The sequence below is a fragment of the Larus michahellis genome, chromosome 1 (assembly GCF_964199755.1).
Source record: "Larus michahellis chromosome 1, bLarMic1.1, whole genome shotgun sequence".
NCBI classification, from domain to species: Eukaryota; Metazoa; Chordata; class Aves; order Charadriiformes; family Laridae; genus Larus; species Larus michahellis.
Window position 1 is genome coordinate 35,194,826 of NC_133896.1, and position 72,089 is coordinate 35,266,914.

A 72,089-nucleotide genomic window follows, 5' to 3' on the forward strand; every position below is an offset into this window, starting at 1 on the left:
TATTCTGTAAATTTTAAAGTCTAATAATCCTTGCCAGTTGATGATCCTGTTGCATATTAGTGGGTAGACTGTATTTGAAATAAATTTAAGATGTGAAAATACAATATACATACATTATCGTATTTAAGAAATTGCTTGTTTCCAAGCATCTAAAGACAGATAGTGTGTGAAGACACTGATAAGGCCAAATACTCATTTCTACCTTTAGCAATACCTGATTTTAAAATCTGTAACCTTGAAAATAAACATTCTTTTAATGCTAGTTTTGTGTGCAACTCAAAGTTAGTCATATATCTGTGGACTATAAATATTATTGTGCACCGCAACTTGGTATTGTGTTCTAAACCTTGTTTCTCTAGTGATGATTGAAATAATAGCTAAGAAAGAGGTTCGTAGGTTGATATTATTTTTTGGTTGCTTAGCAGTAATAATTCCTAGCACTGATTGTAATAAGAGGCGATATTTACAAAACCAGTGCTCCCAGAGCCCAGCTTTCTTTTCAGGTAGTTCAGCAGAACCAGATCATCAAATTCTCTCTAAGATACCTCCAAATGTTTTGCCCTCGGCTATCATGTAACAGCTCCTGAGTAGTCCTACGCTCATGGATTCAAAGGGAACCGCCAGAAACTATTTATTTTGTTGGGAAGGTTGTTCTAACTCCTTGCCAGGCTCAGCTTGTGTCCAGGTGAAGGCCAGTTCCCGCAGGCAAGGCAGAAGGATCGGCATGGCCAGGCAGGCTGGATGGGGGCCACCTCATCAGCACGGACCATTCAATCGGATTAGCTGTACTGCTAAACATGTCCCTACCCTTAAGTGGCCTAAGGACGAAAGGAAAAATGAAATATCCAAACGTCTTGTCTCTTGGAACTGGTCACACAAAGAAACAGGAAAGCAAATGACGTTGGGACAAGGCACATTCCTGTCCTTGCCCAGCACTGCAAACCACCAGCGTAGTGCTCCAGCTCACTGCTGATTTCTCCTGAAGACGGGGGGCAGCTCAGCTCAGCCCTCTGAGAAGCAGAAGCTCATGGTGGGTAACAGAAATGGCTCTTTCATCACTATCTGAAGGGCTGCTGTGGATTGGCATGGCTCGCCAGGGCCAGCTCATACCCACAGCAGCAACAGCCTCCTTGCTTCAATTTGTGTGTGCACTTTCTCTCTCTAAAACTTTGTTAGCAAGATTATTTTGACTTTAAAGAAGGGATTTATTTTTTTAATTTGCTTCAAGTAATTAATTAAATCATGGAAGCGGTGAACCACCTAGGGAACTCTAGGAAGAATGAGTACATGCAACCTCGACTCCCCACCCTCTACATACACACGTGCACGCACGCACACACACACACTTTATTTATGACTTTTTTTCCACCTGCGCTGACATGGCTGGGAATTTACAACAGTATTGAAAAAGTTACAAGCAATACCTCAGAAATTCCACATTTTACTGAGCTGCGTTATTAAGGCACATTTGTCAGGCAGCCAAATGCTATGTCAGCCTCATAATTGATTTACAGCAACATCTGTAAGAGTATTTGAGGAAGGGGAGGAAACCAACGTCCACTTTTGAATACAGTGTTTCAAAGAAACCAACGGTGGTGGGAGATTCACAAACAGAAAACACTAGAAATAAACAACATGTTTAAAGGCATATATGCTAATTGTTACAAAAAACAGGGGGGGAGAAAGTCCATTACTTTTCAGACAGGAGAATAACCACAGCCTTTCCAGGCATGTTTTAACTTCACTATATAAAACACCTGGCCCTAAAAAAGCAGAGGTTTTTCTTTTTCTTTTTTTTTTTTTCCTGAGGAAAATATGAAGCTTAAACAGGAAGCCCACATAGGCTCAAAACTCCTTTGTGAAAGACCTCATTAAAAACAAAAAAAAAAAAAGAAAAATCCCATCAAATTTATATAATGTTTACTTTGTAATTGCTACAAACTATATGAACAAATCCCTACTTTTCCATTTAAGAATGTTTTGTGAGAAGAAAAGAGGTCCAATCGTATCAAAGAGGTGGAAAGGTTTGGGTGAAGGAAAGAGGTAGGAATGCCTTTCCCAGATCCCTCTCCTCAGCCTCCGCACCTGCAATAACTTGCTTATCGAACATTTTCTCTGCAAGACAGTAAGGTGTTGAAGAAAGCGAGGAAGGCAGCTGATGGTATTTGGGAAAGCTGAACATGATTTCCATCATCCTGCAACATGGTGCTGTTTAAGGTTTGGCTTATTTTAAAAGGAAATCAGGTTGATCAAACATTATAAACTTTAAGAAGTTTCCTCAGCTGTCTTGTTTGAGGGGTGACTGTGTGATGCAGCCGTTTATTTCAGTTTAACAGGAGGGATGATTTGGGTGGTGCTGACCCAGCTTCTGAATCTGGGGTGCTGTTGGAGATCTGCTGGAGCGAGACATGCCCTGGGGTGGGGGTCATCCCTGTCATTGTGGCTTCCCTGTCCTCAGCACACATGGCAGCACCTCTGGAAAGTCCACTTGGTGCTTGTTCAGATGGAAAACCACCTTGGGCTTATGCGGAAAGTCCCTGGGGGGACCAGCTTCCTACAATTCTCTAAGTGTAGAGACCGGCGTGACTCTTTGCGACTATAGAAACTTGTTAAGTCAGAACTGCTAAGAAGAAGTCGTGAACAGAAACATGCTCTGATGGCAATGATAGTCAATCCGCAGGGACCTGCCAAATGCAGATCAAACGGATTTGGGAAGAAGGTTGTGCGGTGGGGAGAGAACAAGCAACAGCTCTGACCACAGCAGTCTCTGCACCTGGTCTGTGTTGCCCTCATAACCCAAAGGGCTCTGCGCTCTGTATTCCAGTTCTGGATGGAAAAGTGAGAATTTAAAAATAAAAACAAAACCAATTTTGCATCAACAAGCAGTTTCAAAGTGAAAAATCAAAGCTTTTCCATTTTTTCAGAATTTTTTTCATGTTCTAAGTAATTTAGTAAAACTAGTTCAGTGTCTCAGTGTCACAGAGCTTTTTTTGGTTTTCGTCATCTTTTTTTCTTTTAAAACTACTTTGAGTGAAAATGCCTTTTCAGATGAAACTGCTAGAGTGTGCTGGTAGGTGAAATAACACAGTTGTTACAAGCTACAGAGCAATAAACAAACACATTTTTAAAATGAGGCACTTAAGAACCTCAGTTTGTACTAAAGCATAACTTTATTCATTAAGTTAATACAGCTTTCTGATTAGTCATATTTTCCATCATCACCATCATTTTACTACTTTGCCTACTGTGTGGTCACAGTTACGTGAAATTTAATTCATTCTAAGTACTATTTTACACATAGGTTTTTGTCCCCTCGCCAAAATCTGAGAGCAGATTAGCTTTTCCCTGCTTACAGCAAACGCCTCCAAGGCTGCTGCGAGCGCCCCTGACACTTTCCATTCTTTAGCCTACATGGAAGGCTGTGTAAGCTAATTACGATGGGGGCCATGTTTTCCCCTTTCCTGAGGGAAGGTTAATAGAGAAAGAAGTTTACGCTAATAAAGAATACGATCAGCGTGTGGCAGAAGCCAGGCTCTGGGCAGTTGCCTGCTGTAGCACTGATGCTTTTTTAATGCTGTTGGCATACAGGCCTGCAGCAGGTAGCAGTGCAAGTACACTTTATTTCAAGTCAAGAGTAGCTAGTTTCAGTTATAAGAGCTGGCTTATTTATATATATCGTGTACCACTTACTCAAATAGTAGCTTCTTGGTTGCTGTGCTGCTGAGCCACAGCTGTTAAAAACCTATTGAGCAAAAGGCCCATTTGTTACCATTATTACGTGGTACCAGAGGATCAAATATTTTTTTGTGTGAGCTCTCTGGTTTTCAGCTATGTCAGTCAATAAAGTTCTTGTTAGCCCGCTCCTCTGCCTTCCTGCAGAGTTGCTCTCCCTTCCGAAGCGTCCGCTTCCCCACTCAGTTTGGTGTCATCAGCAAACTTCATCAGGGTACACTCGGATCTCGTCATCCAGATCACTTCTGAAGATACTAACCAGTGTTGGGCCCAGTATCATCCCTGGGGGACCCCACTTGTGACAGGAACTCCAGCCTTCCTCCCCTTACGGTAGCTCTGACTACTTCCCTTACATGCGGTGCGCTAGCAGCAGGACAGAATTAGATATAGAATCATAGAATCTTAGAATTGTTGAGGTTGGAAGGGACCTTTAAGATCATCGAGTCCAACCTTTAGCCTACCCTGACAAGAACCACTTCTAAACCATGTCCCTAAGTGCCCCATCTACCCTTTTTTTAAACACCTCCAGGGATGGTGAATCCACCACCTCCCTGGGCAGCCTATTCCAATGTTTAATAACCCTTTCAGTGAAGAAATGTTTCCTAATATCCAATCTAAACCTCCTCTGATGTAACTTGAACCCGTTTCCCCTCGTCCTATCACTTGTCACCAGGGAGAAGAGGTCAGCCCCCATCTCTCTACAACCTCCTTTCAGGTAGTTGTAGAGGGTGATAAGGTCTCCCCTCAGCCTCCTCTTCTCCAGGCTAAACAACCCCAGCTCCCTCAGTCGTTCTTCATAAGGTTTGTCCTCCAGACCCCTCACCAGCTTTGTAGCCCTTCTCTGGACACGCTCCAACACCTCAATGTCCCTCTTGTAGCGAGGGGCCCAAAACTGAACGCAGTACTCGAGGTGGGGCCTCACCAGTGCCGAGTACAGGGGGATGATCACTTCCCTAGTCCGTCTCACCACACTATTCCTGATACAGGCTAGGATGCTGTTGGCCTTCTTGGCCACCTGGGCACACTGCTGGCTCATATTCAGCCGGCTGTCAACCAGCACTCCCAAGTCCTTTTCTGTCGGGCTGCTTTCGAGCCACTCTGCCCCAATCCTGTAGCGCAACCATATAGTTGTTAAGTGCTGGCACATCTAAGAAAATCAGCATGAAACCCCACCATTTGTTGATGAACGGAAGCCAGAGCCCCAAATTTTCCATGTTATAGCAACGCAAAATGGAAGACAGAGGCAGAAACAAAACCTAAGGACATCAGTGTCAATTTCTCCATTACAGTCTTTTTCAGTAGATTTCTAGAATAAGTAGACTGGACACCAGGATTAGTGCCAAATGCAGTTTCTTTAGCTGGATAGGAACCGGTGTGGTTTTGCATCATTTTACCACAAAAGAAGCTGAAGCCTCACCATTCAAGAAGATGTCATTTCAAATGGCTGTATAATCAATACCTGAATTTCGATTGTCCAGCAGTGGGCCCAAATCATAAGTCACAGCTTCTCCATGCACATTTACAAAGGAAGTGCTGAAAATAAGTAGGATGCAGGGTGCTACGGCAAATGAGGGTGTCTTTAGACCATGCTGCATACAAGTCTTTCAAAGTAAAGGCCTACAACATCTCAAAGCCTTGTCTTATATTCAAGGGATCTTATTACCTCTGTCAAGTAAGATGGATCTTAATTTCCATGATATTGGAAATTCAGAGAGTTTAAAATTAGACACCATTCATTTCAGAACATAGCATATACAAATGCTCAGATTGCAGACTCCTGCATTGCACTTGCTGGCGCACAGCCCATGGTCAACAGTCAAGCTGAATGAGATGACAAGAAAGCACTTGTTGATGGCTGAGGAGAAGTGACCGTGCTGAAGTGCTACCAGCAGTCCATAATCTAGAGTAATTTATGATTCTGCTCTCTCTTGTATGGGAAATAAAATCCTGGGCTCAAGTCACAAAGCCCAAATTTGTTTTACAAGCACTGAGCTTAAATTACTACCAACCTCACTCTCAGGTCCTGTTGTCCCATGGCATTCTTGAGTCCCACTGATCACAGACATTCTGACACAGTGGACTCCATGGGCCACATGACTCTGGGAAACTATGTATTTCACCAGCAGTATTTAGTCTTGAACACAAACACAGAATAACAAGTGGATCTTGGTTTTTTTGTCTACCAGAAAAGGAGATTTTAGATGCAGTAAGACATAACCCTCCAGATGACATGCTCTTCGGTGCATAGCTGCTTTTGGCATTTTAGAGCACAGAGGGTAAGTGGAATACACACCAAAAATATTGTGAAGAGCATGGGAATGCACGTATGGTATCATAAATATTTTGTATGTCTCCTCTATTATACATTTACTGCATATTCATACCAAGAGCTTCCTAAAACTGTGGCCAGCCTGTCACCCCATGCTTCCCCTCGTCTCCTCCAGCACCCAACCACTACTGACTTACTACTTTCAACTACGCTGTGCTCTGTAAACTGGATACAGCTGTCCTAGCCTGTAACCACAGTGACAGGGCAAATAAAGAAACTGCAAACGGAATACTGCAGGTTGCCAAAGAGGGTCCCCAAAGGACATGGGAGCAGTATTGAGCTACGAAAGAAAAAGGAGCGTGGGAAATGTGAGAGGGCTCCTGTGCCTTTCGGTAAGTGATAGGATGTGCAGATACGTTGTTTGAGTGGAACTACTGAACCCTAATACTTAGGCACAACAACCATGAGAAGCACTTTTCACCACATGTAAGTGAGCAAAGACACTATGGCTTTTATTCCCTGCTGTAACACTTCCCTAAAATATAATAATTGAAGATTATCTGGTAAGCTCTTCACCTAACACCGTATGTGTAAGAACTGCACCTTGTTATACATTGGTTTCCCCCATCCACTAAACAGGCTGAGGCTCTGCCCCCCACCCCTTGTTTTCTTAATAAAATTTCACTGCTAAACATCCAACTGGTCAGACACATTCTCTGTGACAAAGCAATACACAAAGTTAGAAAAAAAGGGAGAAGACTTCGGCAAGAACACATAATTCTCTGAGATGTGTCACATCTGCGACAAGAAGCCTTACAAGTAGTAAGTAAAATTTCTGCTTACATTTGTACTTGAAAAGAAACACAATCCCCAATTATGGTCCTGGCTTGTAAAGTTGGCAGAACACAAATGTCTGCAGTATAAATCTTTGTGAATGTTTAATGGATCTTGAATCTTAAGTCTTCACTTTGAGCTTCTTTGAAGCAGTTCAAGGAATAAGACCCAAGCGTTCAAGAGATCCCCAAGACAGAAGTAAGAAATGTTTCATGACACTAATGAGTCTTCAGTTGGAAAAGTGGCAATATTCTTCATCAGAAAGTTTGGGCCTAACTCTTTGCCATCATGGCACTGTCAAGATCCATTTCCAGTTAAGTAACGAGTTATAAATTAAAGCATTTGGTCCTGAAATAGTGTAGTGTTCCTTAAGGTTTTATGTGTTTGAAATAATAAGACTTCAATTGAGAAACTACACAGGTATCCCCCAGTGCCATCTCAGACACACCATTTAGGTTATTCAGTTAGGAAATGTTTGCTCCAGAGAGATTCTGGTAAAAAAGTTACTCCATTTCCCTGTCTAGAATTATTAAAATTACTATTCGGGGCTTGCAGAAATTATACCTCAGCAATTGTTTGTATGAGTTCATTGGGTAAAACATTTTGTTGTATAAAGCATTAAGAGGATACTGCCTATAAAGAACATTTTACAAATTTTAAGTGAGCCTATGACAAGATTCCAGTTGCTGCTGGACATAAAACTGCAAAATGTCTGTTTTGTCATTCCGCAACTCTTGTTTCTCGTTCTAAGACTCTGAGAAGCAGTGTAAGCTTTACTCAGGGTTGGCCGCAATTTATTCCCCCATCACATTAACTTACGATTTAGCTTTCAGCTGTGTGAGTATCAAACTACCAGCTCCCATACGACTGGATCGTCAGAGGGGGAAAGGAGGGAAGAAAAAAAAAAAAAAATGAAGGAAACACTTGCAAGCCTTTAAAACAGATGTTTGGTTACATCAGCGGTCTTGAAAAGAACTATTATGATACTGCAAGTATTTTGCAATTCACAGATTGCCACTGTATTTAAGCACAATCAACTTACTAAACATGAAAACTCACACTGGCAGAAAGATGCCTTAAATACCCAGAAATGGAAATTTTAGTCATTTGTATTTTTAGGATGCTAAGTGAAACTTGATGGGAAGCATTTAAAATTCAGTCGCTGACCCTGAACATTTATTTGGGTACAGAGATCCATGTCCTTGGAAGATTAGGATCTTTATATTCTCCAACAGCAAGTCAAAAAGTAGTATTTAAGGGAAAGATGAAAAAGGAATGACAGTGACGCTGTTCCCAAGCTTCCCCCACTAGAGAAAATAAATTTAAAGCTTGTTGTTCATGATGGACCTTTAACATGGAGTCTTAAGCATAAACAACAATTCTGAAATGAAAGATGTACTTACTGTTTTTAACTTTCTTTGGTCTTTTAGGTATGTCAAAAAGCAACGTCTGGTTACAAACACAAGCTATTACGGTCCCCACCTCTCCTCCCCCTAAAAAAGCTAAGGTCACTGCGGGGGGAAGGAAAAGGAGAGTTATCAAGTGAATCGAATTTAAGATATCATGCCTTATTGACTTATAGCTTTGTGCTTAACTCAGGAAAAATTAATCTCTTTCAAAATGCACTTAATTATAATCGAATACCCATATCAATGTCTGTCACCACATCAGCACATCTGGCAGCAATGAAGACAAATTAACAATAGGAGTCAGAAAATCTGGCAATATGATCAACTAAAGCACGCAAAATCCATTTCTACACTTAGACCACCAGTGACTAAGGATGGATTAACTTCCTGTCTCTAATACTGGCGCCTAAATTAAAGGGAAATTGCATTGCAATCTGGGTACCAGGTTTCTGGCTACAAACAACAAAAAGCCCTTAGCTCAGCTACACCAGGCAGCAGAACCTTTGCTCTAGCTTTAGCCATGATGTCTGTGATGGCCTACTCTAGCAGCTGCTTTTAATTTAGTTTAAAAGAAGCAATTTGGCAACCATGTAAGTTTGCACCTTCAAAGTAGACAGATGTAAAAAGCCGATGTCCTGCAATATTAACCATTTTGGAGTCTCGCTGTTTTAATGTGGTGATGACAACAGGATTCACAGCTTTTTAAAATAGTAGGTATCTGTACATAGAAAAACAAATTAAGAGTGTTTTTGCTTAGTTTTAATTATCATTTTAGTGTGAACAATCCTGTTTCTCTGACTTCGTATAGTTAAAGGCATTGGGTTCATTACCTCAAATTTAAGCCAGCAAGAATTTACAATTGCTCAACTTGACTAAGCAACGGAATAAAGCACAGATCTCATCTATAACAAGAAAAGGGCGGCTGAATAAGGAACAGAAGCGTAAGTTAAACCAAAGAAAACATTATCTTGTACTTGGATTACCTTCTCTAGTTGGGTGTGGAAGTGGTTGCAGAAGAAAAAAAAGAGGGAGAAAGGGTATGGGAAAGCAAAGACTCAGGCATGCACTGCATATTTGGCAAACGCTTAACACTAGACACAGAAAAAAGTGATGCTAACAGACAGACACCCAGTGGCTATTTCCTTCCTTAACAAAATAGCTTGAAACGGATTTGGGCACCCACTGTGCATCCCCTCCACCAGACGCCTGCGCACTATTTGCAAGCAGGCCTGGGCAGACTGTTGGTACTACAGCCTTGTGCACATGAAAACTGAGAACGTGTGCACGCACATCTGACAGTGGGAATCCACAACGTGGAAGATATGCATACTTATTTTGGCACAAATAGTTTCAACCCACCTTACCAGCCACCAGTAGTTGTGGCAGGTCCACACCCGCTCTTAGAAGCTGAACATATTTAACGCAGTAAATCCAGAGATACAAGTTTTAGTCAAATAAAGCTGCAGACATGCAACAGAAGGCACCTACATATGCAACATTCCATCTACAAACATAATTCACACTTTCCATTCTTCATACACTAATGTGGGTCAGAGACCACACGGCAGCATATTTTATTAAAAGTAATGTGCAAATTAAGATGCATGATACCTGCAAACAGCATGGAGTTTCCATTTGTAAAAAGGTACAAGTAACAGTACAAAATTAGAATGATTACTACTCATTTCAATAAAATGAAGTCTGACATAGAAATACATATGCTGTACTATTTACACCATTAATTTACAAAAGATATTATTTGCATAAAACAAAGCTATAAAATAATTAGAAATATAGTATTTTTTATAAGGAATGTTTTCCCTGTATAAAAATGTAGAGCATTTTTGGCAATTATGCTTTATTTGAATAAAAATGCATTTATTTGTTGTGAATTCATAGCATCACGTGGTTTCTTTCTTCCCTTCTTCCTTTCCTTCTTCCCTTTTTAAATAAAATTCCACACTGAGGTAGTAGTATGTCAAAATATTTCTTTGGTTCCAGAAATCAATGGTAGGTCCAAAAGGAGCTATGTATCCAAATCACAGGATTGGAAAGCTGAAGTCCTACAGTTTTCTAAGGACTGCTTGTAAGTATAAACGCTATTTTCTCCCCTAGGAACTGTCCTTTCCTTTCCATCTTCATCTGCCTCTGCATCGAAGTCCAGTGAGGCATGAGGATTATTATGGGAGGTTTTTGGTTGGCAATTTGCTGGCTGTCTACAACTTGAAAGAGAGTCCAGCTGAGGCCTCCATAAAGGCTTTCCAAATGTTCCTGAAAGACATCAAGTGAGTGAGTGAGTAAGTACAGACATACTGATGCTAACAGCTTTGTGTTTCACTAAGGGCTGCACGTTAGAATGCAAGCCAAGGATCGACACAAGCAAAAGCTCACCAAAGTTAGATTTTACTTAACTGTTATTTTACCCCTTAAAAGAAAACATCCGTGTGATCACAAGCCTAAGGCAAGATTCTGCCACCCGAGACATTAAAAACATTTCCAAAGTAAATGTATAGCCACACACAACTTCATTACTTTTGTTTTTATGACTACTCCCATGCCCATTTTTCTTTGGGGAGGGTGGTGAGGGGGGAGACGGACACACAGGCCAAATTGCAAACATATCACAAGACACTTTCTAATATGAAAGTCAGAACAGGGTCCCTGTTTTGTTCTTCGGTGAATGAATGGCACATAAAATCTGCCATACCGTTCAGCAAAAATAAATAAATGAAAAACCCCAACAGGTACAGGGTTATACAACATCTTCCCACTGTGCAATCTGAATGCTAAAATAATCTTCTTCTGGCTAGCATCTACCATTAATAATAAAGGTCCTGCCAGCCAAATTCTCCATTCACACCTGTTCGTCTCTTTGCCCACAACTGGCTAGAACAGATGTAGCCCAAAGAGAATGTGGCATTTCAGTTGAATCTTTATTAATAGTTACGTGGATTCACTAGCCAGAAAATAATTAGTGTGCCTGTCACTCTTCACCGTTGGGAAGGTGTTAGTGTCAACCTCTCTGCAAGAAGGGCCTTCTCTTTTTTCACTGAAGAAAGATATGGCCATCACAAGTCACCGTGTCTGTAAGTGACACTCAAAAGACTTATTTTCAGAAGACAATGTGCCATAGGCTGATTTTGAAGAAGTCTGGATTTATTAGTAACTTAAGACTACAATCATTCATAAATTTTACACCCAAAACCCATACTTCTAGTTTTGCTGAGTTGCTAGAAGCAAAGGTTTCAAGTAAAACTGTAATCTGAGATGTTACTAAAAATGGATTTGGACAAGGTCCATATTTGCATCAGTGATTTGCAGAGCAGTTTTGCTCCTAACACAATATGAAAGGATGAGCCTCACAGCACCAAAGTTACAAATGAATCCTGTCTTAAAAAAAAAATCCAAGCTGTGAATTTTCTAGCTCATGCATTAACAGTGATGTTAATGCCAGCTGTTTTCCTCATTGTGATAGTAGAGGCAAAAGGGGGGCTGAATTTGAAGATAGTGTGCCGAAGAAGTGAATCCACAGCTACAGACAAGAAATCTATGAAGTCTTCTTCTACAGCTACTGCCTGCAAGACTTAACCATAGGCTTTTTGAGTGAAGAGCGGTAACGATTATGAAGCATCCAAGGCAATGAAGATGCAACTTAGGTGGGGTAGCAGCTCAGAGAACTACCAAAAAAAAGTAGCTCTGCATAGATTTTTAGGGCAGAAATGGCAATCTGAGCCCTCGAGGCTAGATTAACTCCTGGGTATACCCACGTACAGTAGAACTACTTTCTGCAGGAGACGTGGTAAAGCCCTATCTGCACAGTCCCACCACAGTAACAGTGGCAGGCAGCCAGGAGAACGTGTGTAGACCCAGGGCCTCTGCCAGATGGCATGGCATCTGTAATGTTTTACAGTCTGAACATCTGGCTTTCGAAGGGGGAAAACTTCAGAGCTTGTACCTCTCTCCCCACCCCCTGAGAACAAAGAGCCCACTGATGCACATTCCCCCAGGTCCTCTCACAGAGCCAGCAGACCCAGGCCTTGATCAACCATGCTGACACACCAGTCGGGAGACAATCCATGGGACCAGGGCTGCACTTGGTGCTCAGATGTCACAGGGATGAAAACAGTATGGGAGTTTACACGCATTTTAAACCAGCCAACCAAACCAATACCCAAAACTTAAGGAGCTTCAAAGGTAAAGCAACGCTTTTCTCCTTCCCCCCACCTCTCCCTGCAATCTGGATTAAAATTCTAAACCCTGAATTAAAGTTCAGGAACTCTGCCTGGTTAAACCATGACAAACTCTTGTCATACGCACCATGAGAAAAGAAGATAAAGGAGGGGTAGAGAGGGCATTTTTCCACAGTGCCTTACTTTGATGGGCAAACAGTTCTGGCTCACTGTGTTATACAATGTATCCTCACACACTGGAGTTCAAGTCCCCCCACCTGCCCTGAGCACTCCTTGGGACCTCGCACACCTTTTGCCTCTCAGGCAAAACTTCTCGTTTGTCTGAAGTTTGTTAAGGTGTATTTAAGTAAGCATCCTAACGGTTATGGAAATCTGCCAGCTACATTAAGATAAAAGATAAGAATCACATCCCTGATGAGATTTTTATGTAAACATGAGCTATTAAGATCTTCTGGTAATCTGAACATGCTCATTATGCAGTTTTACTGTAATCCCTTTTCTGTTCATGACCTTCAAACATTTGGGACATCGTATCTAACGGTCCTTAGAAGTCAGGTTTCCCAAGAAGCAGAAGAGGGCTCACTGGACTGCCATATTTGACCTAAGGATTTCTTCGATGTATGTCGCACTGCTTCTGACCAAGCCTGAGGCTGCACCCTTTGTAACACAGGATAGGGCCCATCTCCTGGCTAACCCCTGGTAGGATCCTGATGGCACCCTGAGTTCTGGGGCATCCAACTGTCCTCATGCACTGCAATGGAGAGACAGTGAGTCTATGTGTACAGTTCAGTTGTGTGAGTCTTAAAAAAATAGATACTGCAGTATCACAAGTTACTCAGGGAGGAAGAAGGGGGAAGAAAACAAAAAGACATGAACACGTGCAAAAAGTCAAGGACAACTCTCAAACTGCCTTTCCTCAGCTACTTCCTGTCTCGTCTCTCCTCTCCTCCTTTCTGAAGTATTTATTTTCCATGTGCTGTATTATCTTACTAAATTCACAGACACTCGCAAAGAGAAGCCCATGCAAAATTGTACAAAATTAGCTTTTCCACAAGACTAGCTATATGAGCATCTAAACACTACTACAGAATTAATCCTATTAGGAGCAGGAAAGAAAAAGCTAAGAAATCAGTTTTGCTTAGTGTTGGAAGTAGGAAATGAGACAACAAAAATACCAGCAGCTTGAATAAAACCCAATAGGTAGAACATACCCATGAAAGTGCTGTTACTGATAATAGATGAGGGTTCCAAACTTCTGTTTAAATCAAATATGTCTGAGTTCAGACTTTTGCTTTTTAGTCCAGTTCCTTCATTTTGAGTATAAATGGAGTTAATCAATTTGCTACTTGTAGCCTGCATCCCAATTATGCCAACACACTGATCAAAGGGATCTTCCAGTGGAGGTGAGTATTGATAGCATTCCTTTTTCTTTAGATATCCAGACTCATAAGGGTCCAGGCATGCTGTTCTTTGGTCAGGACTGCAACCTAAAGAAAATGCAAAATTGTTTTTACATAGATTCATCATAGCAGAAGATCCAATTAGGACTAAAACTTCCCCCACCACCACTTACTTGCACTGTATGCTTCAAAAGCCTCAGAGCCATATGCGTTTCCTTTTAAATACAAAGTCCCCGAAGTCCCCAGATAGTGGCACAGGAACGGATCTGCAACGCCCTCCAAGTCTGTTTCACTGCCATTATCTAGATGGCAAATGCCTTAAAAATAAAATGGACATGTCAGCATATGGTCTTTTCATAAGCTTCAGCTTATGGTTTCCTGAGTAAGACGTGTTATTTTAAGAACCTCATCTGTTCAACTAAATTTCATAGTGTATTCAGAACTTGCTTAAGTTTAACCTAACCTTTTGATGAGAACTCCAATTCTAGCAAGTGTTCAATTAATTAGCTTGACAGAGAACGTGTCACACTTTGCTTTATTATGCGTTCCCTGGATAACAGAACAAACTCAATCACAGGGATGAAAACCAGGGACTCCCATCCTCTAAAGCACTGGAAGCCAGGCTCATGCTCTTTTTGGAGCACAGAGTGCTAGTGAGAAAGTCCCATGTGGAAGAGTCTGAGGGAGTCACTGGCTGCTCAAACAGCTATACTGACTTTCAACTTAATGGTTCCTGAAAGCTGTGGACATAGTCTGTGGTTCTTGCTCCACAAAGAGGCTGCTCCTCTCGCTACCCTACAGCTGCAGAACTCTCTCACCACTGTTCCATTCCCACCTGCCCCAACTCCTGACTGTATCTTGACCACAATCCCTTCCCAGCAAGGTGCCTTTTCTTCCCTAACCCAAGTATGTTGTGTATTCTCAGGGGCCAGACATATAAATATTAAGTACCGCAGCTTTTAACTTGCAGTCACCTTAAATCCTTTCTTCACTCTGACCTTAATGACTTTTGTAACATGAAAGTTTAATCACTTATATTATATTAAAGTTACACTGGTTTTACCACCTATCCCTCCATTCCATTACAATCATCCTTTTCAAGCTATAGCAGAGGAAGACGTGCTGTTTCAGTTCCCTTTGGACACTCTTGTTTTGGCAATGTGATCAGTTTAAACTTACCCCCGAAACCAGAGAAAAACGTCATGATTTAAGCAAAGATGTAACATCATTTGGATGAACGGAACCAAGTTTCTGTTACTATCTCATTGAAGCAATACCAAGCAATAAATCTCACACCCTCTCAAACTCCAGTGAAGATGTTTCTTTAGTGTTATTTCCATTAGTTAGAAAGACAATAGCTAAACTGTAGCTACTCAAGCAACATGGAAAATCTGCTTAACGGTTTACACCTACCGTTATTGTCCCTCTGCTGCAAGAAATACCCTCCCACGGAAGATGTGAGGAACTGATGGTGACTGCCATTTTCAGATGAACCATATCCATCCTGCCTTTCAGCCAGCGTCCCCTGGGACGACAGGTAACTTGGAATGTCAGCAGGCAAATTTGTTTCATCTGTGGGGAAGCAAAACAAACACCAAAGTCATCAGCATATCTTAGAGTTTGCAGAGCATTTTTAAACTCATGAGCAAAGTGCTGAAGGTAACAAGCAATTCATTCTTCTGACTCTGAGTCAGAGCACACAAGCGTTCCTACAATGAAGTCATCTCAAAGCAACCACAAACATTTTTTTCCTTTCCAAGGCAAACCTTCAGTTTACACACCTGTATTTGTGATGCTGCAATCTTCATTTCTCCTTCTGGTGTGGTAGATGATGACCACCCACACCAAGGAAGTGCCCACCACACAGCAAACCACAGCTATGATCACAATGCCAACCGTGGCCCATCCATCATCATCAAGTGATGGGGCAATGTTTTGAGGAGAATCACAGGTAGGAGTAGGAATTACATTAAGACGAATGTTGCCCCGCTCTGTTCCAAGTGTATTAGACATTTCGCAAGTGTATTTCCCAGCATCTTCTACATCTGTATCCACAATAATTAGTAACTGATTGCCTGCGGCAAAGAAATGTCTTTCTGTTACCACGAGAGGGCTGTCATCCTTAGTCCAGTTCAGTCGGGGTGGAGGGCTACCACCAGCAATACACTGCAAGACTGCAGTTTCACCTTTTGTTACAGTTCGATCCAGCAAAGGCCGCAAAAATGATGGTGTTTCTGAAAAGAAAGCATAAGCCTTATATTATAAATGACCTTGCAAGAATAGGAACATGTCCCTTTCCTTCACAGCTCAAGAGGAAAAGCTAAATTAAATGCATCAGTAAGGCCCAATGAAGCTTACTCTCATTCTCAGAAAAAACACATTCAAGGAATTTGAACTTAGAGCCTACAGTTTACTTGTCAATTGATCAGACCTATACGCTTGATTACCTTAGAAGGTAAAAAGGCCAAATCATACATGCTCAAGACTGCAGAGAACTAGATTAAAAATGGTTAACAAAATGTTAGGAAATCAATAGGTTAAACAAAATTTCCTGTCTCTAAACAAAAACAACAGCCCCCTTGCATATCAGATATTGTGTACACACAAATAACTAACTTTTATTATTTTGCATCATAATAGTGATTGTGTGTTGGAATACATGTTTCTAATCTATAACTTTGTGTCAATACAAATTATTTCAGAGTATTTTTATTTCTATACAGCACTTTCATAACGATACTATCTTTAATCAGTTGACGATTTTAAAGTGCTCAGCAATAGTTCTGTTCAAGATTATGCCACCAAGGACTGCCAGTGTCTTACCTAGTACTGTTAACGTTGCGTTAGCTGAAATGCTTCCAGCAGTGTTTTGAGCTGTACAGCTATAAACGCCTGTGTCCTCGATCTTTACATCAACAATGAAGAATACGTCATCTTCAGGCATGACATGCATGCGCCTCTTGCGCGCTGCAGGAAAATCTGTTCCACCGTCTTTCTGCCAAGCAATCTGTGGGACAGGATGCCCAACTGCAGCACATTCCAAACGTGCCATTGCCCCAGCACGAATGGTTAAGTCCATGGGGATCTTTGTAAATGAAGGCAGCACTAAAGAAAAGTTAGTGACAACAAAATGAATAAAGGAAACATACTTTTCCTTTTTTGTACAGCATATTCTTAAACGCTTCTTGGGCCTAAAAATGCGGGAGAAGCGTAAAACCTAAACTTATCACAGAATCACAGAATGGCAGGGGTTGGAAGGGACCTCTGGAGATCATCTAGTCCAACCCCCCTGCCAGAGCAGGGTCACCTAGAGCAGGTTGCACAGGAACACGTCTGGGTGGGTTTTGAATGTCTCCAGAGACGGAGACTCCACCACCTCTCTGGGCAGCCTGTGCCAGTGCTCTGCCACCCTCAAAGTAAAGAAGTTCCTCCTCATGTTTAGGTGGAACTTCCTATGCTCAAGGTTGTGCCCATTTACCTCTTGTCCTGTCCCCGCGCACCACTGAAAAGATCCTGGCCCCATCTTCCTGACACCCACCCTTGAAGTATTTATAAGCATTGCTAAGATCCCCCCTCAGTCGTCTTTTTTCCAGACTGAAAAGGCCCAAATCCCTCAGTCTTTCTTCATAAGAGAGGTGTTCCAGTCCCCTAATCATCTTGGTAGCCCTTTGCTGTACCCTCTCCAGCAGTTCCCTGTCCTTCTTGAACTGGGGAGGCCAGAACTGGACATCAGTAGCCAGCAAAGAGAAAGGGAAGGAGCTGTGAAGTATGTGAGACTGCCTAGATCAAAATCTCATTTCTGCTAACAGCCTCCTACGTGACCTTTCCATAGCACCTTGAAAGAGAGTATACGCTTACCTCCTCTATAGAAAAAATGTTTTCCCGTCTTGTTACACAGATTTTGTAAGATTTACTACAAATTGGGTCTGTTATTTGGTTTTTTGTATACTATGGTTCAGCAAAATGGGGCCAGATGTAAAACCAAACGGTGATTTTGGAACTAGATACATTTTAATAAATAATCACATCTTATTAAGGGATCTCCTAAAAGATGCAGATGATGAGAATGGAAAAAACTGTGTTTACATATCTTGATTAAAATAATTCTACTTTAAGTCCACAAGCAAAAAGTAACATACTTACTGTTTACTGTAAGTTTGGCTTTGACAGAGTAGGATGAACCAAAATGATTTGAAATAACACACTGGTATTTCCCTTCATTACTGAATTCAACATTGCGCAGCCGAAGGATGGTAGTGTACTCCATCACTTCACCGCCCTGTGAGCGGAGGTGTGCATAATTCTCCATTTCAGCATCTTGCAGTAATTCATTGTCTTTCTTCCATGCAAAAGTCATTGGGGAATCACTGCTGCTGGCTGCTGAACATACAAAACTCAAATTGGAGCCTTTGATTGCTGACTGTGTTTCTGGCTGGACAGTGATCTGTGGTTTAGGAAAATCATCTGCACAGAAAGGAGAAAAAGAAAAAGTAACACAGAGGAAGAAAAAAAACATATATGTGAGGCCCGAGGACTCTTTTAGAAAGAGTCTGAAAGCCTTGTTTTATATGTTTGAGAGACGAGTCAGGTAACTCTATAAAATGGATACACAATGCTTTCACTTTAAATTTCGCAAGCCTTAGGGCATTGAAAGTTGCCATATTTATGAGTTTATTGTGCAAAGTCATCTCTTATTGAAAGCACATTTAGAAGCAGACAGTGTGTACAGTTTGTTCAACAGCAGCACTAAAGAGGAGAGAACTACCCCCTGACATCCGTAAGAACTATTCTGAATGTCAGTCATGACGCCTACCCTTCATCTTTACAACACCTCAGGCTGCTGTGAGTTTTACTTTATTGAAAGCATAGTTCTTCTGCCATCAGAACCTGCAAGTTGAAGTCAAGGGTTTTCCCCAAACCCACAAAAACCAATCATGTACAAAAGTCAATGTTTCAGTGATTTGTGGCTGTTTGGTCCACCTTACAAACACAGCAGTGCTGAAGATCCCTTAAGCAAGGCAGCACACAAGATTTTCAAGAGATTAGTTTCTGGAGATCCTTTTACTATTGGAAAGTTACCTTCAAAGTGCCATTTTGTGAGTTTGCTTTCTGAACTATTTATTCTGTCATTTGCGTGTACATTGCATGTACAAAAAGGAATGGGCAATTAAATGCTTGGTCTCCCAAAACCAAAAGCCTTAGCATATTCCCAACTTTCAAGATGTCGCTTACCTCCCAACAATGACCCAGACCCAAACTTCACAGGCGCTGCAGTAAAAGCCCTGGGCCCTAAATACTCCTCCTTGCTGCAGACCCTGCCGGCACCACAGAGGGTCAGGTCTTACCTAGCCACTCTGCCTCCCTGTGTCTCATTTGTTTGGAAACAACATGCCAGGATCAAAGCGTTATTTCCTTGAAGAACCTCCACACTGCATGTTACAAAAGAAAATGCAATGTGCAGATAGCCTGACCATGAGCTGCCTGCAAGAACATTTGCAAGTCTGGAGCTGCGCTCCAGCACCAGGGCAACACGGATCCCCCAGTCTGGGACCCTACCCGTGGGCCTTAAGAATCTCCCAGGCCATTTGGTTTTCATGTTTCCTACCCATGCCTTAAGTCCTCCGTGACAAACTACACCATTTGCAAATTGAGTTGATACTTTCACTGACTTTGCACAGGGATAACTAAGTAAAACACTGTAAATACTTAAATCAGGCTTGTGAAAGGACCAGAGAACATACTTCATTCTGGTTTAGTTGTGTTATCAGTGGAATAATAAAATATTTAATAAAATAATAAAATTTTATTTTATTATTTATTATAACAAAATAATAAAATCTTAATTATTTGGCAGAAAGGGGGGATGAAAAAGTCACTCAAGCAGATACTATGGAATACAGAACACCACTCTAGGATAAGACTGGCAATGTATTTTGTCACAACAGAATAATTTGAGAGTATATTTGAATACATGTATCACAGAAACACACACACATTTATATACACACAGATACATAAACACATATACACACAGACGCATACACTCTTTCTGAGAAATATATTTCTCATTTTATAGAAGCCACTTGACTACTATGTAAGAGAAAATAAGCTATTCATCACCTAGATGGTACTATTTTAGCATCACTATATTAACTTGAAGTAATTAATACAGGTCCAAACAGCATCTATTCCAATTTTCTTCCACAGTTATCTTCATCACAGAAACGTCTCGTGGTTTGTTTCAGCTTGAAAGGTGTGATCTTAGGAAGCACAAATTACACACACTTTCTGGTGGGTTTTTTTTTTTTTAGTTTCATAGACACGGAACCCTTGTCCAACATGTGCTTTCCTTTAAGAAATTTAGGATGACTCCCTCCTATCTCCTAGATGTTTTCAAAAAAGTAACTTGGCACGATTTGGAGGATTTATACACTCATATAATTTGTATGTAACAGATTATTTATTTTAGTTTCAGACAGGACTTAACACACTACTCTTGAAAATTCCGTAAAAGCCAAAGTAGCCATTGTAAACTTACACGGCAAAGTGTATATACCCCGACGTCTAGTGATGGCACACTTTTAGGATTTAATAAACAGTGAAACATTCATTGATTGCATTAAGGGATTCTAGTTACTTCTGCATGACAATTACTTTACATATTACAGGTAACAACTTACTCTCAGTACACCCCTTTTTGCTAACATATCTTTAAGGGTTTGAAATTAATTCATTAAAAATGTCATTCAGCAGATAAAAGAAATATCACCATCCCCTGTGGTTTAACAAATAAGAGATATATATTTAAATCCCACAATTTAATTTCTTGCCAGAATGAGTTTCTCATAAATAAGGAACTATATTTCATATACACTCCATTAGCTATCGAGTAATCTGTAATTTCCTGCACTACGTCAACTTCTCCTTTTCAGCAGTACCTAGATTACACACTCTCTACTCGTTATTTAACATTAATATATTAAACATTTGGCTGCTAATAGGAAAGGAGAAAACAACATTTTTGTACACCATTGTATATTCTGTGCCTGCTTTCACACTGAAAAAAAAGGTATATGTGGCAACAGCAAAAATTAACGAGTCTTATTTGCTATGAGAGGAAAGTTACTGAAAAGAAAAATAAAATGTATACAACAAAAATACATGGAATCCAGTTAGCTTTTAATTTCCTGATATTTTCAAAGTTCCCACTTAATGTATCAGAGCACTCAAACACGCATCTTTACTCTGAATGCTTTGCTTCACTTTGCTTTAAATAGGGAATGTAACATATAGGTGATAGTGAATGTTACTAAACACACAGAGAAATTTCATTTTTACGGTGGATGCTATCACCTCTAATTCTCAAGTCTTAAAGTAAAAATATCTGGCATACTAAACTATAAAATATCCGTAGCAGAACTGTGGTAATCAGATGTTTTAAAATACAGTTTACATACAGGGAGTAACTTACATGGTCCAAATAATTTTTAAAGTAGACAACAAGGACATATTAAAAAAAAGATCAGAGCTGAGGCCAGTATGGCTATTTTACCTTCAAATTTTCTCAGCTCTGGAATAACCTCAAGACTGATGAAGTATGAAAATAATTTAGAAATAATCAAAAGCAAGAATTGCATCTTAAGGTTGCCAAAATGTGCCTCACTTAAAAATTATAGTTATCTAAACAATATCCGTCTTTAAATCAAGAGGCATATAGATTTACCACCACAAGCTGTTCAGCTTTCCCTTGCATGCTATGCTATGTACTATGTAAGTAAGTTGTACATGAAATAAAAGTCAGAAAACCGCCACTCCCCGTCTTGTACAAAGCCACAGGCCTTGAGCATCTACATCACAGTTTGGGACCAGAGAAGGAAATGTTAACAAATACTAAATTCTCTCCATTGCATCAGAGAACTCAAAATATATCAAAGAAACCACAACAAAAATCGATGCATTCAGCAAAATTTGTTCCATGGAATGAGGAATAGAGGCTATACTCACCACAAACAAAAACATCCAGGCTGACAGCAAAAATACTTCTCCCTTTTAGCAGCTGAGGATGGGCACAACTGGCATTTACAAAGCTCTGAAAGTTGTTCTCTGACATCCACTGTGGGAGCCATTTTAACTGGCAGTCACACAAGAGACTTGACGTGTTTAAGTGCCTAAGAAAAAGCAATTACATTCAAACCCTGTTTGCTTAGGTTTTTTTCTGTTTGTAATACAGATCTATATAAGCACACGTCAGTAACAAAATTAAACTTTTAGGCTAAATACATATATCACAAGAGAAATAAAGCAATATTATTTAGCTCAGATGTGGCGACACCACTGTCATGATTCCTACATTCTACAAAGCAGACATGTTATCCTGAAATCCCAGCTTTTGCTACAAATACGAGTCCAGGCAGTCAGGCACGTTTGCAGTGTCTTGGGTACAAAACTACAGTCAGCAGTAGGACACACGGAATGGGCAGGCCGGAGAACAGTCCAGAAGGGAGGCACTCTGGAAGCTAACATCAAAAACTTCCAAGACTATTTCATTCCCTCATTTCCCTTTCAGTCAGACTATATCTTGGGGAAAATATTTAAAAAGGGGAGTGGGGAGATGAAGAATAGTCAAGTGTTGAAATAACAAGTGCAGACAGAGCTAGTTATCAGCTTACCTAACCTATGCAAATAGCTACATTCACAGAGGGGAAAAAAATAAGAAAGCAAAGGGATATTCTGTAAAGCATCTAGAATCAGGAGCTGAAGTAGGAAGAGTTCACAGTTTTGGCTGAAAACTCAGAATCACCCTTAAAAAAACGTATGAAAAACCACAGTCAGTAATAAATTTCCTCTCTTCAAATCTTACCTGTTCTTGGAAGAAGAGCAAAAATAATTTATGGATCCAGGGAAAGAAACAGCTTTAAAGATAAATGAAGAAATACCAATTCTTGATTTTTCTTGAGGAAAAGGAAGACTGTCTCTGTGAACTTTTTTCACACTGCATGGATAAAACCTAGGGATGCCAGCTCACCAGTTCATGTTGAGATGAAACAGGTCATCTTTCACTGAAATTCTAGGGACATTCTTGTTACTCTTAGGAGACAGAGAAACCACAGCATTTTTTGCTACTCTGATGCAGTAGGTATCTGTCATATTATTTTCAGACTTACTCTCTAGGGGCCTCAGAATAAAATTACTAGATGGAAATTTATACTAAATAATCTTACTTCTGGGAAAGTACTTTCTATCGTCTGTCTACATCTTCCTCAGACGTAATGGATGTCCACCAGGTGTTTCAAGAAAAATACAGAAAAAGACCCCGGCAAGCACTGAATAGTTATTTCATTGAAGTGTTCAGAGTCTGGTATCTTGTCGCATCTTGCACCTCCTGGAGCAGTGCTAGCCTGTCATTCCATCACTCTTCAAATCATCTACATCAGTCCCTAATTCTCAGCACTGTGCTCCCCACTGCTTCTCTTGTGACAAATCTAGCAATTGCCCTGCAACTGGCTGAGTGAGCTCGGCAAACTAATCCAGCAATACAACCAGATCCAAACCAAGGAAGAGGGAAGGCACAAAACGCCTGGCTGTGGGTAGAAGAATGGCTGCTGCTTTCTAGAGCAGCCGCAGCTGCATCAGGATCTCGGTAACATCAAACTGAATTCAGAGATAACCAAATATTGCCTAGATACGAGAAAGAAATATTTTACAGTGTGAACAATCATAGTGGAACAATCTCCCCAGGGATGTGGTGGAGTCCCCAGCACTGGAGGTTTTCAAGACATGAATGGACAGGGTGATAGATAATCTCGTCTAGGCTCCTTTTTCCATGAAAGGTTGTACCAGATGACCTTCTGAGGTTCCTTCCAACCTGGGCTGTTCTATGATTCCATGAAATATACAAGGCTCCTTCTTACATTCTCTACGGCGCTCAACATGGAGTAATATTGTAAGATTAAGAAGAGAGCCAGCTGCTCGGTTGATAGTTGACAGGAGCCTGGAGAACACAAATGAAAAGCACCAGGTGGTTTCTACTCATAATGAGAGCAGCATCTTTTTGTTATTCTTTATAACAATCCACAGAGCAGCTCAGGACAACAGATCTGACTAGAAAAGGCTGATATTAATAGAGGAGACATTAAGATATATGCAAGAGAGGGTGCTGGAGAGGGTGCAGCAGAGAGCTACCAAGATGATTAGGGGACTGGAACACCTCTCTTATGAAGAAAGACTGAGGGATTTGGGCCTTTTCAGTCTGGAAAAAAGACGACTGAGGGGGGATCTTAGCAATGCTTATAAATACTTCAAGGGTGGGTGTCAGGAAGATGGGGCCAGGATCTTTTCAGTGGTGCCCGGCAACAGGACAAGAGGTAATGGGCACAACCTTGAGCACAGAAGTTCCACCTAAACATGAGGAGGAACTTCTTTACTTTGAGGGTGGCAGAGCACTGGCACAGGCTGCCCAAAGAGGTGGTGGAGTCTCCGTCTCTGGAGACATTCAAAACCCACCCAGACGTGTTGCTGTGTAACCTGCTCTAGGTGACCCTGCTCTGGCAGGGGGGTTGGACTAGATGATCTCCAGAGGTCCCTTCCAACCCTATGATTCTATGATTCTAAGAGGAAGAATTAGCTGCGCTCAAAGGGAACAGTGACAGCATTTTTCTGAGTTGATCAACAGAAAAAGAGGGTAAGCGGAGAAAAAAAATAACAAACCAAAAACTCACTAGAAGAATACATTCTTCCTAGTGACTTCTTCATGACTTCTCTGAAGATCTGCCCCTTTGCTACTACAGGATAGAAGGACCCAATTACAACCACTGACAACCAGGTCTTTACAAAAGAATTACAGCACTGCATTTCACTGGTCCAGTAAGCTTTAGCTCAGTGATAGCACTACTGATCTTATAGCACATTACATCAAAGTCTCCCTTATCTAATACCTATTAGAGATCAGCCAATTTAAAATAAGGACTCTAGACACCAAATGTAGCAGAAAATGAACGCCTCCTATCCTACACTATCTCACTTAAATACAGTGATCACATAAAAAAATAAAAAAACCCAAAGCACTGACATACCCTTTTTACGTGACTTCAGAGAGATTATCATGGGAGTTTTATCACTGCATCAGGCAACATCTTACAAGGCTTTTATTTATACATTTATATGGATAGATATATTTAATAGAGGTGATGTCTTTAGATAGAAACTTACAATTCTTTGAGTTTCTTCATTTGTGAAAATGCATTTCCTTGCACTGACATAATTGCATTGTTACTTAGATCTCTAGGGAAAAAAAAAAAGAAAAATAACGTTAGAGGAGGAAAGAGTAATTTATTAAATTGAATGTATTTAAGACTCAAAGAACGTTTTGCTACACTAGTGATATACAAAGGATCACCCTGCTCAAAAACTAAAAAGACAGAATTAAGGAGTTTTATAGCATGCTTAATACACAAGGCTTTCTACATTAACTGCAAAATTCATATTCAGCATAAGTCCAAAATAAAAGAACCTTCTCAAGATCACAGTAGCAAACAGGGGTAAGTGTATTTCATTCAAAGTCATAAGTAAAGCTTATTAGTCCTACTTTTATTTCAATTAGTAGCAAAATTCATATTTTGCAATGTTGGGTTAAATGTAAACTTCTACTACTTACAGGTGTTCCAGTGCATCCAAACCAGAAAATGCTTTCTTTGTGATGGATCTAATCCTGTTTCCTTGGAGTATCCTGAAAAACATAAGCACACGATGCAAAACAGATGCAATAAAATAGAAGCATTTTTTGAGCTAAACAGCTGCAGTTTTGGCATTTATTTCTAAACTGCAACTAATATTCACTATTCAGCCTTCCCCAATGCAGCAAAACATCTCACCTCTAAAATATAGTAATTTATTCCCCTTGAGTAAGCATCTCGATTTTACAATGATTTTAGAAGACATTTAATGTGTACAATTCAGTGATATGAATTATCCTAAACATATACAGATAAGCATCTTTTTATTTCATCAATGTGCATTTGAAAATTTCAATGCAATGAAGCCACTTCCATTGGATGCTGCATTACTTCATCCAAGACTATCCCTGTCATTATGCCTTTGTCATATAATGCACTTACTACTTTCTATTACAGGAAACCCTCATTCTTTGAGAAATGTTTCCATATATAGTAGTAATATTTAAAATATTTCAGATTAGTTTGACTTGAAAAATCTGGAATTTCTTTTATAGAAAAGGAACATTTTATAGAGAACAAAATAGTAAGGGAGAAAAAAAAAATCACCTCAGCTATGGAAAATACATCATCATTAAGTGTTGGGTTTGTCTCTTGAAACACACATAACCTAAGCTAATTTTCTTTAAGGAATGATGAGATACAAATATTGTAGCAATACTCACAGCTTCTTAAGTTTATCTAGGCCAGAGAAGGCACCATTCATATCTTCAATAGTCCATGATATTTCATTGTTTTTCAGATCCCTATTTAAGGAGGGAGAGGAAAACAAACCACATGAGCTATTAAAAAGAACAAGGTACATACTTCTTCAAGAGCATATATAGTTTAAAACAATTTCTGAAATAGCTTTCTAGTATGCTGGGTTTTGTTGGTTTGAGGGGGTTTTTTTTGTTCGGTTGTGCTTTTTGTTTTGTTTTTTTTTTTAGCGAAGCATCTCCTGATTACCCATTTCATTTCAATTTTAATGAGAGACTTTGAAGACTATTATTACTTTTTCCACTGATAATTAAAAAGATCATGAACCTAACAATTTTAAGAATCATTAGAAAACAAACCCACATTCCGGTACAAGGGTATTCAGATACAGATTCAAACACTGTCATAAGAAAAGGAGCATCATAGGAGGAAAAAGATCAACTGTTGCCCCTTCAAAACAAAATATACTCACGCCTTTATAAGTTCGTAATATTAACACACAGAGAACACAGAGATTTATTAATAAGTGAATCATTTTTACATCCTACAATATCCACAACAATAACTTAATTATCTGTGAAGCATAAAGAGATTATAGAGATTTGTGAAAAGAATGGTGTGTCAGCAAAGAATCAACAGGGTAGGGCTAGAAGAGAAAAAAAAATCTAGGAGGAAAGTGTAACACAATTCCTAGACACTTCACAAGTCTCTGAATTCCTCTCTTTATGATCTATACGTTTCTGTATACTTAAAAACCGTAGCATACACCCCTCTGAATTGTATCTTTGCTAGATGCCCAAAGTGCGAGTATGTAAACAAACCCCTGAAAGTAAAATACTAGCACCCTTTCCAAAGCCTAGAAGAAACGGCAACCATGTCATTCGTCTGGCTAACAGATGGGTCAATGGTACACAACTGGAAGATTTTAATGAAGCGGAATATATTTAGATTCATTTACTTCTTTCTTCCCCCTTCCATTAGGAAATGCTATTTCAAAAAACGCTCAAATGCTTAATTGAGCAATTGCTCAGTCACGACAAGCGTCAGCATCCGTAGTAATACACAGTTTTGAGTTTTGTCTTCTTATTTCTACCACAAGGGAAAATATTGATTCGATTAAGACACAACTATGATCCAGACCCTTAAAGCTGTGGGGAGCAGTTCTGCTTGCTGCCTTCGAATGGAGACATGCCTTTTCCATAATAATGCTTCTGAAAGTTCGTTATCGTAATCACCACCATCTATTGTGCACAGCCTTAATGAAAGAGGAAGTCCTCCCTCTCCTAACTATTCTGAAAAAAAATCCTACCGTAAGAAAAACATATGCTGATCTGGGAAATTAACGAAAGGTTCCTGCATATTTCATAAGAAAAAAAAAAAACACAAAAACAAACCTATAAACACTGAGGGTTTTTCTTAAGGTTTTTGACCTTAAAAATCGAGCTTGTCAACTTACAGAGTCTGCAGACTGGAAAGTCCCCGGAAGGCACAATCAGCAATGTAATTTACTTTGTTGTTTCCAATGTACAGTCCAACCAGCACGCTTAAACCAACAAAACTTGAATCATCTAACCTTGCTAAGTGATTGAACGTCAAATCTCTGCAAATTCAAGGAGAAAATGTATTTTAATGTTTATGCTGCAGTGCATATTACTCAGTTCAACCCAGGTGAATGTTCAGGGGGAGAAGATGTTTCTTCCCTCACAACTATCACAAAACCTACTACAGTATTGTTGACCACACAGCTTGTGTATCATTTCTGATAATTCGCAAATTACTGCACAATTAATTTCTTTCATTTGAAAATGACTGTGTTACAGCTCTAGTACAACTGCCACAGTGAAATGAAGCAGTCACGGTTGGCTTCAACTTCTTTCAACAAAATAAAACTGTCCCACATACAAAAAAGTTGTTGTCACCTTGGAAACTTTGTTATGAAAAGTTCACAGATCAGTGGTAAGAAGTTCATGCTTTGGCATGTACCCGGCTTTCAAAACTGGAATAGAATAAAAGCTACTCACAGCTCACTGAGTTTTTGGCAAAATTCCCAGGCATCAGGACTGATCCTGCTGATGGCATTTTGGCTGAGATGGAGTTGCTGCAGCATCAGCAAGCCATAAAGCCAGCCTTTGGTTACCTCTGTTAAGTTGTTATGGTCCAGCTGCCTACAAACATTCACAAACACAAACAGATAAAAAACATAAGGTTCAGAAACTCAGTGGCGTGCGTGCTTTGCCATGAGTCCACATCTGACTTCATGATACTGGCTAGATAGCTGCAGGCTTTATTTACATTTAGAGTTGTATGCATGCATTCAGAATGTGCCGTCCTACACATTCACCAATGGCTCCTTGCTGCTTTTCAAACCATACAATTCAAAAACATCTTTAAATTTTATGAAGCAATTCTATTCATTTTGCGCAATTGTACTTAACATGTTTTCAGCAGAATCTTATCAGCAGAAAGTTGATACTCACAAGACTTCCATGTTGGTTAATCCCCAGAAAGCGCCGTCCATGAGCCTAGTAACCCCGTTTCTCTGCAGCTTTAATGATTTCAAAGCTGGAAGTCCTTGGAAAGTAAGCCCATCTATTTTTTTAATTTTGTTGCGATTCAGTTCCCTGCATCAATAAAATTTATAGTTACAGCACGGTAAGTTTACCTGCATGCCAGTAACCTTTCTTCCCTCTCTGGAAACAAACCTTATTTAAATGCTCTTTGTTTAAATGTCTAAATGTTTAAATGCTTAAACACATAAAACAACAGAGACAAGATGTAATAAAAATCAAATATTTTACTGTAACACATTATGCTTAACCATGCTAACACTGTTCTGCCTTTCTGATACTGAGGACGAGTACTTGGTAGCTCCTTGATTTTCAGATTTAAAGAATCCTCATAGACCTAGAACATCATGGTTAGTTCTGTTTGCAAATTCAAAAGTGGAAGTAAGTTCCTGGTGTTTATCCAGCAGTAGAGCCATTAAGGGTAGCTTATAATTGCAATCAATAATCAGTCAGAAAGTTAAAATTTTTAGTTGTGGTAACTGGGCAAAATTAAATACCCTGGCTGATCCCTTTCTTTCTTAATCTGCAGTTAAGCATTCATTACACATTCCTCCCTCATTCTCCACAACTAGTTATGAACAGGTCCTTCCTTCTTTCTCAAGCGGTCTTGACACTCTCCCTTCTGCCACTACACACCCCCCCTTGTAGGTCAGAAGCTGGGACCCATGCGTATCCGTAACTCCTGGAAGGGAGTTATAAGGCATAACTAGCCAGAGGGCAAGCTGCGGTGACAGTAGTACTCAGTATTTTCTGTTTTCCTGCTCTCCGCAACACTGTCTTGGTTTTGGTCCTTTTTAACTCCAAACCCTGCACAAACCCCAAGCAGCTTTGCGACTTTCTGAGCTATGTGAAAACAGAAGTCACACAGGCACAAAGAACAATGTTAACTGTTTTTATAACAGCTAATTTTGAAATATCATTTGTTAAATTAACAGTTATATCGATAAACAATATATAGTATAAAGAGATAGGATTAGACAATACTAAGAAAAGGCCTTCATACAACAATGAGTAATCATTTGAAGACATATCAACCTTCAAGAAGATCTATCAACCTGCATCCTACCAAACCAAGAGGAACCCTCTCCTTTCAAAACTTACTTCCCCATATCCTGATATGAACTCTACCTGATAACAGATACCCGATAGAGAACACTACTCGTCCTGTGTTTATGTGTATAGGCAGTGAAGAACATTCAGTGAGATCAGCCTTCAGTTCTTCCCCACTCCTCCTCTGAACACTTCTTCCAGGTGGTAACACAAATTTTTGACCTTCATTGCAGATTAGCTACCTAACATAACTAGGTCAGCATACTGATTAAACTGTGAACGAGTAGAACTCTTTCAGGCAAGAATATCACCAAATTCCAAAATTTCAGATAAATCTGAAGATCTGAAAGTCTACTAAGATCGTTAACAAATCCTGAGATTTGCAGGACTGTTCTCATTCTCTTTACTGAGGCTCACATCAAACTCTTCCTGCATTTGTATACAGAAAAGATACAGTCACTGTTTCCAGATGTGTCAAGCATCCTAACACTTCAGTGTTCTTATAACCTTTCACTTTCAAGGTTAACCTAAGAAACTTGATCATTTTTAACTCTTGACTATCTAATATGGAAAATAATTATTCATGATTTGACAAAGCGCAGTCCTGGCCCATCCTCTTGTCAACTTCCTGCACTCCATGTTTTCAAAAAAAAAAAAGGAGGAAAAAGATATTTTATTTCCCCATCCTCTTCCATATTAAATAACTTTATTAAACATTTATAGACAGCATTGTATCAGCAAGGCTGAAGGAGGTCTGTTTGCTCAAGCATATTGCTTATTGTCACATCTTCTGAAAGCAAATTAGTTCCCTTCATTTCACTGTGAAAGCAACAAAATAAATAAGAGACTGCTGTAGTGAACTACGTAAGTTCACTTAGTATTTTTCCAATGCCTTCTTACAGGAATGCTATTACCCCTTCTCCAGCCTTTTTTTTTTTCTTTTAATAGGCAAACACAATTTTAAGTACAAAGACTATTCACATCTCACCAATATATACGACTAGTTTTGTTCAGTGCAAAGCTGCAGTTAGTAAGGGTTGTAGTAATATGTTTTCTGTGTCTGTCTCACTCTGCCTCTGGTTAAATTAAAGGTTAAAGTTCAAGCACTGCCAGTGCTTTGGAAAACCTGAAAACAATTAGTCAATTGTAGGTTGCACTTACAGGTGCTGCAGATGGGAGAGTTTAAACATCTTTTGAGGGATTGCTGAAATTTTGTTCCTGTTCAGTTTCAATACTTGAAGTGTGGTAGACAAATTGTCAAAGGTACCAGGCTCCATGGAGGTTATTCGGTTACTGTTAATGTACCTGTTGAAACAATGTCTAGAAGGTTAAATTTACAGTTATTTAATAAATTCTTAATACCAAGTAGTGAAACACAAAGCTCTTGCGCTGCCTACTCCTTGATAAATGGAATTTCATTTATCATATTAATTAGAGTTCTTGACAGCTCCATCTATGGTCAAATAGTATTTCACCACCAACATTTTGCTCTACTCTGCAGGAGTGTACTATTAGCAGAAGATAGCATTTTGCAACCCCATTGCTTTATTCTCACTCAGTATAGCTCTAGCATTGCAGTATTACTGAATAAAGATTAAGATAGATTCAAAAAAGTCCACCAAACCCCATGTAACTCAAGACAAGCACAACCATGGGGAAGAGGAGGCTGAGGGGAGACCTCATTGCCCTCTACAACTACCTGAAAGGAGGTTGGAGAGAGGTGGGTGTTGGCCTCTTCTCCCAAGTGAATAATGACAGGACCAGAGGAAATGGTCTGAAGTTGTGGCAGGGGAGGTTTAGATTAGATATTAGGAAGAATTACTTTACTGAAAGAGTGGTCAGGCCCTGGAACAGCCTGCCCAGGGAGGTGGTTGAGTCACCATCCCTGGAGGTATTTAAGAAACGTGTAGATGTGGCACTTCAGGGCATGCTCTAGTGACAGGGATTGTAGGGGTTTTTTTCGTGTGTGTATGGTAGTGATCTCGAAGGTCCTTTCCAACCATGAAGATTCTAGGATTCTGTGATTCTATGATTTTGTTACATAATTATTTCTCTGAAGAGACACATCTATTTGTTTAATCTCAAGATAATGACCTCCACTTTTTATGAACTAAAACATCTCACTGCAACAACTCATGTATTCAAATTAACAGCTTATGTTAAAATTCAACTGGTCAGAGTGGGAATAAATATTGAACGTATGTCTAATTGAAAGAAGATTTAGTACCTTAACAAACAGCTGCCAATCTGAGTTTTCCAATAAGTTTTTTGAAAGTAACCTGAAAGAAATAAAGTAAGACTAAGTTTTACTTACAGATACTTGAGCTGTAATGATGGAAATGATGATATTTTTAGCTCTGATATGTTGTTGTTGCTCAAGTCCAAAGTTTCTAGACTCTGAAATGGCTTCAGATGTTCAGACAAGACGTTGGCAATCCTGTTACTGGTCCTGAAATTTAAGGACAGTAGTCAAAAGACTGTAATTTCCAGAGTAAACACTTGTTAACAACTCATGACTGACGAAAGTTAGTTCTAAATTCCCCCACTTGAAATAACTTCTAGTTAAAGAAAACCTATAAAGTATGTTCTCTAGACATAACATTCATTTCTAGCCATCCCAAATCATAAATTGAAATGCTCTAAATAAATGTGTTCATCAAAATTTCTTAAAACCTATTCCCAGCAAACAAGATGAAAAAAATTGCATTATAATCCAATTACTGCAATTCATGGCTCTTAAAACAAGATGTAAAACTCTATGATCATCTATTTCTGAACCGTAGAAATATCTGGTATTTTCATTGAACAGTATGTCACAGTACTGTAATGCAATGAGATTAGAGTTGTTTTCTATTTTAACCAAATTAACATCATAGTAGCTAGACATTGTGTTTTGTTTTTTTTTTAAATCCTATAGCATGAAAATCAGACTGAATTTCCAGTAAGAGAGAGCTAGATTAGAACAGATAGATGACAGTGTGCTCCCTCAGAAAGATTTTGCAATTACATTTTGCAATTAATCTAATTTTGCAATTACATTTAGTATTTCATCCTATAGATTTTTCTGGTGAGTTAGCAAAGAATAAAACTTCTGCTTATTACAGCTCATTGCAGAGGTTCTGGACTTCGTGTCTGGTCAAACTTCAGCTAAGCATCATACCCATTTCCACAACAAAATCTGTGCAACTGTTTAAAGGCACGGCTATCCTAGTCTACTATAAAGAACACCCCTCTTCTGTCACTTCTAATGAAATGCACTTTTTCCAGCAATCCTATTTCATGTTCATACTCAGCAACCTACCAGTTTTTCCATTGCAGTTGCATAATATACAGAATCATACAAGCATATCAGCAACATTAATAAGGTTATTCGTCTGGGGCTAATGGTAGGGAATAGGGGAAAACAGATCACGACCAAGTAAATGAATGTAACCCAAAATGATCCCTGTTACCTTGGGAAGTTCAAGTCAGTTCATTCTGTACCTAATATGATGAATGATCAAAATTTAGGAGCTCTCCCCAGCTCCTAGAGATTGCAGGCAAAGGCAGTTTCAGTAACCTATCAACAAGAATGTTGATTCTGGAAAGTGTTTGCCTTTATTGGAAATACTTGATCTGGATCAAATAGCAAGCCACACATTTAGGATAGCACGGACAACCCTCGCATATTCAAGGGGTGTGGGGGGATTACTGCTCAAGACAAAAAAAGTCCTGACTCAAAAACTGAACCAGAAGTTAGATTAATGGCCTTTCTGACCACATGTGGGAATGGGTAAGTGATCTTGCAGCCCCTCCAACGCTGCACTCGTATCGTGTTTCATTCCTCAGGCTGTCTGGTAGAGGTATACTGCATTTTTTTAGCTCTTAGCTGAAAGTATTTATAATAAATGGAAACAAATTACTTTAATAAAAAACAACAACAAACACCACCACCATGTGTCAGTCCCACTGGCCAAATAAGACTGTGAGTTAGATAACAGGTCATAGAGCCTTGCCTTTATGCATTAGTTTGTTTATAAGGTAATTACTAACAAGGTATTAAAACTGCCAATTACTTGAGTGACGAATAAAATTTTCCTTGCAGTAAAAGTGTGCTCCAGCAGAAGCCAGCAATTTCCTGAACTGCACGCCTCCTAAATTGCAGTGTGAAAGTGTTCAGTTATAGAGACGGCTTGCACAGTGCTGTCTTTGTGTCAGTGCTGCTCCATAAAACAGAAATTCCTCACAACTGGCAGGATAATAGCCCCTGTATTACAAAGTTTGGTCGGACCTAATGGAACCGAATAAAACTCTTATACTGCCTTCAGATTAGCACTTAAACTAACTGGCAAATTACCTGACACAAACCAGGTTACAACAAAAACAAACAAACAAAAAAAACCCCAGCTTGTTTGTGTCAGGGAACTTTTTTTTCTTTTTTGGTGATGGTAAGGTCATATCGTGGGGAGAAAGCAACTTCTGTTCACTGAAACAGAGCTACACATCAAAGTCCTGGTCCATCTCACAATGCAAATCAAACCATCCCTCACTGCACCTTCTGCTCACTCATATTTGTAGAAGCTACTCAAATGCAAAATTTCTGAACAGTTCATTCCTTATTGCCCCAATCTCCTAGTCCGGTTTTCTCTTAAAAAAAAAATAAATACCATAATTCACATGCAGGAGATTATCTAGCGCTGAACATAGACAAATAGTTCAAGACCCGACTTTAGTTAAAATGAGAAAATTTAATTCTAATTTGATTTTTCTTCACAATCGTCACTTAAGTAAATGAAATAAAAACAATGTATTGGTTTCCTCATTAACTGCCAAATCACCGTCAAAGTTAGTCAAGAAGGATGTGTGCGAAAATGCAAGCATATCTAATTGTCAAAGCAGAACCAAACAGTACCCACTGGGGGAGGGTGGCAAAAAAAACCTAATAAGAAAACCAACTTTCCAGCAAAGTGTTGTTATTACTGTGCTCAGACGAAAGGAGCCGCACACACCACATTGGTTTCATTTCACAGCCCCTGAAGGGGAGATCAGAGCAACAAAGTTCCCCTGCAACAAGAGAACCAGCACATCAAGCTCTCATAGATGCAGACCTGCAGCAATTTGATCACCATTTCTTCATGTGCAAGGAACAGCAACGTGCTGCAGACTCCTTACAACTTCTTCCATTACTGCTAAAGCAGCAGGAGCACTGAGGAACACAGATAAAACCACCAAAAATACCTGCATGAATTTGAACACATCTTCTGCAATTTGAGTACTTACACCCTGACTTGCAACACAAAAAAAAACCCCAAGAGTGCATGCAGACTGATTTAATTATTTTTACATAAGCCTGTGTGAATACCAGCTTAAGACAGAATATCAGTTTTTCATTACAGGTATGAGAAACCTTAGCTTTCCCTCTTAGCATTCATGCCTTCAACCACACCACTAGGCCAAAACATCCATAACAGCCCTATCAATCATGATCTCAAGATTCATTCTATATAAACAACAGCTACAACATATCTCACATATTGACTTGTACTTTCCCTGCCCCTAGGGAAATACAAAGCAGGGCAGCAACTTCCATATACATTTTCTTAAGGATCTAGTTAACACCATTTAGACCTAATAGTTCTTACGTGCTGAAAAAAACACACAATTTTTAGAGATCTGAGATAATATGACCAAGTATCTCTTGATAAAGACTGTCAATGTGTAATGTTTTCTATGTAAGAGAAGTATCTATGCAAGCTTCATTACTCTGATCCTATTAACACAGAAGCACCACCTCAGAAACAGATTAAGACCTGAAATCCTGTCTTCTGTTTCCATTCAAAATCTCAGCACAAAAATACTCTTGCACTTCCTTCTCCAGCGTAACTCTTTCTTCTAGGTAGATCTTGACCTGCTGTGTTTTGAGAACCTTTTAGTGTTACCTTACACCATGACCCTGACAAGGCGCATGTGTAGGAGCCTGGAAGTGGAGCAACCTGGTTAAAAATAAAGTTGCTTAGAAAGACAATTTTGGAGAGCTGTGTCTGTGCAGCCTGTTCTCCAAAGTTGTTAGGTGCAAAATAAATGCTTTAAGATCTGTGTCACTCTGGATTAAGACAGTATTTCCTCTCCCTCAACTAAGTCCTGAAAGGCTGGATATATTGAATCTGCAACACAAACTAAGAAGATACGTAAAGAGAAAAAAGTACTCTGCTAGGGCTAGATATATCTTTCTGAGCAGTGCTGAAGCCAACTCACTGGGGTTCATAGATGTTTAGTTTGACTGTCTTGTGTTTACATGGCTTCCAGATTAGAGCTGTCTTGGAGGCAGCCACATCAGAGCACAGGCAAAGCAGACGTGACTGTCTACATCCAAGCACGTAGACCGGGTGGCCTCCGTTATGTACCACTACAGCTCACAGCCTCCTTTTTCACATTTCCTCAAATCTTTGGGGTTGCTTCACCTGTTCTTTCCTCCACTCACCCACTGACATCATATGACTCCTCGCATAGCATCTATCCTTTCTTGCACGCCCCCTCCTGCCCTCCCAAACTCTTTTGGATTTTTGGAGCTCTTGTATGAAGCAATAATGCCAAGTGGAAGTGGAAGAAAACTTAAGCAAGAAGAAAAAAAATCATTTATAGTAAAGACCAAAGATCAACACTGTAATAAACCTCCTCAGAAAGTGCCGGAAGACTCATATTTTGTGGCTTTTAGGATAAGGCTGGACAACTTTAAAGAGCACACAACAGAAGAAAGAGCCTCTTCCTTCCTGTAGGAGTTAAGAAGAGAACACAGATTTTATTATTTTTTTCTTCAATTTCTACTCATTTGACTACTAAAATTAGCCAGACTGTAATGAACAACTGCATCATTTCAAATATCGCAATTATGGTTTCAAGCTGAACACCACCCTTACAAAAATCCCCTGATATGAATGGGACTACATGCTCTTCTCACCATTAGACACCCAACCACACTGAATTAAGAACCTCCATGTTTTTGAATCTTTGCAGTTGTTAGAGACAGAAATATTTCAAGTGAAACTGTTTTTGTCCAAGACAAAGACACCAGAAATAGAGTCAGGATTCTGGGTCACTTCCAGTCGTACTGGTAGGTCTATAAGCCTGATGCCTCCTTCACACATAGGCTTCTCACAATCATTGCGGCAAGCAGTTATTCTTTCTTTTGAAGGTCTCCTTCATTCCATGATCCATGCCTGTCACTGCTCTTTCAAGCCAGATGTCAGTAACTCTCTGATCTTATTTTTTGTGCTCTTTGTGGTATACAGGCATAAAGCAGAAAATGAAAACTCAGAACTCTGTAGGCTACTGATACCCTGTCCAAAACTTGAGACCAAAGGCTTATTGTTCCTAAACCAAACATAAATTGGGAAGATGGGAAGAGAAAGATGCAAGAATGAAACAACTCTGGGATCAGAGATGTTTTCATCATCTAAAAGACAGAAGCAACTCCAAACTTCCAAACATGTGGTACTCCATAGCAATTCTCTCCTGATTCCAGTCACAAGACCAATATGTAATCAATTAAACTTTCCTTACAAACTCTTTTCTTGATAGCCTGGAGCCTGTTTCCCATTACACTTTCTGGTCTTTCCAAAGTAATCAGAAGTTAATTAACAAATGATAGCCAAATGAATGTTTAAGTTCATTATTTTAAAGAAGGTACACAAAAGCAATGCAGGCATAGCTATTTCGGCATGAGCTGACAGCAGGCATAATAACTCACTGCAGACCTGGTGCACTCTGTGGCCGTTAGTTAATGCTAAAATCTGGGACAATTGTAAGTATGACCTGGATTAAACCCAGCATAATGCCCTCCAATATTGTAAATCATGTTTCTAATCTGATGTATGGACTCATTAAATAAAAACGTCTATTCTTTATTGTTACAGAGCCAACCCTCCCTTCAGGAGAGCACAGACCAAAGTCTACGCACTTCAGACTGCACATCCTTCTACATCTACTCCTAAGGAAATGGCCTCAAGTTGCACCAGGGGAGGTTTAGACTGGATATTAGGAAAAATTCCTACACCAAAAGGGTTATCGAGCATTGGAACAGGTTGCCCAGGGAAGTGGTGGAATCGTCATCCCTGGAGGTATTTAAAAGACCGGCAGATGTAGTGCTTAGGGACATGGTTTAGTGGTAGTTTTTGTCAGTGTTGGATTGATGGTTGAACTCAGAGGATCTGAAAGGTCCCTTCCAACCTAGACGATTCTATGATTCTGTGATTCTAAGTTGAGAGATGTTCTCCTGTCCACTTCTATTTCACTCAAGGCACTGAGTCATTACATTTCATTGCTCTACTGCAATAACCACCTACCATTTCTCTAAAATGTAACCCTAATACTTATGCCTCACCTCTTAACTTCATTCTGACTTCCTTCATTCTCTACATATGCCCTACAACTTGGTACCTCCTCCTTGGTAAAACTTCCTACCATTCTTCCATTTTGTCACACAGGAACAGTGTTCTTTATTTTCTGATCCATTATGATTCTTTTTAATTCACCTTTTTCTTTAACACTGTTGATCAGAAAATCATGCCAGTTTTTTTCCATTGCAAAAAGCTCATAAAATTTGCATTCTTTTCCATTCTCATTGCAAAAGCATTCGTCTAGGCTCTCACTACTGTGTATTTTTGCTACAACAAACTCTTGGTTTCTACATACTTCTTCCCTTTCCCATCATTCAGTCTAAATTGCTGCCATAAAAATCCAGTTTCCATGTCTGCAAGTCTGACTAAGACAGGTTCCTTTTCAAATTCTTTCATTTACTTCCTCTTAGTCTCCACACCAAATGTCAAAGACTTCAAGAACTAATTCCAGTAGGCTTCTTTGCTCTTGCTTTTTGCTTGCAACTTCAGCCCAAGTCACACATGGTTTACCACCACTCTCATTTTTGGGACTTTTTCCAAGTAGCCTTATGCCTGAAGCCTAGTCTGACATTCCTCTATCCTTTCTTTCAATCCTTCTTCAAAACAAACTCTTCCAGGCAGCATCCAAATCTTAATCCTTCCCATAATAAAGTGGTAGCTGAAGAGATGACAAGGATGTAAAATATTTGACCAACATTTTCTTAATATTGGAAGCCAGACTTCAGTTTAGTATGCTAGCTTTATAAACACACAATACCACTTTCTCTGGCAAGCGTAGAAGGGAAAGGCATCCACTCCTACTGAATGTGAGCTTTCATTTTCACGAGTTGCATCTAAACTTCTTTCTTCTGACTGTAGCTTTCTGAATGTAAACTGAGACAGCATTCTCCTCTGTTTTATGCACAACTTTTACTTTCAGACTACTGTGACATGACAAAGAGGTAGATTTCTCATAACTACACCTATCCCAAATAATCTTGTAAACAAGGATTATGAAGAAAACTGCTGTCTTTATAGAAGGCCCCTCGCAGGAGTTTTCCTCATTAAGACACCGCCACACAGTAAAAACTATCACTCTTACTTCCACATTGCCAGCTGGGGCAAATGTACAATCTATTTTGCATGTTTGCTTCAATTAATTGAATTTTACTTCTCAAGGTGACTATTTGAAGCATAATCTGGGTTGCCTACTATCACAAAACATATTTTAATACACTTTTCCACATTTTAAACAGAAATGGACACACGATACTAAAATAAAATCCCTTCTAAACAGTATAAGGGATTAATCATCACTTTTCTTCAGTAACTACGTTTGTGCATGAAGTTAGATATGTACTTCAGATGGATGTTGATTAATCAAAGCCAGGATGTGACAGTGCATGCTTAAATTTTGAAAGAGTACGTTTTGGCAACAGAGACGTATTTTTTTTAACCAAGAATGAAAATCAGTGACCAATATATGACCTTTTACTCCCCCCCAAATGAAGAAGGTAGGACTATTTTGTTCTTCCCGGTAAGGAAAATGGAAGCAAGCACGAAGCTGTCTAAAATACAGATGAATTTACAAATCCTTGGTCATAAGCTCAGCATCTTGTTTAGCAAAGATCTATGAGAAGCCACTTCAACTTAAGAGTTAGTTTATTTAGTTTTAAGAGCTGCAAAGAAAAATCCTTTTTCAAATTATATATCTAAGTTAGGTACAATCAGGAACAACTCAGTTCACCCTGAAAGCCCCATAAAGTAAAAATACTGACACTGCAGTATCATAATCTCCACATACTAAAGGTTTGTACTGCATCGGAGTTAGCTCTGTCTCCACTGCCTGACAGCACAACGCTTCACCAACCTCAAGAAACAGCCACAGTGTAACCAGGTCTTTCATCAACGGGATTTTACTCAGATTGGAACAAAGCGTGCTGTCCACTGAAAAAGTTTCACTGATGACTGAAATCAGGAGCAAGGAAGGAAGGAGCAAATACAGTAAAACACAAAGGTAAGCCTCAGCTCTTCTGATAATTTTAAAGTTTCAGAGCTTATTTATAGAGCCTAGTATACACTAAAACTTGAAGATCTTCTCCAATAAATTCCCACTGCAGCTACATGGGTTGATGAGCAACAAGTAGAACCTCCCATTGAGAGCACATACTACTGCCTGCAGCTTAAAAAAACCTCCCTGGGTTTTTGTTTGTTTTCAGTAACCAAAATAATAAATTTTTTTAAACAAATAATTGTTGATGGCTTAGATGATTTTTTTTTGTTGTTTTGTTTGGGTTTTTTTGTTGCCTTTGAGCAAATGACTTTGCACTTTTTCAGTACAGCAATTCAGTTTTAACTTCTCAGTTTGCATCTCAGAAGTGCTCATTGAACACCAAAGGCCCAAGATGAATAATGAAGTAATCAGAATCATTTTAGACTGGCTGATCAAAAAGCTACATTTAAAGCTGGAACAATTTTGCTTATTGTGAGAACTTGCAAACCCCTGCAGTCAATTAACGCTGGCTTCTTTCCAGTCCTTTTGTCCTGTTTTATCTCCTGACCCATCTTTTTTGTTAATATTTTTTGTTCTTTTACCTCTTCAAACATCCAGGACACAAGACACATGTCTTCAAAGATAATGCATTTAAACTGGCATATACCGACAGGAAGACGCTACAAACTAAAGGCTGTAGAAAGCCTTCAGAGTAGTGACTTGTGGATTCAGCTCAGCACCTGAAAAACAACCGGGCACATTTCGAGAAACCTCCTCAATACTGGTAACATTTTTCATCATCTCTAAAGGGAACGGCCACGTGATTCCTTGTTTTAACTGTGTTAAAGGATTCCTGAGCTGATGGGGCTGGAGAATCCTTTCAGGGCAGGAGAAGAAAACCTGTAGCATGTTGTATATTCTATAGGCCTCATGAAAAGAAGACTTCACATTCTGAAAAAGGTGGTAACCTAATACAAACCACATATTAATGTAAAACTTGAAAAACTTTACTGAATGTGAATCATTCATACTCCTTTTATTCCAGCATCACGAACTTTGTATTTTCCACCCTGGCTTTAGTAAGACTGAATTTTGTTTGTGTTCTAGACTAATGTGATCGGTCTTCACAACATAATCTACAAGGATATTTCCATCTAAGCCACCTGCACCATAAGTGCTAGTGGTTTTAAATAAAATAATTTCCATTCAATAAAATGTAAAATCACAAACTTATTTAAAACACTACATCATTTAAAGCTAGTCTAACATCAGAATTTCACTATACGCACTAGAGACTTTGGCATGTACAGCTTTTCTAGTCCCTACAGACAACAAGATGATTACTGTATAACATATCCTGGATGTGCGTAATAAGAAACATGTTTTTTAATATTAATTCTAGCTCTACTTATGCATTTTGATTAGAACGGTAAAATTTAGTTGGGAGAGGCAGGATGCTTTAATACTTAAAGTTGTATGTCTCTCTGAAGTCACTGCTGCCTTCCATATTCCACAGTGCTCAAGGATACAGTGCACTGATGATATTGGATGGTATCTACAATTACATATTTTTTAAAATTCTGCAAGTAAAGTAGAATGGGTTTCTTATTTAAACTGTAAATCCTTAAGCAAAACCTTAAACAGTGTTGCAGTATTTGCATATCAGTGTCTTTCTTCCTTACAAAGCACTAATCACACTAAAAGTACTTAATATTTTCTGAAAAGCTTTAAAGTAAAAGCCCTATACAAACGGCAATTGGTAGTTAAACACCATGCAGGACTTCTCTACAAGGCTATTGTACTTCTATTACTTGGTTTCAATCTGTTTCTAGATTCAGCCTAGGTAGAAAACGTAACAGCAATGACAGATGTAAATACTAGTTTTTTCCTCCTGTACCAGCATCACAGATTTGAGCAGATTTTCAGGATAAATAGGACAGGACTGGAACATCTTACATAAGGAATGACATTAGAATGGGAACCAACTTCAGAACCTCTGCTTGTTTTCCTAGAACAATGGCATTAGTGCCTGTTTCTCTACCTGACACAAAAGCGATCCACGTATCTAGAAGTAATGAAAAATAATCCGTTTATTCTCCCAGAAATGCAGAATTTCCAGTATACAAATACCACAACCATTTAAAGCAATTCTCTATTTATTTAACCATTTTTACAAGCACTTCAGGAATGCAAATTGGGAAACATCTAACATATTTTAGTTCTACAAATAGATAAATACAGTATTACTGTGTATGGTGTCCGTACATTGTATTTTTGTGGTAATCAGTTGTTAAATCCAGTATTTTCTCCAAACGCTTATGTTGTCAAGGACTTGGTGTGACCCGGCCTCCTGGCTAGAGCCGCTGTGCTGACTGGAGAGCTGGCAATCTCTGGCAAATGGCTGAACTTCTCTCTTTCTGCTTTGGTAAACTGCTCCCTTCCTGCCTTCTCCCACAGAAGACAGAGAAAAGGGCTGAGTGACTGCACAAAAAGAACACGCTGCATTTTCAGTTTCAAGTATTTGACTTAAATGGTCAAATATGCTGAAAGATGCAATCAGACCTTTGCAGGTAACATCACTGTAAGACAGGCATGCCCAAGTACATTGGCTAGACGTTTCAAAAGGAACCTAACTTTAGACACCTAAAAGTTAGCTCAAAATAGATATCTGGATGGTCTTCAGTAGAAAAGTCATCTGAACTATCTTTGGGAAGACAAATCACTTCAGAGGGAGCCTTTTCTTCTCCACTCACTGTGAAGAGGATCTACAATTAGTAACTCATACTTACAATGTCAAACTTTCAAGAATTTAGGGTACAGAAGATGAATCCTACTCTTTGCTCTGTCCAGAACATATTATATATATATATGTTAGCGTCAGGCAAGCTATCACAGCTTCACAACCTAAAGCCTCCTGACCAGATTTACCACAAGGTACCACCCATTTAGTTCACAGCAGTTTCCAGATTCCCAGGAGGCTCAGAAGCTCTCCTATGCCCATATGTGCTTGTACACTCTTTCACACAGACATAAGGTCTTCCCAGGGTGGTGGGGGGGTGTGTGCCTGCCTGGTACTTTTCTCTCCCATGGTGTTCAGCTCTCACCTGACATCCATAAAAACAAAATGTTGGCATCATTGTTTCATATTACAGACAGACCATGAGACTGGGAACATCTACTGCTCTGAGTATGTTTACCCTGCATAATTCAACAGTATGTAAATATCTAAGCTAGATAAATATCAATTAGAGAGCTAGAAATGAGGTAGTACCAGAAATGGAAACTACACTAACATGATAATCCACCCATGCTTGTTTACACTGTTCAAAGAATTTAGATATACAGTGCTGCATGGAGGTACCTGCACTATTATTCACTGCAGACATACCAGCAGTGTAATTTCCTTTGCAGGGCAAGAAAATTCTTGCAGAACAGGTAAAATTCTAAGGCTCCACAGCTGAGTGACAAGTATTGAGAAGTGAAATAAATTCTTGCCAGAAGAGTTTCTTCAACAATGAAGATTTTAACAAGAAAGGAGGGTACCACTACCACAGCATTCTTTGAAGACTCCTTGGAAAAACAACTGGCTTTTCAACTGACAGTAATGAACCAATGTATATGTGTCTCACAAGAAATATAATCAAATCAAGTTTCAGAATACTAGCACCCTCCTTTCTGCTGTTATTTGAAAGTCAGAACAAAGACTCAAGAAGGAAACAGTGGTTTGTTTTGGAAAGACTCCACAAGCTCCTTTTATATGAAAGTTTAAAATCCTAGAAAAAGTCATCAGATGTTTCAAGTACTGTTATTCTTTGAACAGTGGTTCTAAAAATTATATTTTAATTGTTCCATGTGTTCTCTTTGCATGACTTAGATACATTAACTCAGTTTGATTCAACCCCTCCAAATAATATCCAACATGGAAAAAAAATAAGTGAACATATTTTTTTCACTTCTAAAAAAAAAATCATTAATTGAATATTTATCCATCTATGATACCACTATATTACATATATTTTAATGCCAGACAACTGTTGTATGTTTATTCCTCTTTATTTATATTCTTTTCTGTAAAATGAGATTTAACATCTTTACATAAATAACTTCCAAACTGTAAGAAAAGGAGGCTGAGGGGAGACCTTATCACTCTCTACAGCTACCTGAAAAGAGGTTGTAGTGAGGTGGAGATGGTCTCTTCTCCCAAGTAACAACTGATAGGACAAGAGGAAATGGCCTCAAGTTGTGCAAGGGGAGGTTTAGACTGGATATTAGGAAAAAATTCTTCACCAAAAGGTTTGTCAAGCATTGGAACAGGCTGCCCAGGGAAGTGCTTGAGTCACCATCCCTGGAGGTGTGTAAAAGACGTGTAGATGTGGTGCTGAGGGACATGGTTTAGTGGAGGACTTGGCAGTGTTAGGTTTACAGTTGGACTCAACGATCTTAAAGGTCTCCTACAACCGAAACGATTCTATGATTCTCTTCTATATTTTAAAGAGAAACCTTTGCAAAAGAAACAAGATGCTTTGTTTTCTGAACAATGCAATACCACTAATTTCATGTTCTATGTACATCCATTTTGATACAAACAATTGTATTAATTACTATACACTGACATTCTTAAGTTAAACCTTTAAATTACTTAATGAATTATTTCTACCATATTAACCTCAAGGAAACTCTGCTGTGGTCATAGAATAGGTATTAAATCTCAGCTGGAGCACACCTGAATTCAGTAATCTCCCGACACCACTGAGAAATAATGGAAATTAGAACAAGAATGAGCTAACACCCAATCCGACCAACTTTAACTGCATTGGTAGTATGGTAACAGCTTGTAGAAAAACCTTTTTTTTTTTTTTTTTTTACCCCTTCTAAGTGTCAGCATATATAGTGCAAAGCACAGACCTAACAAAGGTTTTTTCATGTTTCACCACCTGAGTAAATCAACCAAGCTAGTGACCTAAGGATATGGAACAACCAATCCAGCAGTGACCAATTTCTATTCTCCCAAAGGAATACGGAAATCTTTGCACAGCTGCAGAAGGATGATTTTAGGTTTATCTAAACTAGGTAAGTTTCAATGAGAAAGACTAGAGTAAGACAAATTCTCATATTTGTATTCATCAGAAGTAAGGCAGAAGGATCTAAACCACTTTATTATGTTAATATTTCCAACCTTGTGGTAAAAAACTTCAGCAAGGTGGTAAAAAAAAACCCCAACATATATATATTCTTTAGATCAACTAGATGCCTGAACTACAGAATGCTATGCCAGTGTAAAAATAATGTTAACACTAACGCAAAATAGAAGATACGCTTAAATTCAACAGTTATTTGTCAGACAGTATCTGCTTTTTCTTTCATTCTTTTCTGATTCTGATCTGTAAGAAACCACATCAGTATCAAATGTCACTTAGTTCTTATTCAAACAGAGCAGTCCAGACACAGCGGCTGCACCAGCTGACTTAGCTGACCTGGGCCTAGAGTAAAAACAAACCCCTATAAATCACCAGATGTAAGCAATTGAACAGTGATCAATTTAATTAACTGAACAGCTTTCCAAAGTTTACTGTATTGTTTTAACCCTTCAGGCTTCTTCAAGAAAGGTAACTTGCAATTTGTATTCAAGGGCAGGATTTGGCCAGAGGGCTACATTATTAGTAGCTTTAGACACTTTAGATTCCCACTGATAAACCCCAAATCTCACACATAAAAAACATGTCTTTTCTTTTTTTCCAATTAATAGTATGATAGTAACTATTTTCATTAGCAGTTTCTTCAACATTTTAGAGAAACTGTATCACAGGGAAAAAAAAAAAATCAAACCAATTTCAAGTGAAAACTTCAGGAATAAAACTTCCTTTAAAATCAAATGGTTTGGGTTATGAGCCCTATATGCCTTTTACAACTTTATACTCATATTACAGATGACGCATCAAGTAATCTCCTGATTTCTTTCAAACAAAACAATGAACATAGACATAATTGTGTCACAATTATATGTATTAACTGCAGCCATTAAAAAAAAAAGTTATGCCACACATTAAAATGGGCTCAAAAAGACATTTTAAAGACACTGGTAAAACAACTTCTAACCTAGATAATTGTCCTGAAGCTGCGTCTCAAAGGGATTTCCCCATGTTGCCCACTGAAATTAATGGAATTCTGCCATGATTTGGCGCAAGTGGGATTTCAGCCAAGATGCATAATGACAGAGTGCAACTCTTGTTTTAAAGTCTGCATTGTAAAAGTTTGTATAACGTTTACTGATGTTTGTACAGTGCCTAGCACAACCGGGCTGAGGCTTCTGGGCACTACCACAACATAAATTAATTCTAATGCAGTCTTTGTATCTGAGGGTAGCATAAAAACTACATGGATTAAGCTCAATTATACACATTTTAAACAACCTGCTAAATAACATGACATAATCAACTTCCTAACCACAAGCTGCTCTATTTCCAATTATTTCACTTTAATCTCTGTAATGCACATATTTCCACGAACCCTGTAGAGTTAGTTCCACTAACTAGGGACAAGAGTAAGATCTACTTACAAAGACAGAAGAGTTATATTTGCAGAGATTGGTCCCAGATCTGGAATGATCTCCAGTTCGTTGCTGTTCAACTTCCTATTAATATTAAAAAAAGGAGAGTCAGCTTTGATGTTAATCACAAGTATGTACATTGGACTTGCTAAATTGCTGAATAGTGTCATCCCAAAATTCAAAAATAATTCCAGTTTCACTTAAAGTATCAGAACAGCCAATGTCTTTGTTGTTCAACCAATTATCCCTACAGAAATATCTATACAATTAGCATACACAAACACTGGTTGGTTTTTTTGGCTGGGTTTTTTTGGGGGAGGGTTTTGTTTTAGTTTTTTTTTTTTTTTAATTAAGACAAATTGACTTACACTTCCTGAAGACTATGAAGGTGATCCAAGAGACTGGTCTTGATTGAAGATAATTTGTTGTGACTTAAGTCCCTATGAAGTTGCAAAAATAAATAGCCTGTCAGTTTTGCCACAATGTATCAGGTAAAGCAACAAAATTACAATCCAAATTATGTTATCCTTTGTTTCCAAGTACATAAAAAGAGTTTTTTACATTAGTAAAATTAGAATAGAAACTCATTTGAGTATACAAGGTATAAATAAGTGTAAATACCTTGATCACTGCCAGCAGTGTCAAAGAATTTCCTATACCTCTGAACAATTTAGAGCTGTTCTTTGGGATGTGTATAAGACCCATGAAAAAGATCTGAAGATTTTGACTCATATATATCACCAACAACCCCTCTCCCCTATACCTTCGCAACAAAAGATCTGGCTAAAGCAACCTGTTGGTTACAAGGAAAATTCATAAACCAATACTCACTGCAATCTCATTCCTTGAGTCAGTCATAATATTTGTATCGTTTATGCATGTACTCACTCACTTCTCTAAAGCAACAGACAGATTGCAAGCACACAATCAGGACTGTCCACAAATCTCAATTCTATTTTCATGCTTTCACACAGTTGAGGACTTCATCCCTACATAACCAAATTCAATGGGGATCTTAAGCAAAATCAAAAGCAAAGACACACAGGAAGGCCTAATTCTGTTCTAAGATGTCCGTATACTAGTCACATTAATACTGTGCTTAATCACACTTGAAGAAGTAGCTTGAGCACTTAGCTTGTACCACTCTGCACTGAAGATCTCAAATACATATTGATGCAGTTTATAAGAAATCTTGTTACTGCTTTGCAGTGTTTGCCACAAAACAAGCCAGGGTACTAAGAATGCAACACATTTTCTTGACCACTGTCAAGAAATTATTTTCTTGACACCATGCATGAAGATGTCCTCTTACGTCCTTATGTCCTCTCAAGCATTTCACACCACCATAGAGTCCACTTTTGCTGTAGCCTCAGAAGTACTGGAAATATCACAGAAATAAAAGAATGTCCACACAATAGAAGCTAGAGAAGCTAATTACAGAAACTCAAACTTGCACATCTATAGAGATCTACACAGTGGTAGATTCACAACTGATCTTGCAACCATGGTGAGCCCTGTTGAAGACCTCTCTCTTCTTAGTCACTCATCCACCACAACATGAACCCTCCTGCTCCCGTACTGCAGCCGGTCACTACCTCACCCACACCAATTCAGCCATCTGCAAAGCACTCACTGGACATTATAACACTGGGTTTATCCAAGGAGCAAACAAAAACTGCACTATTTTCAAGGAGTTCTTAAACTCACACTGGTGAGACTTTACAGTGCAGACACAAAGAATTGTATCAGCATGCTTCAGCAGTGAGCTGGTGTACCATCAGGTAAAGGCAAAGACATATTTATCTTGCTTCATAATAGTGCTAATTAAGAACTCAGTCATCCAACACGCTTAGGGTTCTCATCAAGCCACACGGCCATGATGTATTTCAAATTGAATCTATGAGGAAACTCCAGGATTCCTTACTTTTTCCGGATAATATAACTCAGTACAGTCACCTACACTGAGCATGCCAAGCACAGGCCTGACTGCCATGAATGCATCTACTCTCCATCTACAGTTCTGGAATCAAAGAAACCTGATGACCAGCATACCCTTGCTCCATATGGACCAGAACTGGCTTAAATCAAGCCAGGTTCAGGGTCTGTGCTAGGTGTTCTCCCCTGTGACTAAGCCCTGAACAACTGCAGATCCAGAGAATTCCGGTTTCTCTGCACCCACCGTTGCAGATCCTCGGAAACAGGTGAAATGCTACAACCCAGAGGAGCACCCAGGTTTCTTAAACAGCACATGGGGATAGTAAAACCATGGTTTAGACTTTAGACTGTTTGGTGCTTTATGCAGTACATTTTCGATGTTGCCAGGATAATTCCACGGTCCCTTTTGTCCTCTCCTGGAGTCAGCAGTAAAAAAAAAAACCAACAAAACAAAACAAAAAAAAACCAACTCAAACATTAAAAATAATCCCAGGCACGTATGGGCATTATGAGGGGTACGACCAGCACTCGGTTACGAGGTGTGCCCTGAGACAGACAACTGGCTCAGACCCAGCGGGCTGCAGAGCTGTAGCACCAGTGCCTGGCTCGGGGCCACGGCAAGGAGGAGATAACACAATTTCCCAAGCCAGGGCTGCACAGGAGTGGGCACAGGGCAGATCCGCAGGTGCAAAAGGCATTTTCCAGCACCAAATAAAAGGGGTGGGTGAGGGTTGGGGGGGAGCCACCTATAGAATGGGAACACCCTCCACCACCTTCAGGTGCCCACAGAGGCAATGTTTTCCGAGACTCAGCTCCGAACTCAAGCGCCCAATATATATCTGCGCCTTCTTCCAGGTGTCTAAACCCCTACAGATTCTCCTCTTAAAAGATGGAAAACCAATACAGTGTTAACATTTTCAAAAACCCACAAATGTTCGTTTCATCATTATGATTTTGAGTTCTCCTGTAAATGAGGTTAACCACACTTGAGTTAGAGGACTGCATCGTTCACTGCTTAAAAATCTAGTGCAAACATTTCTCTGGCCATAGACTGGAGAAAAATCCCTTTGTTTAACACCTGGAGACATTAACTGCATAGATTTGAAATTCTCATACTGCAGTCTTAAATGTAAAGACTGAAAAAGTATGCTGTTACAAAGATCTAGGGGGAATCTAACTTGGTCCTTTAAAGCAGACAGAGTAGAGACAATTTTAACCCTTAAACTTAATTCAATATTTGGCTTTAGTCTGTAGGGATTATAAGAACTATGCAAATAAACAGCCAAAATTCAGTTAAGTTATGGCTGTTAGTCCCTAACATGTTACTGTTCTTCATGCTTCAGACAAGACTTAGGAATCAGTAATTATTTCAACAAAGAGCTTTCAACATTAGTGCTAAAAACCTGCATTTCTTCATTTCATCTAAAAACCCTGCAAAAGGTTTATTTAAAACATGTTTGCCTAAAGGACCTACCAGACAGTAACAGACGTGAGTAGATTTGTTCTGCTGGAGTTATAACATGTTTAAAAAAAAAAAAAATCTGGCAGAGCCCTTAAACTATAAAAAATCCTGCAGTTACAACCACTGCTGTGCATGATCACCACACTGGAGCCAGACACTTTCACTCATAGCTCAAGCTCACATCCATCTGGAGTCTATCAAGGCAACCGTGAGCGTAACAACTTACACTAGGTTTCAAACTACTTTTTCTGTGTTTGTTTTTTAACACTAAAGATACCCTCAGATTTTCCACGTAGCACCGACTTTTAAAAGATACATACATACAAAATCCTCATTCCTGGTTTCCTTACAACAGGTTGTCAAACACAAGTTGCAAAATACCCAAAGCAAACCAACAAAAACAAAAAAACCCCAGACAATACTGAATCGCCTGTTTCACACAACTGTATACATGCTTGTCGACCAATTGTTGGATAAAATGTGGATTATAAATATTTTATTAAACATTATTTCAGTGCTACTGGCATGAGAAACTTCACCCAAAAAAGCCTTGCAAGTTACATTTAAATTAAACAGAGTGGTTGGAAGTGAACCAAGAGTTAAAATATTTGTCTTTTACTAATATTCTAAGTGAAGCTTAAGCCTACAGAAGTTTCTGAAACTTACGAGCAGTGGATCTGAGGCATTTTTTAAATATAAAAATCTATCATCCTTGTTGCAAAGCTACAAGTGGATTTCAATCCAATTCATTTCTCATCATATCTCTAAACGAGTATGAAGAAAATGTTTGAAAACTACTCAGTATTCTTCCTTCAGAGAAATGGAACTGACAACGTTAAAACACTAAGATCATTACTATGCATTTTCCATTTCTGAATTTTCCTTGTCTGTTAAAACCACATTAGAAGTGGGGAGAAAATCTCCTCTGTGATTACTTTTGCTACTAGAATTTCAAAAGCCATGAAAGATATAACAATGAATGCACTCAGAAACTTCAGAAACCAGATTTATATTAAGAAATTCTTTATAACAATAAAAAGTACATATACCTGTTCTTCACCTCAGATTTCTAATAGAAATGATCGAGCATTTAAGAATTGCTTCCACTTGAAAAAAACATGCCATAGTTCTGAGGCTCTTTAAGAACCCATTCTACGAAATAAACTATTTTCTATATTCCATTACGTTTGTATGACCATATTTCATAACTCACAAGTCTCTGTATTAGAAAGCTGAAACATAACCCTGAACATCAATGTTTGTATGATAAAAAAATTGAAAGGAAGGCCTAATGCATAAAAGGGAGAGGGAGAGTGTTTCTTCACACATTTTATAAATATAACTTTTAGACTCTAACTTAATTTACAACACTTAGTCACAATTATCATCTTCTTCCTTAGAGAACTCAGAAACCTGAGCCCCAAGTCAAATTTTAAAATGCAAATCCAGCAACAGCTTCTTAATCAGTCCCACTGGGGCCTATAGAGCTGCTAATTCAGCAGAAATCAGGAGAGCTGAAAAACAAAAAGCCAGGCTGTAGCTGTTTTAAGACACTGATCCAAAGTGACTCATAAATCAGCTTGCTATGTTCAAGTTTTAGTCTGGAAAATATTGAAAAACAGCTGTGAAAACCATACGGCCCTTTTTTCTGGCAAATCTGGTAGAGAACTAGAGGATTTATAAAATGTAAATACTAAAGATGTAATACAAACACAAGTGAAAACCATCATTCAGACTTTCCCTCCTGCCCCACCGACAGTTTTAGCATTCCTCGGTGAACCTGGCCAGGGGTACGGCAGTGCCACCGGGAGTTTGCACACACGGAGGACACTGGCCAACACTCAACACTCTTCCTCCTTCCCTCCCTCCCTCTGCCTCCAGCCCTGCTACATCAGCTCCAACAAAGCCACATTCTTACAATCCTGGGACACACATCCTAGAAGTAAATTGGAATCTAACTTCAAAACTATTTGTACACAAAACCATTACAAATGCTTATCGGTTCTCAGCAGTCTGTCACATTCTGTCATGGCAGCATCACAGAAGATGGTATTTTGGGTTAAAAATCACAGTAAAGCTGGCAATTATACCTATTTACACCACATTTTGTGAAGCCATTTCCATACAAAGCAGTAGCCTCACACTTGCCATGAAAAAGTAGGGGACATAACTCAGTACTCAGGCTCATTTTCTTTTCCCCCTCCTTGTCTGTCCTGAAGTTGCGCAGCCTTGCCACATTAGATTCTCTCATTTTATTTCAATGGGGGAATTTGAACACAAAAGGAACGAAAGAGTGAAAGGGAGCTTCAGAAAGCCAACTCCATCTGACGTTCCATCTAGGTGAGAGGAAGGTGTAAAGCCTAAGACGGGCCTGGACCTTCTCAGGCTCAAGAGCTTTCCCTCTCGTGCTTGGGAGATCTTGCCTGCGTATGTTGAGAACACGGTGTAATAGTTGTTGTTTTCTAAAGAGGATTGGAAAGGCTGTAATTAAACTACTAGCCTTTGGCTATACCCGCCACGGATTTCCATGGAAAACACAGTAAATATATACCAATAAAATTCATAAACAATCTTTTACAATTTGTAAGTACACAGCTTGTTGCAACAATAATCCAGGCTATTCAAACCTTTTTTGCGTATGTAAAAACTGAAACGCATTATAATTTTAAACATTGCGCAATCCCAGTCCCAAGTAGTGGAGTAGCTGGAGGTAACAGACAACGGCCACACTCTTCCTTGGTCTCTTATTAAGAAGAGGGGAAGGAAGAAAGAGCAGGGTACTTCTAAGGCATTTGACACAAACAAAAGAAATATTTACACAAAAGCGGCCAGACCACATGGTTTGGTGACACCTACAAAGATGTACTCCTGTGAGTTTAAGAGCGAGGGACACAGCTGTCCAATGAGTAATCACAGCAGGGTTTCTTACAACAGACCAAAGCTTATTTATACAAGTGGAACTTATTTTCTCACACTTTTAAAGGAATGTGAACTTACATAAGGACAATTTACACTACCAAGGGAATTCTAATTAGAAAAACCTCCCTTCTGCTAACAAAAAAGCCCTGCAATGTGTTTTATTGTCTCTCAGTAACTTAAGTGAAAAAGACAAATTTGGATTACTGCTAATGCAAAACTCTTTTTAAAGCAACTCTAAATATGAAAGTTCTGTGATTTTTCCTTGTTTTTTTGTTTAGCATGCTGTCACACCTGAATTTTAACTTAACAGTGCTAAAGTAAGCTAAGAAACTAAGATACAAAGCTTAGCTTAGTATCAAAAAAGCCTTAGGTTTTGTCAGAAAACTTATGTTAGCATACTGAATACTTCAAAAGAACACGAGGGATGAAATTTAATAGGAAGCAAAGGCAGTTGTTGAATGTAAAGCAGATCCGGTATTTGATTCGTACGCTTCAATCCCATCAGCCAAAAGAAAAAAAAAAAGTTTCTTTACCCTCACACTTTCCTATATACCACTCCTGGAAATATTCATCTCCCAGAGCCATTCCTATGCTCAGTCCCATATGGTGTCAATACAGCCATCCACATTTCATGAGTGAAGCAGCATGACCTCCAGACGAGGCAATTGAACAGAATTAGCCACAACTAATTGAAAGTCTTCCTGTTTACTTTAAAGTCCTTATCTCAATCTGCTTTAGAAATGTAATAGAAAATTAATACGGCTAATATAGAAGATCTCGGAGTGACAAGAGATTAAAAACAAATGTGAGAAGTCCCTCAGCAATTTCCAGGCTTTTAGAAAGCTCCCAGAATTTATCTTCCGTCCGTAAAAGTTTGTCACCGAAAGTAAATTTTCGGCAGATGGCATTTCAGGGCGCGTTACCGCGGATTCCGTCACCCGTGACACCGGACCCAACGGGGCGGCCTCCAGTGCCAATAAAGTCATCAAACCCACGACCATCGGGGGACGAAGATGAGGAATTGCACACATAAAACCAGTTTTCCCGACACGCACATCAGTATTAACGTGACAACTGTCGCACGTCTTCCAAAAAAACTCATCAGAACTTTTTTCCCCTCCCCGTCTCAGCACACCCAACAGCGCTCCCGGGACCGATTTCGTCCCGGGCCCTTATCGCCATCCTCCCCCTCCAACCCCAGCCGGGTCCGGGCCCTCGGCCCGCTGCCCCGCCGCCCCCGCTGACAGCTCGGCCGCCGGCCCCGGGCGCTGCCCTCTCCCGCCCCGCTACCGCCGCGAAAACCACGCTTCCCTCCCCAAAACCCGGACCCGCCGCCCCCGCCGGGGCACCCCGGCCCTCAGGGGGCAGAAGATGGCGGACGGGCGCCGGCCGGTACCCCCAGCCCCCCGCCGCCCCGATACTCACAGCTGCACCGCCCCCCGCGGCAGCCGCTCGGGCAGCCGGCTCAGCCCCAGGCGGCTGCAGGCGACGAGGTGCCCGGCGCAGCGGCATGGCGCTGGGCAGCGGGCTGCGGCGGTGCGGCCCCCCAGCAACAGCAACAGAGGCGGCAGCAGCAGCGTCAGGAGGGCAGCGGGCACGGCGCGGGGCCGGCGGGGCATGGCGGGCCGGGAGCCGCTGCCCGCGCTCCCCCGTCCCTGGCGCTCCCTCACTGACAGAGCCGAGCGCGGCACGACCTCCCGCCTCTCAGCGCGGGTGGCGGCTCCCGCTCATGCCCCGGCGCCGCCGCCAAGGGTGGGGGGAAGGCGGCGGGGAGGGGTGATGGTGGGGGTGGTGGTGGGGTGGTGGTGTAGTAAAAAAGTAAAGGGAGAAAGCGGGAGGGAGGGGGCCCCGCAGCGCCGCCAGCCACTCCGCAAACTTTCCGCCGCCTCAGCCCGCCTCCGCCCGGCCGGGGGAGCCCCGAGCGCGGCCCGCCCCGCAGCAGCCCCCTCCCCCTGACATGTGACAGCCGCCGCCGCCACCACCCCCGCCCGGCCCGGCCCCGCGGGGCTGAGGGGAGCGGGGAGGGGTGGGGGTGTGGGGGGGTGCAGGATGGCGGGCAGGGCCGAGGCGCGAAGGCGAGGGCGGCCGGGCCCTGCCTTGCCGGTGCGGGGTTTCCCTTCGCCGTCGCGGCGCTTAACGCGAGTCGGGGCAACCCAGAAGCCGCTCCGCAGAGGCCCCAGCAGGTTCCCAGCCAAGGCGGGGGTCACTGGCATGTAAAAGGTGAGGTGAGGTTAACTCCTGCCTTCCGGGTCCTGCGCGGCGAGTCCAGACACCGTAATTAAGCCCATTATGTTCCCCACAGGATCCCAGCTCCAGAGGTTCAGGGAAGTGGGCAGGGCGTGCGGATTCCACATCTCTGAGGTAATCTGTGTAATTTAAGTAAATACCTATTGTTCGAGTTCCATATGTAAGGCCCCGGACCCTGCGATGGATTCAATTACTGTAGGCTTCGTGCACCCCTCACTCGGCAGCAGCAGATGCCAAACTGCTCATGGATGCTCTGCTTTCTCTCACGCCTTTATATCTCTACATTTCACCCAAAAGATTGTAGACATCTTGGACACTGGGGAACCTGGAGCCCCAAAAGCCTGACAGCCCTACTGTCAAGATTCGTAAAGGCTGAAACTTTGTCCCTGTTTTTGTTGTTCCCGAGTGTATCTCGGGGCCCAGGTTGAAATAAATAAATGAAACGCCATGTTTGCCAGGAATCGTGAATTTGCATGCCAGGCAGGCAAGTTCTGAGCAACTGCAAACATTCACGTGCCAGTGGCCACATGTCTGTTCCCAGTGCGTGGGGTGTGCGGAGCCGTGCGGTGTTTTGTCAGCTTGTGTCCGCTGACCACGGGTGCTCCTCAGGGAAATTACTGCGGGAAAACGAACACACACAGGCAGGAAAACACTTTTTTTTTTTTTTCACATAAAATCAAGCTAGCAAAGAAACAAAATACAGGGTAAAAATTATAAGATTTACAAGTTACTCTCATTTATTTGTTGTAAATGAGAACTGTCTTGGCAGCGTTGGGGTGTCATAGTTCGGTTTCTTTGCAGCCTTCTCCTTCCTTTCAAAAACGTTAGGGTTATGTTAGATCAACACAGCCTGTGAAACACTGAGCTCTTCTAAACAGCCAGTAGGACAGTGTCAGATTCAGATTTTCAAAGCTATCCATCATTAGCCTGTACCTGTTCCCACTGAATTCAGGGGGAAAGCTTCCTTCTGTTTCAAAAGTGCCAGCATTTGTTCTAGCTGTCCAGTTGTTTCACGCCATTGTACTAAGATACAGAGACACTTGAACATGTTGCTCTGTACTCTGATAAATATGCTATACTTGCTACTTTTGCAAAGAAATCAAAAACTCAAGAGGAAAACGTTCATGTTTATGTTGCTTCAGAGATTTATTGAGCACCTTACTAAAATTAAAGCGGATTTAAAGTAACTAAACCTTTACACTACAGTTCCCAGAGTCCACAGCGAAGGGCCTCTCATTTGGGAAAAGTGAGCTTGTCTTATCTTGAGTGTTGGCAAGGACAGTGATTCACTAGTAAGTGGCAACAGGCATTAAGCTGTCAGTTTTAACATCCAAGGGAAAGAAAAAAGAGAAACAAAGCATTTTGAACTTACTTTATCATAGCAGTCAATAATATACACAGTGCATATGTGAACTATGGAACGAGAGACTCTGAGAAAAGAAAGAAAAAAAAGATGAAAATGTTGAAAAGGGCAAGAACTACTGGTTTTCTAATTTTGAAAACCACTCGTGCAGTCATGGAATACTGTGCTTTTACAAAAACCTAATGCATATTTAGTGCTAATAATATATGAAGCTGTTTTAAATTAAACAAGGTAAATCAATTCAGAAAATTAATCCATTTGTCTTTGCAGCTTAGTTTCTCAAAATACTCAATAAAACATTTTAAAACTTATTATATGTGAATTCTAAAATGCTTATATGCTGTACTTCAGAGCCCATGAGATAAAGTCTTTTTTCCCACAGGGAGATTTGCTCTCTTCAGAACTCTCGGGGATCAATTCTGCACCTTATATGAAGCAAGCGCAGGCAGCCCCCAAGCCCAGGGGGTCTCTCCATCATTAGTTCTAGGTTGAGAATGTGCCGTGAATGTACATAAGCAAACACAAGTGTCTCCTTCACAGGTTTGGCTGGAGTATATCTGCCCTAAGTAAGTTTATATCGAAATGAGAAGTTTCATGTTCCTCTGCCCTGTTATCTCCACATGTAGCAAGGGATTTCTGCCGACCCTTGTTTGGCATCAGCATTAGTGTAAATGCATATTCAACAGGATTAAGGGACTGATTTGACTGAAGCCCCATCAAAAATAAAAACAACCACCACCTCCCGCTTCAGTTCTGAGTTGGAATAATTCCCTCATCCAGTTTTCCATGTAGCTGCACAAGGAAGAGGACTTATTTATGGTGGTTACGCAAAGACAGGCCCTTTCCATGGCAGCCTGAATATAGGTCAGCCTGAGGGGATGCTGTTGAGGAGGGGGAAGCAGAGAAAAATTCTTGTAAAACTAGACCCTCAAGCTCTCTCTTTGGCTAATGAGATTAGTTTCTTCCAGGAGGCTACCGAGCAGAGTAGTCTGGGTGAGGTGGGAGTGGAGGAAAGGAGATTGCACAGTGAACTGTAGACCCTGCATTGGGATGTTATGGGTTGGCTCTAATGGTGTCTCTTTGAGTCCCTGATTATTTTAAATTAGATAAACACGAGTTTACAGATTCAAGTCCAAACGTATGTTGTTTAAAATATGCATTCACTTCAGGCAAAAGACACACCCAGAAGCTGTCTAAGTATGATTTTTTTTTTTTTTTTTTTACATATCATTAACGCATTGAAATCAGGCACTGCTTTCAAGTAACCTGCCTGCAGAAAAGGTCAACCTTAAATCAGTCTGGTTTTAGCAGATTATTAAAAGTAATTTACTTATTGCCAAGTTTAACATACTGTGCATTTTCTGGTTTGAGTTAAAATTAGAATGTCTTTAATAACATTAGTAACTTTAACAGTTTGTTTCATTTAAATTCAGGTTTTTTAGACTTTTTTTTTCAAAGGAGTCTCAAGCCACTACAAGAGACAATTACATATAGCTGTATGTAGTTATGTATAGTTAAATCTGCAGGATTTATGTCAGAAGGTCAAAAGGAGTGGATGGTTACATCCACTAAATTATTATGTCCATTAAGGCCACCCTGGGGAGTAAGAGTCTCCACATGTACTCCTGGATCACCAGGTAGTCCAAATCTGTGGCTAGTATTTGTTTTGGATTGTCTGCTTTTCATGGGTAAATAAAGTGCTAAAGTTCAGCACCAAAAAGCAGAAGCAAAGCAGAACAACATTGCTTATGTTTTGACACATCTCAGTTCTGATAAGAGTGATATAGAAATCAATGGCCCATCTATCCACTTTCCTATCAGCAAATGGCCCTGTAGGAGTATTGGCAGAATTAATGTCCTGTCTATTTATTCCTAAAATTCCCCAGTTCCATTTTATTTCTAGTCAAAGACAATGTTTAGGACTATCTGGGAGAAGGAAATGAAGAATTCATCCTCTCAAGATCATCACTCCCTATTGCAGGTTCCCTGATTTAAGCCTTTTTAAAAAAAATAATCTTAGAGCTAACAAAACGTTTTCTAAAGCCACAGCTGGAAAGAGAGAGATGAACCAGTGAGACTCATCCTGCTTAAAAAACAAAAGTGGAGCAGAACATGTTTTTTGTGGAGGCTGCTTGCATACACGACATAGCTTGCAATGGGCAATAGAAGGTTTTGCCTCAGGCACCTGTCTGGAAGTTACTAGAAAGTCCCAGGAAAACTCACTATTGGATGTAGAAGACCCTTTTCACTTCACTTTGTGTGTGTAAACAAGAATCTCATCCAATATCATGGAATGTTTTTCATGGAAATGACTCCGAATGCAAAAGTTTCCCACCCTCCTTTTCTTCTGCCCATTGGGTGTAGCAATTGATATTACTTTTAGTTCATAATAGCGCTAAGACTTCATGACCATTTATTTCAATTCCTGTGATTAACCATTGCAATTTCACTCGCATTTGAGGAAAACAATAAAATGTTCTTAAATGATTTATAGTAATTGTCAATCTCCTACTAATGTGTCATAAGTCTACAGTGAACATCCCAAGGTGCATACAGAAATTTATTTTTGGTAGTAATTATACTTTACTTTATGTGATCCAACACTGAAACCATGAAAACCAAATTATGCATAATTTGAATGCACTGATTACAACCAGAAAAACCATATGAACTCTTTCTGAAAACTTTGCCTAGGGCAGAAAATGTTCAGCTTTTATAGAATTCATCCAAACAGTGAGTGTTTGTCTCCATTACAAATAAACTTAAACATCCTAAGGCAATCCACATTAGTGACGATTGTTAATGTCTTCAAGTCATGTCCTGCATGGGGCTAAGTGGGAAGTTAAGTGCATGATTGGAAGGACAATTAAACAATCAACATCTACAATGTTGTAACTTCAAAGTGGAAAAAAGAAGAGTTAGTTTTATGTCATTAAGGAACACTCAAGTTGAAATGTTGTCAATTTGAATAAAAATAAGTAGATGTAATTTCAGGACGGTGCTACTGTAATAAAACACCTACCAGGTCTGTCCTACTCGTTGTTTTAGTTTGTTGTTTTGGGTTGTTTTTTTTTTAAATAATCTTTTAAAATAAGTAAACGTTTTGTGGTAAGAAGGAACAAGCAGTGGCCAAAAAGGGAATCTGAAAGGGATGCACTGTGGAACCTAGTGGTGGCTCTCCTAGAGAGTAATGTCTTCAGCGCTTCTCTCCTCCCCTTCCTTGGGGTGGCGTGGGGTGGGGGGGTTACTGTGCCTGAAGCACAAACACATGTTCCCTTCTGCAGGGGGGATGGAAATTCCTGCCAGAGGAGAGGTGTGGGTGCTTGAAGGCTGTATCTCCTTAAGTTGTCAAATGGGCAGATCGTATAAGATTTTTGTCAGTGTTTTCCGTCCCCTCGTGTTAAGAATTCGCCACGTTTGGGTGCGTAATTCTCATGGAAGTCAATGGCTAAAAGAATCTCACAGTGAGAAATTAATGGGAGTTAGGGCCTAAATCTTTGAAGAATTTAGGTCTGATTGTCTGTTCCGGGGCCGGGGGGGATGCGAAGCTGCAGCTGGGACTCATCTTGTGTAATTTTAGTAATTTGGAAGTTTGATATCTATTTTAAAGCAGTTGTCTTGGCATCTTCTGTAGTTAGTGGGGAAAGACACATCCAGGGAGTGATTACTACCTTTCTAAAATAAGCAATCAGGGCATTTGGAACGAATCAGCCTCTGGAGGTTTTTCTCCCTCTCCATTGCAGAGAAAGAGCCTTATGATAGTGCAGGCTAGACCATGGATTTTTAGATGATTCCCACTCTGTGCCTTCAAACACACACATTAAATAGCTAAATAGACTAATATGTAAGCATATTTCTAAAACTCTATTATGGGTATCTTAAATGTCATTGTAACAGTAATAAGCAAAAATTCTCACAAATATGAGTTGTAGTTTTTAATTTTATTATACCCCTGTAATAGTTTGTTTTGTTGTCTGATGATGTAACAAGTTGTGTTAAGGATTTAATAACAGAGTAAATCTTACAAGATGTAGCAAAAGAAAGGGGAAGTGCTATGCTTAAGTGAAGTATTGTGTACACATACGAAATGAAGACCCTGTGGAAAAGGATCTAGTAGCACAACTTAAGTGTGTGTCAACAATGAAACATCAAAGAATTTTGGGGTATATCAGTTGGAGTTTTCTATGTGAGAGAAAGAAATAATGTTCTGATGAGGGCTGAGGTGAAGAAGTATTATATCCCATTTGGGGATCAGATATGAAAGGAGAGGAATGGAGTGGAGAGGGCTACAGAAAGCTGGTAACAGGCTCAGGAGGTTACAGCTCTCACAAAGTGAATATGCAGCATCGCAGCGCAGCAAGCAGCACTTGCGATTTGGCACAAAGCTGTCCCATTGCCATCATTGGGAAACCAGGGAGTCACAGCAGACTGTGGCGTCATCTGGACTCACTCCCCCCTTGCTATCTGCTGCCTGTTGTTTTCCCAATTATTATATAAAACAAAATAAGCAAGCACTGTCCCGGTAAGAAGTTGGCCAAACACACATTGCACCACTTCCACAGCTGCTCAGGCGGTTTCTTGCAATAGCTGCGTTTGCCAATAAAGTCTGACTTTCTGAGGTGGAGCATCAAAAAGCAGCTTGGGTCAGATGGCAGCGAGCACAGCCTGCTGATCTGGATGGGCTGGGTGCCAGCTATGGCCCAGCAGGAGCCACAGCAAACACCAGCACTGTGCAACCAGCTGGCCAGATTGGTGAGCAAACGGTCTGCAACACGCTCGTTGTGTTGATCTTGTTAATATGAGATTGGGAGAAACTACGAGGGGTACTGGTATGAATCCTGTTTACGGCTCTGACACTTCTTGTGAATCTCATACAAGCAAAACTTTCTGCAGCCTCTTTCACATCTCTCACATTCAAGCATCTTGGTTTGGGAAGCCTCTGAAATGCAGATGTCACCTTCCAAGTAGTTCTGTTGGCTGCCAGCTAAAACTAGGATTTTGAGGTTTGTCCATTTCTTAATGGCCGTGACACTTCTTCTCTTGGTCCTCAGTGACTTTTCTTAAGTGAATTTTCTGCTAGGGTAAGCTAAGACAACCATCAGCAGACATTTCCATCAGTGTTGTCACTTCTGAAGTTTTGACTTTGTTGTTTTCCTTCCCAGGTCTGCAGCCAAGTCATCTCCTCTCAGTTATCGCTCCCTCTCACGGGCCTCTCGACACTCTCTGATCTATCAAAGGAAATATTCAGCAGCGCAGAGTTGCTCGTGTTGAATCTTGAATACTTTTCTGGTTGTGTGCTGTCATCTCCAAACAAGAAACTTCTGGTTCAGCGACTCTCCTTGCAGTTGTGTTCTTGACTGCTGCTGCAGCTTATGGAGAGGAAATAAATAGGATAAAAGGGTGCGATGCTTTTTCAGTGCTAGACGGCAAATAGCTCTGGACTGTACTGGCCTTAGCAGTAGAAAAAGCAACCTTCTAGGGAGAAACCAACAACGGTGTCAGCATCCTACCACATCCTAGGTGGAAAAGGAGACACAGTGCTACAATGTGGGTTATTAGATGCCTTGGTGTCAAAATCCAAGCAGTACTACCACAGGATTGGGCTGGGCACAAGTCTGGCAGCAGTGATTAAGAAACCGTGGCTTTCATCGAATTGCAGACACTCAGTAATTAAGTTATCCTTTGAGTGATTTATAATCAGAAAAGTCTCCATGAGGTTGGCTGAGCTACGTCTACAGTATGAATTTCCCAGTTCTGTAAAAAAAAAAAAAAAAGCTAGAAACTAAAGTAAACAGGAAGAGGTTTGCTGATCATTTTAAACTTTGGGAAAATTACAGCTTATTTTAATCATAATGAAAAAAATAATCCACCACTAATCCACCACGTTATCCACACTAATATTTTTCATTCTGATTTTTTGTTAGAAAAAAACTGCTAATGATAAACACAAAATTACTTTCCCAGAATTTTGATAAAATCATGCAGACACTCACTGAGTACCACATGCGAGTAATATTTCAGTTATCCCACTGATGTCACTGAGATGGAATTAAAAGTGCTGAAATTTCAGTGATGGATATTTCACCACAGCTGTGAGCAATGTGTTCCTCAGAGACTCTAATTCTCCCGGGGCAACGTTAAGCCCTTGGACTTGCATCTTATTAGAAATAATACAATTTAAAAATAGTGTCAAAAGAGATCTAGCCAAGAAACTTAGCCTTGTGTATATTTCAGTTTGTATATAAATTAATCTCTTAAATTAAAAATAAATGTGCTTTTTACACATATATATGGCTGCGTGTCATAAAAAATAAACCATAAAGTATGTTAAAATAAAATCAACAAGAAGAGGGCATTCAGAGTTAAAACTAAACTCATAATCTCTTACATGGCTTTTGAATGTGCGTCGTTGTTTGAAAAATGGCAACAGTTAAATATTAAGTGGTAGGACTTTTTTTAATTTTTAGGTATAGTTGCCTGAATTCTTTTGCATTTTAAGTCTCTTAAATGTACTCTAGTGCTTTCCAATTCTTTATTCTCTAATTTATTTTCTTAAAGAGGTGTTTTTACATTAAGTATGTATTTAATTATAAAATGTTAGAGCAGCTCACACAAATGAATAATTCTAGCAAAGAAGCTACTACTGCCTGCTTTGCAAGTGCAAACAGCCCTTTGTTGTTGTCCTTATTTAGTGGCATACACTGATCTCCAGAGCTGGAATAGACTATTGTAAAAAGCCCTGATTCAGAAGAGCACTGGAGAATGGATTTAAGAAGGTCTGGACACAAAAGGGAGAGCCTGGTGGGGTGTATGGTGAGAACCCTTCCTGACCAGGACCCCTTCGTGAACCGCAAGCATTAGGTAACCATGAGAAGTCCAAAGCTGTCCCCAGCACTACTCCTTCAGCAAATCAGAGGTGCCTGAAAAGCCTTTAGCCTGTGGCCCGAGTACCTTTCCATACCCATGGACAACTTTTGAAGTGGGGAGGACGAGGAGTGCAGTGCAAGCAGAGTATCCCTGCGAACGGTTCCTCACACCATTTTCTCCAGCAGTGGTGGCTTCAGATTTTCCCATCCAGCGCGCTGCCTGCTCAGACCTGCCCCTACCACCCTTACCACAGTGTGAGCACAGCTGCTTGTGGTGCCTTACAGGAAGCCAGATCATGATTTTTTTGTTGGAGTTATTTTTAACCTGGCTCTGTTCATTCGTTTGGTTTGTCATTTGGCCCCACAGACGATGCTAGGTGCCATGATACGGACCAGGGAACAAGTGGCAAGGCATTAGGGGTCCTGGGTGCACCGTAGGCTGTTGTTGCCAATGAGAATGAAAAAAATTTGTGGCTTGATGAATCTCATTTGATGTGGTGGTAAATCCAGGTTTTGGGCACTGAGATTAGAAACAGCACAGTTCCTTGAAATTACAAAGCTTCACTTTGCATCTTCAAATGAATTCAGTTGTTTTATTCCATAGGTATCTTTGTCCTTGAAACTGTTCTGGCTCCAATGTTGCCTGTCTCCACTGGTTTAACTTTATGCTGGATCAGATCTGACCTAGCTGTAGCTCAAACAAAATTAGTATAAGGTACTAAAGACAGCATTAAACATAACACTGTCCAGTTTATCAGAATGTAATTGCGTATTCACACCTGATCTGGCTCCACTTCCATTTACTCCAGGAAGGCTCAGGTCTGGTATTAACGATTGTGGAACCTGCAGTACAAGAAAAACAAGCTCATTTTCATAAGCCTGACAGAGGTTCATATTGCCAGTAAAAAATGTATAGGGGCTCAAAAACTGAAAAATAGTTGAAAGCGAACCAGACAGCATGCATCAGTGCTTGTACTTTACATTCTTCTTCCATTTCTAGTGCTGCAGAAGCTTGTCTAAAGCCACAAAGTTTGCGTGTGCGCTATAGTTCTCTAATGCACTTTTTTTATCCTGCTTTCTGAATTTGAATTCCATGCAGTCAATGCTCAGACCCCCATTTTTTTATTGTACATGTACATTCATACACATACATTCATGCATACATATATTCACAAAGTATATTTTATATGTACTTTAACTTTCTGTGCACATGATATTTAACTTCATGTAGTGCATGCATTTTTGTCAGGAGGAGGGCAGTCGGTTCCAAGCGCAGCCAGTGCAGCTGTCAACTGAGACCATCTATGGCAGCCTCAAGCTCAATAGCCTGGCAGGAAAACCTGCAAATCCTGCTGCACCCCGCAGGTTTCTGCAGCTTGCAGTGCTGTTGGAAACATCCTCTTTTCTAAGGCATTAGAAGTTCCCAAATAAGGAACCTCTGCTTCGCTCTTTCACACTCACCAAATTGTTATACAACTGCAATTTTGAGTGTCTTTGATGCTAAATGTGGAATTATGTGTTCTTCCCACACATAAGCATCAGGTAAGAAGGAGCTAATGGGAACTTTATTGCATGACTTTAAAGAGGCTGGCATTTCTCCCCATGAAAGAAAAGTCTGGGCATTTCTCCCCATCAGAAAGATGCGGTTCTGTCACATGGTTAATAGTACAGTGCTATCCCATAATGTCTAACAGTCACCATAAACACAGTCCTACAGCTGCCATGAACAATGGTGAATTATTCTGGGAAGGTATTTGGTCCATTCTAAGAACTGCACTCGGTACACGGCCTCGTGAAACCAAATTTATTCATTTATTATTTGTTGATCTGTTATACCAGCTGGAAACTTCAGGAAAGACCAACAAAGGATCTGGAGAGGCACTGGAGAGAAATGTCCTGTAGGATGTCAAGGCTTGTATTCATTTTCATTTGTGGTCTTGAAGAATGGGCAAAAAGTGGTTTTTGTATATTCCTAATTGGTAAAGAATATAAACACAACAAAAGACAGCAAATAATAACTGCAACCAGGAGATACTAGAAATAGAGACAATAGGTGATTTAGGCCTCTGTTCAGCAAACGATTATACACGTCCTTAATTTTAGAAGTGTCAGTGGTCTTTTAATTCCAGCAGACTACTCCCATATCTAAAGTCGCACAAAGACGTAAGACCTGGGGGTATGTTTTCTGAAGATTAATCATATAAAAAGTTAACACAATATATATAGTGACTTGCACTCTGAAATTTAGATTGCAATAAAGGAGAATACTTAGAAGGCAAGAAAATTAACACAAAAGTAGGTGTACAAGTGAGAGATGAGGGAAGTAGGCTTCTGAGCTTACCACGCAGCACAGACAAAGGGCTCAATCCTGCTTCACCCAACGGGACATTTGACATTTTCCTTTCATTAAATTCATATAAAGACCTGGGTGTAACAAGCCACTTAGAAGTTAAGAAGCCTTTGCAAATAATTATGTTTACTTGTAAGAAAGAGGCAGAGTGTTCCTGTGTTACACTGAACAGTAATTATAACGTGGCTTTTTAAAAGGTACTTATCTGCTATTTATTTGCTTTTTGAGCTTGCCTTCGACCGGGAGATCACAAGAAGCTTTCAGGAGCCATTTCCAATGCATAGTACTAATTAGAGCTGGAAAGAGCACGCCTATTAGCACTTACTTTGGCAAAGTGCGAGGCAATTTGAGATGCTGAGTGCCCTCATTAACGTGCCGTGGAGGGCACGATGGGGTGCGAGGATCCCAGAGGCTGTCGCGACCCGTGTGGATGTCGTCGGGGGCGACAGGCTCCCGGCTGCGCTCTCATTGCACTCCAGGGGAGAATAAGAAAGCCCCTAAATAAAGTGTTCAGTCACACAGGACAGGGGGACAATAAATGTGTTACTAAGCTCTTTTTCCTTTCTGAAAATAATTATATTTGTACAATTACACACACTGCAGGTATTAATCACTTCTGATTTTTCAAATAGCATTAACATATATATACACCAGCAAGTAAAGACATTCCCTTTACGTGGAATGACTTACTCAAAGATCTTCACTATTTAAAAGCTGATTAATCAGCATATTAAAGGACACTAATCCTTCTAGAAAGTCTCTTGGTAATTACTTTGTCAGACCATCACGGGCAGCTTCAAGTCTGTTTATTCCTCTGAGCTCGGCACACCAAAAAGCCTTTAGAATGGTGAAATATTTGCACCTTTTCTCGTCAGCTGAAAGAGGTACTAACGATGTGTTTTAACTAAACAAACGAGAGACCCGTTGTGAAGCCTCAAGATGTTTATTGCCTAAGAAAGAAAAAAAAAATTATCTTTTAACACTTCTCTATAAGTTATTTAAATTTTAAATTAATTTAGGATGACTACAAAATAGTGAAAGGAAATAGAATGAGGAAATTAGACCCAGAAAAATTTTGAAGTCGATGGGATGATTGTCACTGTTAGGATTTTTAAAAATTGTAAACTCATAAAAACCTTTTTTTGTCCTTAAGGAGTAGAGCAAAATGGAATAAAACCCCCTGCATTTACATACTGAAGGGAGGCATGATAAAACCAATTGCATTTGAAGACTGCAAGGACTCAAGACAGTTAGCTTTAAGGGGAACCTCAAGTAAGATTTATTGAGGGAAAAGATTATTCTTATGAAAAAAATCCTATCTCTGGTTGTGCTGGTGGGAAATTGCCAAGGAATGTATTAATCAAATCTCTTACTTTCCACCATTCTACCACTAAAAGGGGAGGACTTTGTCTGGGGGAATGAGGTTTTGCATTTAAATAATGAGAAAAGAGCACACAAACTTTTGGTAATAGAATCTTTTATACAAAAAAATACCGATTCAAATGCAACAGTGGGTACCAGTAAGGAACTTGCAGTGCTTCAGTTCAAACTAAAGGTAGTTTATTTCCTTGTTTCATGACCAAATATACTGTTGATCTGACAGAGGATGATGTCCAGATAACAAATGGAAAACAGGTCATAAACCCCTGAGTCTGGAGGATGGATTGTGAATAGGCAGATGCTTATTTGCTTCACACAGGCATTGTGGATGCTCAGACTTTTGAAAGGTTGGAACTTACGGCAGGACTAGGGCCCGTGTGCTTTAGTGCCAGTGATTTCATAGGAAACTTGCCAAAGCTGAACAAAATAGATGTAATTCCTCCATCAAACATATTTTTTGCCTTCTTAATGAAATAAGTGAGAAAAGTTACTTTCTTTGCTGTTTCTGAGTTGAAGTTCAGTAACTGAAGCGCTTTGACATGTCTTTTTCAAAGTAAACAAGACCCATTCCCCATTGCCTGCAGAATAAATGTGGTAATTTTCAAGCCAAGGCCAGACAGACGTATAAAACAGCTTAAAAAAAGGGCTTTGTAATGGATGCAAACCTAATTACAGATAGTCTATTGCCTCTCCAAAATAAACATAAAATAATAAGTAATAAATATGTAGTAATTACCTCGTACCTGTGTATAATAAATCAGGTATTTCAGTGCAGTGACTGATGGTGCTCTCTGGGAATCATGTAGCCCGTGGAGGTGTAAATTCTGAATAATCCTGTCAAATTTCAGTAACAACAGAAGGTTGTGCTTTGTTTCCATTTAGACATAGGTAGGTATTTTGTGATTCTTTGATTCACAGGAATGAGGAAAGGTTGGGTCTGGTTTAGAGCCTGTTTTTAACCGTGGCCAGTGTCGTCCCTGCAGCGTGGCCACACAAGCTGGGTGACCCCCCGGCAGCTCTGGGTTGCAGCCAGGTAGAGTGGAAGCGAAGTTATCTGTGCCTCAGGCTTTGAAGCAGGCGTTAACTCTTCCTTGGATTTCCAACTGGAAATATGTAGGGTCAGCAGGGGAAGCTCCTGTGGCTAGCAGATGGGCTTCCTCTCCTTCTGCTTTCTGTCTCTAAAACTTTGTGATATCCAAAGGCAGGAATGAAGAGACATAAAGTCATGGAGAGACTATAGATATCTGTAGACAGATCCAATAGGTCTCAGTTCTCTCCCTTATATAAGCATAAAAGACTGTCTTAGCCTCAGGCAAGAGGGTTGTTACAAGTTGATCAAAATTTTATGTACAGAAAAGTAAAATCTGTATTTGCAAAGTAATTTTGAAAGGGAACTACCTCTTCCTTCTCCCTCCCTCCCTCCCTCCTTCCCTCCCTCTCTCTCTCACCCTCTCTCTCCGCTTCCCTCTTTCTCTCCCAAAAACCTAAAAAAAATAAAGCATGTACTTAGAAGTGATGTATAGAACAAAGTCACTTGCAGAAAAAAAGGCAAAGAGAGTTTATCTTTGCTTTAAGATAAGCAAGGACACTGTTCCATGTATGTTCTCTGGATTATGAACCTAGTAAATTCAGCTTCCGTTCAATCACATAAGAGTGGCCTCATCACAGAGTTCTAGTATATAAGTCAAAACTCAGTTTCCAACTCTGCCATTGACTTCAAATACACCTTTGAATAAGTGACTTAGGCCCACAGAAGCAGTCAGGTACCATAAATTAAAATTAAGTTCCTAGTCCCAAGACTACTTTTATCAAAATCCTGCCTAAGTTTTGATTGCTGGCGTTCCCTAGTGCACATTGCACACTGCCTGGAGCTGCATGCTGAGAACAGTTACTTATTTTGCAAGCAGCTAATTCACCAAGCAAGGATTCAGAGATTCTTAAAGAATATAGTTACTTGTAGACAAACATCTGCAGCCAACATTTGAGAAACTTCTGATGACTTTCTTAACCATTTCCCTGTATCTGTCAGCACTCCCTTCATTGAGTTCCTCATTTGGTTGCTGTAAATCTGCTTCAATGTAATGTAAATCCTAATACATATATAAATATTTTACTCTGTTTTAATAAGGGATGCTCTCACGCTATTTGTTTTCACCTCTGGATGAAGAAGGAAAAGTGCTAGCCGCCTCCAACACAACCATCAGAACTGTCTGGAGAATTCTGTGGACAGACCCAGAGAAAATCCTCTCTTAGCACTAAGGTGGAGTATGAGGTCTGGACTGGAGATGTTTCCCAGATGCTGGTTTTAGAGAATGCACATCTTAGTACGGATCCTTTTTCAGAGAAAAATCTAAACAGTCCTCATTGCCTGTTGTTTATAACTTAACCCCACTGAGTTAGTACAAGCTCAGCATATATTTCTTGAACAGCTTTGCCTTAAGGGAACCCCTCTCCACAGCTTAAGCAGCAACTAATGAACAGTTTGAGGCCATATCCCTCCATTTGGGTTGTACATACAAGTTCCCTTAGCATTTACCCTGTGTTCTCTGTGAAAGCCTTTCTTGGCTTGCTGGGGCCAGACATGAGCAGTGTGCAGATGTTCTGGGAAGCCATCCTTTCCCTTCAAACCATCATGGTTTTACTAGTCTTTTCTATGTGCTTGTTTGGGTTCTATTTAATGTAGCCTCCAGCTTGCTTCTGATGCTGTTTGCCATTATCTGATGCTGTTTGCAAGTCTTGCAGAAAAAAGCTGAAGCATTGCATGTCACTGATCATTGAGATTCTTATTAAGTTCAGATCCTGGTCTTGGCCTAACTACATATGAGAAGACCGATCACTAATAACACTTCATTGCTTGCCTTGCCTACTGCAGGGCAATCTGCCATGTCTCTCCTATGTTCTCTCTTCCAATGCAGCTCCAGCTTTTGCATTCTCCCGTTTCTTGAGGCCTGTATCCAGATTTGCTGACTTGAGTACATTGGCCTTGGATCTTTGGATCATTATGGTCCCCTATCATTTACTGCTTTTTTGTTCTGTCATTCATTCTTCTGCAAGAGTGTGAAACAAAAACATTGCTCTTTGATGCATCCTTTTCTGAGGTCCTTCCTTGTATGGTTGATAACTACTGTGACACTCTAGGATGTCTTGCAACTCTGTCTTCATTTGCTTTCAAAGCACCTATTAGATGATAATTTGTGCTTAAGTTCCCAATTGACACTGACTGATTTGTGTTCTACCGCGGGGCATGGAGGCCTGTTGTCTCAACAAGTCAGGTCTGCTACACATCTTTCAAAGATCAAAAAGAGAGTCTCGGCCTGAATTTGTATGTAAGCTGAGAATCAGTGCACACAAGCAGAAATGATGATAGGGAAGTGCAAAGAAGCAGTAAGAAGCTCCTGGGCAGTGTGGTGTTAGTGGTCTCAACACAATCAGAGCAACCAGTTGACAGGCTTTGTAAGCATCACAGACATTTTTGACTGTGACCTCAGTTTTGCCCTCCATTCAGCCCAGTACTATTCTGTTGCTATCTTCTGTAACTTTTAATAATGAAAAGATCTATTATAGATCTGCTTGTTCTGTTGATTGCTGGACTAAAAATATTTTCATAGATCTACATATACTTGATTTAACATTTCTGCTCATCTCAGACATATCTTTTTCTCCACATGTGATTAATGCTTTTTTGCTGACTTCCAAATCTTCTGGAACTACTGCTTTATCCCTGCCTTTTTAAACAAAACTCCATTTTGTGGCTTTGTCTATAACAGGAACTCACTTCCTGAGGTGTTTGCTCCTTGAGACATGGCTAGCTCTTGAGAATGAACTTTTCTACTGTCTGCCATTCTCAACACTCTTGAAAGAGAAAAAAAGGTATTGCATTTTGCATATATTTTTGGTTTTATACAGCTGGAAGAATACTTGTGTCCAGAAGGCATGCTTTGATGTGTATCTCTGTCATTAGTAATGCTGTTAGTGAGTTGTTCCTTATCCTTGCAGCGTAACACTGCAAGCAACATGAATTGTGCTCAGTCTTGAAGCATGCAGTGTTTTCTTCCTGATGGTTACTGGTGATGAGACCACGCATCCCACCAACTCATCTCTTTCCAGAAAACATGGCCTTGGGTTTTCATGCAGTGCTAATGCATCTTCGGGCAGTGCAGTTCTATCCCCTGTAGGGATTGTGTACATCGGGACTAACACTTTGCCTATGTTCTGTTCTTGTGTCTCTGTCTGCTTTTACACTGCATAATTAATTGCCTGAAGGATGCACTGATTTCTGATAGGTAATTGCAGTACCTGAAAAGGTACATCGCTGCAGTCTGTTTTCATTTTTTCTTCTGGGCACTGCACTCATGGCTTTCCCTGTCTCAGTGTCGATCTGGAATCTTATTTCTAAGTAGGGAACATAATTTTCCCCCAGTTTTCTTTCAGCCTAGTTCATCTATCTTAGCACCTGCGTAGGCATCTGCTGAAGCCTGATGCTGCAATCATGGGCTGCTTCTCTCCTCTCTCTTCTCTAGTGAGGAGAATGTTCCCAGGTGCTGTTTTGATTCATGGGAGTCCTCTTGGTGCCTGCTTCAGTTTACAGTGGACAACTTCTGGGGTTGGGATGATGTCCGTTGGCATTCATACCAAGTGCTACCTGCCAAAAAGTGTGGGAAGGGTTACCAGGTGGTGAGGTGACTCATCTGGCCTGACAAACAAGAGCCCGTTCTTGATGTGAGCTGGTTGGGAATTTTCCAGTGAAACTTGCTTTATTGGAAAATATAGCAACTGGTATGTATCAACCAGGTG

General features: G+C 40.1%; 1 protein-coding gene across 1 annotated transcript; it reads right to left on the reverse strand.

Moving 5' to 3' along the window:
* Positions 1 to 9,780: 9,780 nt before the first annotated feature.
* Positions 9,781 to 54,829, reverse strand: LRIG3 (leucine rich repeats and immunoglobulin like domains 3). Its single transcript, XM_074570074.1, has 19 exons — positions 54,515 to 54,829; positions 47,142 to 47,213; positions 46,783 to 46,857; positions 32,194 to 32,328; positions 31,041 to 31,184; positions 28,740 to 28,883; positions 28,284 to 28,427; positions 27,719 to 27,862; positions 26,229 to 26,309; positions 25,488 to 25,559; positions 25,043 to 25,114; positions 21,839 to 22,002; positions 17,978 to 18,298; positions 16,658 to 16,939; positions 15,616 to 16,068; positions 15,248 to 15,406; positions 14,008 to 14,151; positions 13,646 to 13,921; positions 9,781 to 10,515 (listed from the first exon to the last, which is right to left on the reverse strand). Exons 1-19 carry the CDS (start codon positions 54,706 to 54,708, stop codon positions 10,271 to 10,273), a joined length of 3,321 nt encoding a protein of 1,106 aa, XP_074426175.1. The 5' UTR covers positions 54,709 to 54,829; the 3' UTR covers positions 9,781 to 10,270.
* Positions 54,830 to 72,089: the final 17,260 nt, after the last annotated feature.

What these genes read in the sequence shown, in the direction of transcription:
- LRIG3 (XM_074570074.1), bottom strand. Translation starts at nt 54,708, where the DNA reads ATGCCCCGCCGGCCCCGCGCCGTGCCCGCTGCCCTCCTGACGCTGCTG. An exon ending in CTCTCCCATCTGCAGCACCT is followed by an intron (nt 28,884 to 31,040) that starts GTAAGTGCAACC and finishes TTATTGATGCAG; the next exon opens with GGAACTGAATCGCAACAAAA. An exon ending in CTAGATAAACTTAAGAAGCT is followed by an intron (nt 25,560 to 26,228) that starts GTGAGTATTGCT and finishes TATGTTTTTCAG; the next exon opens with GATACTCCAAGGAAACAGGA.